The sequence below is a fragment of the Medicago sativa genome, chromosome 8, assembly GCF_051527215.1.
Source record: "Medicago sativa cultivar Bolivia chromosome 8, Bolivia_mono, whole genome shotgun sequence".
Taxonomy (NCBI): domain Eukaryota; kingdom Viridiplantae; phylum Streptophyta; class Magnoliopsida; order Fabales; family Fabaceae; genus Medicago; species Medicago sativa.
This window is the reverse complement of record NC_140756.1, coordinates 93,887,558-93,959,061: the sequence shown is the minus strand read 5'-3', so window position 1 is coordinate 93,959,061 and position 71,504 is coordinate 93,887,558. Positions and strand designations below refer to the sequence as shown.

At 36.2% G+C, this 71,504-nt stretch overlaps 2 protein-coding genes and 1 long non-coding RNA gene across 3 annotated transcripts; 1 reads left to right on the top strand and 2 right to left on the bottom strand.

The window, feature by feature from the left end:
• Positions 1–9,695: 9,695 nt before the first annotated feature.
• LOC146903553 (uncharacterized) lies at positions 9,696–10,902 on the bottom strand. Its single transcript, XR_015023666.1, has 3 exons — positions 10,607–10,902; positions 10,053–10,102; positions 9,696–9,918 (listed from the first exon to the last, which is right to left on the bottom strand). It is a non-coding gene; the product is annotated as an uncharacterized LOC146903553 (long non-coding RNA).
• A 5,324-nt stretch (positions 10,903–16,226) lies between these two features.
• LOC146903552 (uncharacterized) lies at positions 16,227–17,017 on the bottom strand. Its single transcript, XM_085736115.1, has 2 exons — positions 16,897–17,017; positions 16,227–16,765 (listed from the first exon to the last, which is right to left on the bottom strand). Exons 1-2 carry the CDS (start codon positions 16,919–16,921, stop codon positions 16,371–16,373), a joined length of 420 nt encoding a protein of 139 aa, XP_085592241.1. The 5' UTR covers positions 16,922–17,017; the 3' UTR covers positions 16,227–16,370.
• A 25,053-nt stretch (positions 17,018–42,070) lies between these two features.
• On the top strand, positions 42,071–45,522 carry LOC146903551 (uncharacterized). The gene is made up of 2 exons (XM_085735421.1): positions 42,071–44,562; positions 45,060–45,522. Exon 1 carries the CDS (start codon positions 42,086–42,088, stop codon positions 44,033–44,035), a length of 1,950 nt encoding a protein of 649 aa, XP_085591547.1. The 5' UTR covers positions 42,071–42,085; the 3' UTR covers positions 44,036–44,562; positions 45,060–45,522.
• Positions 45,523–71,504: the final 25,982 nt, after the last annotated feature.

The following is a 71,504-nucleotide window of genomic DNA, read 5'->3' as shown; positions in this document are numbered from 1 at the left end:
AATTCAAGCCAAAAAGCCGTGAGCACCCTCTTGCTCGCGAGGCGAGCAGATCTACTCGCCGTTGCGAGTAAGGGCGGTTTGACCCTCCCAGGGTGACGTGGCAGAATCTTAATGGTGAAGGAAACAGAACTCGCCATGGCGAGTAAGGCTGCTCGCGAGGCGAGCTCAAGCATAGTGGGAATTCAATAAATAGCCCACTTGCTATTCTTTGTAAATATCTTAGGAAATATCTAGGGTTTCTAGTTCTTCTTAGTTTTTCACCTTTAGATATTTTTAGAGAGAAAATAGGGTAGTTCTTCATAGAGTGATAGTGGTTTTGGAAGTTGGATCTTTATTTCTTTGTTGAGACATCACAAGTGAAATGAATCCTTCCTTTTCAATCCATCCTTGCAAGGCTTCCATGATGATGTGTAGCTAAACACTCTTTGTTAGGATGAGAGGTACTTGATCTTGCTAAACATGTAATCCTTTTGATCTTGCAATATATGATTCTAGCAATTTATATTCAATATTGTTGTTATTCTTGTGTTAATGCTTTCAATAAGATTCAAGATGATTTGGACACAAACTCTTGAATCTAGAGCTAGAGTAGCAATATATCTCAGGTTAACTTCTTTGACAACTTTGTTAATCTTGTGATAATCACCATAATCAAGAGTTTAATGCTTTCAGATGCTTAATCAGGCTGGACACGGTCGATTAAGTTATCCGATCGACTTTGTTATCGTTTAAGGGATTTGGACACGAATGTTTAAACGATAACTTAGAAATAATTATATCACTTTGGACACGAAGGGTAGTTTAGAATTGATTGTGATAATGTTGTTTATAAAGCTAGAATTCGTATGGATCATTTGGTTACGTGTGACGCTTGGTTAAAGAACGCTACTCCTAACAAGTTTCAATCCTTATTTATCTCAACTTTTACTTTTTGCAATTAGTTTAGCTAGTTACATTTCATTTCAAACAAACAAGTACTCTTAATACTTGAAATGATAATTGATGTTAAACTGTCTTTGATAACGCACTATTCCCTGTGGAGACGATACAAAAATACTTATCTTGTTTGATGCTAAGAACGACTTTCATCAGTGATGCAATATGTATCCTAACACAAATTATGCACATGAAATAAAGAATAATGCAATATGTATTTTTGATTTATGCGTAAAAAAACTCAAAGCATGTTTGTGCATAAAAAAAAGCAGACCTTGACTGAGTTTATAAACTCAGCAATTGGCCTAACTTGAGACAGATTGGAAAAATCGTTGTACGAAGTACGTTGAGAAGAAGCCGAACTGTGACTTAAGTTTTGATTGATGTTTTGACTATGAGCTTGAGAAGTGTTAAAGTCGCGACAACAGTTCAAGAAACATGGTCAAAAAACAATCACATCAGATTGTGAAATAATAAGCTACTCTAACACTTTATTGTGAAATCATAATGCAAAATTACTAAGTCTTAAACTTCTCAACAACCGGATGATGTACGTTGATGAGCAGCCTCGATACTGACCAATTGTTACATCTATTTGGGTTGTCATTGACTACAAAATGGAAGCAGAGAAGACAAGGTAAATAGATGGTAAATGATAAAACTACAGAGTATTTTTTCCCATAGTGTTACATCAACTATATTCCCACTGCATAAGTAAAGACATCTTTCAGGACATTATCAAACTTATACAAAATCCTATCATCTGATGCTGATAAATTAAAAAAATAATACTTTTTATCTTTCAACACAATGTTCGTACACGGTTTCTGTCCAAGTGCCAATTGGCGTTGTGTTGACAATATCATGAAGAAGCCAGATGATTTCTTAAAAAAAAGTTACATATATAAGAACATTATAATCAGCGAAAACACATAAATAAATTAAAGCACATAACTATACCATATAAAACGTCAATTTTGAATTTTCCATCTTGAATTTCCTTAAATGACTTAACGCGAAATTTATGAGTAAGAACATTAGTTAACTTGTCATACTTCTGCACCTTTGTACCAAAACCAAAAATAACCTTAAAGGGATTAAATGCAATGTCATTATCAAATACATGACAATTATACAAAGTATAAGTCTTGTTTTCCTCGATCAAAGCATTCAAATGCTCCAATTCTCTATATCGAGTTATTACATGAACTCGATCACCCTAAATCCAAGAAAGAAACAAAAAAATATAAATAAATCAAAATGTACACTAATAAGAAACATTGATAAATCATAAAGGAAATTACAACAAATCTTAAATAACTCATTTAACCTTTGCATCACAAATAATGAGCTTCATATGTTGATTCTCATTACTACCAGTCACAATCCAAGAATCCAGCACTCCAAATCATATTTTCCAAATGTCTAAATCAATTTTTAGATTCTTAATGTAGTCATAATCCCTTGACATTGAAAGTCTTATATAGAAATACAATAATACATCATTTAATTGTATTCCCTTTGTTCATTCTGATATCGAAAGAAGCTAACATATTTCTATGTGATCAATTTTTGTATCATCAAATGAACCTGATCTTAAATGAACAAATTTTCGTATCATCAACTTTCTGGACCTCAATGATATGACCAAAACAAATTTACACCAATCAACTTTCGTACGGCTCAATAATATAGGACATAATAAACCAAATATGAAAATTGTTACAACTTTAGGATTACTCATAAAAACTAAAATAACCCACATGCATCAATTTTTTTTTCAACTACAGTACCATAAGCTAAAATAACAATTGTGTCAAAATCTTACCTTGAGCTAAAATTCAATCATCATGACCTCTACTATACTCCACATAACAAAGGAAGATTTTTCTACAGCCATGCGACATAACAATTTATGGTACACAATCCACTAACAAATGAAAAAAAAAAGAAAAAAAAACCCTTAAAATGCAAAATCTTGAAAAAAAGGAAGAAAACCACCTATGATGAAGCAGAAACTAAAACAGTGTCGAAAAATGAACCCCTCAAGCCACAAAAATCAGTCAAATGAACCATGAAAAAAGGAAGAAAATGACCTCTTATGAAGAAGAAAGTGAACAGTGTTCCCAGCTGAACTTAGATACCGTTTGGCCAAGGTTTTTTACGGTTTAAAAGTTACTTTAAAACAAAGTTAAAATAAAGGCCTTTAAGAAAGAAGGTAAAGTTGTTTGGTTTCTTTGTTTTTTAAGTTTTAAAGTTATTTTTAAGTTAAATGTTGTTTGGCAAAATATTGTACAAACTTTGATTTTTTTTTTTTATGGTGTCTGAGGTTCGAATCTCGGACTTGACATATATTTATGCATTGTTCAACTGAGCTAAACTTACGAGGACAAAACTTTGAATTTATTATGAATTAACATAATAAATAAAAAAATGTTTAAAATATTTTCTGAAGGCTAAAAAAAATTAAAAATAAAAGATATTTTTTTTTTACAAATACTATATTTACTCAATAACATTTATTTTGTGTAACATGATACAAATTTGTATCATCAAATAAACGACTTGTTAAATATTTGAATAGAAGAAACAATTTAAGGAGCCTGAAATAATAACATAAATAATATCAAAATAGTTGGTTTTTTTGGTTATAAGAATACCATATTTTTTGTGTCTTTCAAAAAGATAAGAATTTATATTATATGATATTATATATGTTACATTGTTGGTGTCATGGAAACATACATGTTTAGTTTTTTTTTAATAAGAAAAAGATATGCATAGTTTGTTACAATTTTTTTTGAAGGAACATAGTTTGTTACAATGTGCAATGTGTGTGTGTGTGTGTGTATATATATATATATGTGTATGTATATAAGTATAATTTTTTTAGGCATATATATCATTTTTGAAGAAAAGACATCTACAATTTTACTTTGAATTAAAATCAAAATTTTATAAAAATAATCATACGTATTATGCAACGACAAAAAAATTATACGCATTAGCGTCACAAAAAAACAGACACACATAAATTATTACTCTAAACGCTAATGTGTGTGTTTGTGTGAATTTGCGAGGTTAAAGAAAGAAAATAAAAATATTTGGTATCATTAAATGACATCGTGAATAAAAATATTTGTGACGTTGTGATGATTAAACGATCTTTAAATTAAGTATATAAGTGATAAAAAGATAATAAAATTCCATTGAAAAAAAGGTAATAAAATTAAATAGAACCTCCTTAAAAAAAACGGTTAAAAAAAATTATGGAAGAAAAAAACATATTGAAATGTAATATTAATAAATAAAAGAAAAGGTTCCCAACGTGAATTGAAGAGAGATGTTTGTGAAATAAATTGTTGAGAAGTAGTTTTTTGAAGTAGCATTCAGCAACTTTTGGCCAAAGCTCATTCCATTCAATTTTATGCATTAAAAAAAAATATCTTTTTTAGTAAGTACTTAATTGATATTGTATTTGGCCTAACTTCTCCTTGAAAAAATAGAGAAGTTGAAAAAAAACCCGGGTCAAACGGTATCTTAATCTCCCACAACGGCAGTGTAGAAGCAACTGAATTTGGGAGAAAAATTGGAAAATAGTTAAAAATAAAAAAATTTGAAAATAGTTAAAAGTTTTTAAAATATAAAAATTGGAAAATAGTTAAAAATTAAATGCATTAGCGTAACAAAAAAACAGACAGACGAACATAAAATATTACTATAAACATTAATGGGTGTGTATATATTCGCGAGGTGGAAGAAAGAAAATAAAAATATTTGGTATCATTAAATGACAGCGTGAATAAAAATATTTGTGAGGTTGTGATGATTAAACAATATTGAAATTAAATTATAAAAGATAATAAAATTCCTTTGAAAAAAAGATAATAAAATTAAATGGAACCTCCTTTAAAAATTAAAGGAAACGGTTCAAAAAAATAAAATAAAATAAAGTTAAATGGAAGAAAAAAAACATATTGAAATATATTATTAAAAACTAAAAGAAAATGTTCCCAACATGAGTTAAAAAGAGGTGCTTGTGAAATAAGTTGTCGAGAAGTAGTTTTTTAAACTAACATTCAAAAACATTTGGCCAAAGCTCATTCCATTCAATTTTATGCATTCAAAAAAATTACTTTTTTTAGTAAGTACTTAATTGATATTGTGTTTGGCCTAATTTCTCCTTAAAAATGAAGAGAAGTTGAAAAAAAGCCGGGTCAAATGATACCTTAATCTCCCACAACGGCAATGTATAAGCAACTGAATTTGGGAGAAAAAAATTGAAAAATGATTAAAAATATAAAATTAGAAAATAAGTAAAAAAATTTGGTGAGGGGCAAAATGGGAAATGCATCCTAAAACATGTGAGGTGGCACTAACCATATTCCATCAATTACGAAATTACTAAAATGCCCCTCCTAGGGGTAAAATGGTAAAATCATAGGGATTAATCTTTTATATATAGTAAGTAAGTAGATCTTTTAAAGCAATATAGTTACTCATATCATAATTTGTCCATCTCAATATGAACTTTGAATTAGGAGTATCTATCAAATCTATACTGATAAAAAAAATAAGTGTGTCAATTAAAAAATCCGAACAAATCAATTTCTTTTATTTTTGTTGACAAATAACAAATCAAATTCTTACAAGTATGAAATGTTGTATTGATTTATTATAATTAGTTGCTATTTTTTTTTATAGATAAATAAAATGACAATAGACACTTGAGAACTCACACACAAGTCAGAGTTCGATTCTCGATCACGGTATCCGATCTAGCAATTTTTTAAAAAACAATTTAAATTAGATTATTTATTTCTACAAAACTAATCCAAACCACATATACACCCACTTCAATCCCTCATTTCAAGAGCAACAGTAAAAAAAACATAATAATTATTTTTTGTCAAAATCGTCTCTAAGTGGGAGCCTTTTTCTATTTTTCCTTTAATTTATGTCCTTTTATTGAAAGATAGCCCTTTTCCGTTTTTCCTTTAATCCTGCCATTTTATTGAAAGATATTATGAATGATAGCTCTTTCCCTAAAAAAAAAAAAATGAATGATAGTGCATCTTTACTTTTGGCGATTTTTTGGTTGCAAATTTTCAATGGATATTTGATATACTCTGGGTGTGCGTTTCAATGGCGATTTTTTGGTCTCAATTCTCAACATTTAGCATGTGAATTTCTTTGGGGAGTTAAAAATACTCTAGCTGAAATTGTTTTTTAAGAAGTCAAATTAACCTATCGAAATTTGTGTCGGGACAAATTGAACATGAGACCTTGAAAGGAACGCACTCTAATATCTCAAGCCGATGCCAATAGGTCAACTCAAGTGGGTTCTCTTTTGAAATTATTTGATAATATTTATTGTGTGACCCTTGGTAATCTTCATTTTGTTGGTTTGAAATTAGCTTAGGATCATAATACAAGTACACTTGAAAACTCTGGGTTGCAATGGTTCCAAACTTGGCTCCCTTTACAATTAAAGTATTATACTATTTCATATTTAACCTTGACTATAACAAATTCAGCAACTTGTTTATTTACATTTTTTTTTTAATTTCGTCAAAAGATGATTGGTTTTGTTTTCTCATTGAACTTTTAATGTTTCCTTGTTGATTCTTGAAATGTAACACCAGCAGAATGAAAAATGAAATAAAAAAAGGTCCGAATGTCTGTGTCTGAGTACTTCTATTTTATTTTTGATTCTTGAAATGTAAGACTATTGCATCCAAACTATGGATGTAGTGATTCTAGTGAATGCTGATTGTTGCTCCTATTCTTAAATAAACCAATGTCTATATATTTACATTTCAAATGCTAAGTGATGTTTTCCAAGTATGAATTTATACTTTGTTCAAATTCACAGGTACACATTCAGCACTTTTATTTGTACATAATCAAATTTATAATGCATGGTGTGAAAATTTGTCAAATGCAACCAATGTGATCGGCAAGAAACTCAATGCGTTGAAAGATGATTCTTTGAATAGAAAGCCTGTAATTCTGGTGTTGGATTATAAGCTGCAGGTAAATGAATTATTTCTCACTTGCTTACTAGGTAGTTGTGAAATATGTTTAAACTGCTACTGTTTGGATTCTTTGGAATAGAACATTTAGTGATATGACATATACCCTCGGTCACTATCACGTTTAATAAAACTCTTTAACATGATTACATTTATTTCAACTTTTAATTTAAAATGATTACTTGGTTTTAATTTATTTTTCGTATTGTTAATTAGTCAATGTATATTTTTTATATAATTGTCATTCAAATCTAGTATTGTTAAAAGATGTGATTAGACTAATTTGTATGGTTTTTCATTAACAACCTATTTACTTTCGAAACAGGGTATTCCATGGGAGAAATTTCCTGTTATAAGGAAACAAGAGATCTATCGCATGCCTTCAGTCAGCAGTATCTTTGTTGCTCTATATCAAAGAAGCAACCAAGATCAAGTAGAAGGGAATCGAATGCCATTTCCTTCGATAGATCCGATGGATACTTTCTATATTCTAAATCCAGATGACAAATCCATTAATTTAGACAAGACGAAGGAAATGCTTAAACTTCTAAATTTCAAGGTATTTTATATGTTTAAATTTAATAAACATATAAAATATGGTGAGAACTAGCACAAACCAGCAGCCAATGCACTCCTGAAACTGAGAAATGGCGGCGAAAAAGATGACATCATTGTTGTGGTAGATGACGCATAGGAACGGTAACGGTTGCGGTCACGGTCGCGTTAAGGTTTTCACGGTTTCGGACTGTCACGGACGTTGCGTACATATTGCGGTCGTCGCGGTGTGAATTAATCACAATGTTGCACAAAACCACAAATCTTGTTAAAAGTCAATAAGTTAGTGACATTCATTAGTTTGGGATTCCCTCACCTAACCCAACTACGCCCAATTCCTCTCACCTCACCTTCTTCTTTCTAGGTTCTTCTTCTTTCTCACTTCTTTCTCACAAAACAGAAGAAAGCAGCCACATATTGACACAGAATGAATATTTTATCTGTAAGGTCCAAACTCTCATACACAGATTCCACACAAAGACACAATCAACTCAACTTAAAGTCCCATTTTTTCCCCTCTAAAATCTAATCTCATCTCTGATACAAATTTACAGAACAACACCCAAATTAAGAGTGAGAGTGAAATTAGTTAGAGGAGGCCATGAAGATTGAAGAGGCGGCAATGAAAATTGAATAATGAAGCTAAAGAAAAGAAACAGATGAAGTTTTTGCATCCGTAACTATGTTTCGCTGTTGTAACGGTGGGTTTCGCGGCTGTAACGGCGAGTTTTGCGGTCGTAACGGTGTTTCGAGGCTGTAATGGCGTTACGTAACGGCGTTTCAGTGTGATTTTTCTTCTCAGCGTTAAAACGGCAAATAACGGTAACGGTGATGGCCTATACCGTTTTGTAACGGCCGATATCGCGGTAACGTTCCCGTATTTAAAACCTTGGTAAAGGGTGTGCAAGATAAGGATAATGGAAAAGGTATACAAGTAGTGGAGAAAAGAAGAGATTGCGGGAGTGGAGAATTGTGTGTACTAATTTCGCCTTGCAAACACCTGCCTCTTGTACTATGTGGGGAAACAAATCATACTTGTCATGTTTGCAAAATCTACGTATAATCACTCTTCTTTCACCTTGGGGATGTAAAGAATGATTACACATAGTTAAACGAACCAGTATCATGTTTGAGTTCAACCTCAAAAGAAAAGTTTCTTTCAAGCTTGGAAGCAACCGATCGACATTGGTTTTGTTAATATTGGTTTGTCAATCTTGTCATTGTTCTTCTCCGCAACATGATTGTTGATTTTCTTATCTCAGTCTTGTCATTGTTTTTCTCTGTAGTGTGAACTTTTATTGTTCTTCTCTCAGTATTTTACTTTTGGAAACAAATGGTGAGAATTATACCTGAAAGTTAAATACTAAGAGAAGTACAATGAATAATCACACTGCAGAGAAGAACAACAACAAGACTGAGAAAAGAACAATGAAATTTCATGATGCAGAGAATTCAAAACAATGACGAGATTGAGAAACCAATATTAACAACAACAATGTCTATTCCTTCAAAGATTGAAAGGAACTATTCTCTTGATGTTGAACCCAAACAAGACACTAATCAGTTTAACTATGTCAAAAGAAGAATGATTACACATAGGATTTACAAATAGGACAAGTATGAGCCCTACACATATTTCACAAACACTACAAGGTAAAATTAGTATGTACGATTCTCCATTCCCAGTTCCAACAATATATGCATAAGATTTTTGCGTCCCTGATTGTATAATTATCGATGATTAAAACATTAAACATGTTAGAGATAAAAAGGTTTCAATTCGATCATCGTCACTAGCACAAAACGTAAATTTTTCTAGATGAAAGAAGGTTAATGTTAGTAAATTCAAGGATTTTAAAAACAACATTATCCCATAATTATAAAAACCTTTAGAGGAAACTGATACCTTAAGTGATGTCCAAGTCTGACATAAAGAAATGCAAGGGAAGATATGACTTATATCATCTTTGACATCAATTCCTAATTGATTGAGTTTGACATTGTGGGATAAAACATAGTTGAAACCGTTTTAAGTAGATTAGACTCAATACTACCATTAGAATCAAAATCAATTGTGTGTAGAAAAATTGAAAAGGAGCAGTAAATATTAAAATTGTTTGAAGTTTACCTTCGTTTTTTTTTTTGCTACCCTTTCAACAATATCTTCAGTTCCTTTCCACAAATATCATCCACTTCCAAAATGTTCATAATAGTAATCAATTAGCATATCTACAATTCTATATATAATAGATAAGGGGAAGAAAGAGAAACACACCTGACTTGTGGAAGGGTAAACAAGGAATAGCCCTTTACATCAGGATGCATCATGTCAAGCACAAGTACTTGTAACCTTGAAAGGCCTAATGCCTCAACGTCAATGAGCTTCTTTATCCTGCATTTGATTGAGAGTATAATAAATTTAACAAACGTACTACAGGACTACTGATCTAAGCAACCAAAGAAACGAAAAAACAGAAATATTTGATCCGATGGTTTTTGTCAATGAAAGGATGTAAGACGAGCAACCTGCTTGGTGTGCCGCTGGCAATGTTAACACGGGTTTTCAACAAAGAAATCTGCATGGAGCATAAAGCAAAATCAATGGTTGATGAATACATGAAGGATCAGCAGTACTAGTACATGATGCAAATGAGATGAATTAGTTAAAAAGAGAAATCATGGACATGAATCATTCCGAAATGCAGAAGAAAAGTCAAAGTCAGTCTATGGATAGAAATGTAAATGTCAGGTCCCATACATACACAGAGTTAGAGATAGATTATTTGGAATTAAACCTTGTTGAATGGTTATTAAAAGAGCTCTAAAACTTTTAGTGGCAGAGCCTTATGCCGTAGAGTTTTTCTGTCATTTTGTAAACGGAAGTAAATAAAGATACAGTTGGGTGCACATTTCCTGTTAGAGACCTATTTATTATGCTAAAGCCATACACATATATACCAATGAAATTAAAACGTAATTCCATCTTGTATTAGTCAGTCAGTAAGTGAGTCAGTCATGGATTGATAGTTATGAAATTGAGAAAAATTGATTGAGTGAAGTTGCAGAATATAGGAAAAGACCTGTTCTTGAAGTTTGATGTGCTTAGAGAATAACTTGACAGCGCTGCATTATTTAGGCATAAAGCAAAAACCCTTTAAAAGGTGTATGGATCTTAAAGCAGAGGGAGACAGAATCAGAACGGAAGGGCTTCCGGGAGGGATTTTGCCTTCAACGACTTCACTTTCACAGAGCACATGTCTCCAAGAATTCCCACCGTGCGTAAGAATCTAAAACACTATCAAACCTGCCAACATCATCTATAGAAGTATCTCTTGTATTATACTCTGAACCTTTCAAACCATCAAATGCCAGTTTCATTGCCCATAGTAACAACAAAGACCCAAAAAAGAATGAATAAAGTAGAACTTCAATATAAATATTTTGTTTCTTTAAAACGAAAAAATAGCATTATTTGAATGTATATTAACAATAATCATCCATGAAGTTCCCACACAAACTATTTTACATGACTTCTGTTGCGGATTCGTTGTGAAAACCACACCAATAATAAACTTGATGTGTGGAGCAAATTAATACCAAGCAATCAATTTAAGCGGATGACAAAAATAAAACAAACAAAATAAAACAGCAAGAGAGGAGAGAGAGAGAACACGAGAATCTGTTTACCCAGTTCGGTCTAATGATGACCTACTCTGGGGGAGAGAGCAGCTCTCCGTTCCACTATAATGATATGAGTTTCTTTACAAAGAGATGTCAGAGGGTTACAAGAATCAGTCTTCAAACCTAATTCTACCCAAAATCCCAGCCTCTTCCCGTGACCAAGAGACTCAATCCTAATAGTGCTTTGTTCAAGGTGAATCGAAAACAAACCCAACCCTAGTGTTGTTGCCAAGAGAATTCTCTATAAACCCTAGTTTTTATGTTGGCTTCTAAACCCTGTTTTCTACTCTCTGGTTTCCATCTGATACAAGGCTTATATTTATAGTAAAAGTAACCCTTAAAATATGGAACAAATCTGCACTGAAAATACGTTTTCTTTATTTCCTTCAGCGTACCATCGTGCCACGTTACGATTCCATCGTGGCACGATTTTTCCAGTGCTTGCCTCAGGATCTGAAACCACCAATCGTGGCACGTTGCTCTCCATCGTGGCACGTTGCTTCTGAAATTCTGAACCTGATTTTAAGTTAACTCTTACAATTCTCCACCTTGACTTCAAATCAGTGATGATGCCAATTTAACCATCAATCACCTTGCTGCTCTCTCCAACCTTCATCTATTCTTCAATGAAGTTAATCAAGTCCAAGCAATGCTTGAATCTTGATCTTGGTAATGATTTGGTGAACATGTCTGCTGGATTTTCTTCCGATGCCACTTTCTCCACCATGATCTCCTTTGTCTCAATCATGTCTCTAACAAAGTGCAAACGAATGTCAATGTGTTTTGTTCTTTCATGATAGACCTGTTGATTTGCCAAATGAATGGCACTTTGGCTATCACAATATATCTTCACACACCCTTGATTAATCCCCATTTCTCCAATCATACCTTTCAACCATATGGCTTCCTTGACCCCTTCAACAAGGGCTATGTACTCTGCTTGAGTTGTTGAAAGAGCTACAACTGATTGTTGATTTGCCTTCCAAGTTACTGCTGTACCGAACAAAGTAAACACAAAACCTGATAGAGATTTTCTAGTGTCTACATTACCTGCATAGTCCGCATCCACATATCCTTCCAAAGCATCCCTTCCTGGTTGTGACCTTGTATACTTCAGACCACCTTTCAAAGTCCCATTCAAATATCTCAGAACCCACTTCAAAGCTTGCCAGTGTACTTGACCCGGATTTGCCATAAACCGACTTATCACACTTATTGCATAAGATAAGTCCGGTCTACTACAAACCATACCATACATGATGCTTCCAACCCCACTTGCATAGGGAGTACCCTCCATCTTGCTTTTCTCTTCATCGGATTGAGGACACTGCTTTATTGACAACTTTGTGTGATGGCCAAGAGGAGTGCCAACGACTTTAGAATCTTTCATTCTGAACCGCTCCACCACTTTCCTCAAGTAACCTTGCTGAGATAAGAACAGCTCACCTTTGTTTCGGTCCCTTATGATATCCATACCAAGTATCCTCTTTGCATTACCAAGATCCTTCATCTCAAATTCATCATTCAATCTTTTCTTGAGCTTCTGAATCTCTTGCATGTCAGAACTTGCCATAAGAATATCATCTACATAAAGGAGAAGGTAGAGAATGACTTTCTCATTTCTTCTCATCATGTAAACACAACTATCATAGTTTCTTCTCACAAAACCAGCCTTTATAAGGAACTCATCAAACCGACGATACCACTGCCTTGGACTTTGCTTCAACCCATACAAAGATTTCTTCAACAAACACACTTTTGTATTATCTTCCACGAAACCTTCTGGTTGTTGCATATAGATAGTTTCTTCCAACTCTCCATGTAGAAATGCGGTCTTCACATCCATTTGTTCTAACTCAAGATCATACATGTTAACAATCGCCATAAGTATCCTTATAGAACAATGTTTTACCACCGGTGAAAAGATTTCATTGTAATCAATCCCTTCCACCTGAGTAAAAACCTTTGCTACAAGTCTTGCCTTATACCTTGGTGCTTCGACCCCTGGTATACCTTCTTTCTTCTTAAACACCCACTTGCTTCCCACTACCCTTTGATTCTTAGGTAATGAAACAAGTTTCCAAGTCTGGTTCTTTTCCAATGAAAGTATTTCCTCATTCATTGCCTTCAGCCAGTCCTTGCTTTCATTGCTTTCTAATGCTTCCCTGAAGTTCTTTGGTTCCGAGTCTTGCAATTCTTCAGCTGCATTCAAAGCATAACATATGAGGTCAGCATAACCGTATCTAACAGGTGGATTAATTTGTCTCCTTATCCTATCTCTTGCTAGCTGATAGTCAGGATCAATTGTTTCTTGGCCTTCACTCTCATCAGGTACTGGAGTCTAATCCTCCCCTTCCCTTTCATCAGTGGTAGGCTCCACCTCAAACTGAATTTTCTCTACCCCCGTTTCTGAGCTTGTATCCAGGTCTTTGCACTTCATCCCCATACGGGTCTCATCAAAAGTAACATCCCTGCTTATAATAAATTTTGATCCTCCAGGTTCCATCTTCCACAGTTTGTAACCTTTCACACCTTCAGGATAACCCATGAAAATACACTTCACAGCTCTAGCATCAAGTTTGTCCTGTCTCACATGAGCAAATGCTAAAGCTCCAAAAACTTTCAAATTAGAGTAGTCTGCCGGTCTCCCACTCCAAACCTCCATAGGTGTCTTGAGATCTATCCCTGTTGATGGACATCTGTTAATCAAATATGCTGCAGTACTAACAGCTTCTCCCCAGAAACTCTTGGACAATCCAGCTCCCAACAACATACACCTCACACGTTCCAACAAGGTCCTGTTCATTCTTTCAGCAAGACCATTCTGTTGAGGTGTGTATGCCACGGTTCTATGCCTCTTTATACCTCTTTTCCTGCAAAACTCATTAAACTGCTCTGAAACAAACTCCAGGCCATTGTCAGTTCTCAACACTTTCAGTTTAGTTCCAATCTGATTTTCTATAAGTGTATGCCATTCTTTAAATTTTTCAAAAGCGTCACTTTTATTCTTCAGAATGTAAACCCAAATGGTTATCTTGATTCCAAGCAAATTAATACCAAGCAATCAATTTAAGCGGATGACAAAAATAAAACAAACAAAATAAAACAGCAAGAGAGGAGAGAGAGAGAGAACACGAGAATCTGTTTACCCAGTTCGGTCTAATGATGACCTACTCTGGGGGAGAGAGCAGCTCTCCGTTCCACTATAATGATATGAGTTTCTTTACAAAGAGATGTCAGAGGGTTACAAGAATCAGTCTTCAAACCTAATTCTACCCAAAATCCCAGCCTCTTCCCGTGACCAAGAGACTCAATCCTAATAGTGCTTTGTTCAAGGTGAATCGAAAACAAACCCAACCCTAGTGTTGTTGCCAAGAGAATTCTCTATAAACCCTAGTTTTTATGTTGGCTTCTAAACCCTGTTTTCTACTCTCTGGTTTCCATCTGATACAAGGCTTATATTTATAGTAAAAGTAACCCTTAAAATATGGAACAAATCTGCACTGAAAATACGTTTTCTTTATTTCCTTCAGCGTACCATCGTGCCACGTTACGATTCCATCGTGGCACGATTTTTCCAGTGCTTGCCTCAGGATCTGAAACCACCAATCGTGGCACGTTGCTCTCCATCGTGGCACGTTGCTTCTGAAATTCTGAACCTGATTTTAAGTTAACTCTTACAACTTCGATCTAGTCAAACAAATTTCAAGCTTCAAATTCATGTATTTAGCTCACTATTCTTGTTATCATTTTTCTCACAAATGAATAAGACTTACACGTTTGAGATCATATTATTATCCTTAGCTTGTTCTTCTTGTTATCCTCTATTCAATTCTAAAAAATTTGTAGTAGCATAGCCGAGCGAAAACATGAAGGCACTAAAACTTGTTCTTTAACATGCATCTCATAGAAGTGAGTAGCCAAACAAGGCTTCTGCACCCATCGAAATAAATCATTCATATTAAACAAGCCACGTATACCCATGAACAACTCAGGAAACTAATAAAACAATTGTTATAAAACAAGGGAATATATAATTAATAACCTCTAGTCTACCAAATCAGCTTTGGATCAACCAATGATGATAATCATTAACAAGACACCTACAATTATAACCCACTAACCATAGGTAACATGGCTGAAGTCTTCGTTCCTGTCAAATATAACGCATCCTATATGCTAATGGTGTAGCTCAAGCATCGATGTACAACAACATCAATTAGCACGGATACATTTTTATCTAGATCATATCAAACTCACCGCATTGCTTCAGCAAAGCTCCTAATACTGCTTTTACCAGAAAAGGTTGTGTCCAATTAGAATTTAGGTACTGAATCCTGAACTTCAAAACCTGAAACATTCATCGTACTCAATGACGTGTCCAATTGATTTTCTACTCAACGACGTGTCTCGTTCCACAACACGCATAAATTAAAACTAGTAGTGATGGTTTAGCAGGAAAAAGATATTTTACATGTATTTTTAGTTGCAACAAAACTAGTGTTGCACTGTTGTTTGGATTGGAGTAGTCAAAACCTTGTCACTATCATATATCTTGTGTATCTCAGGATCCTGCTGAACAGAACATTGTCTTAATTTAGAGTAACCATCAATAGTACCCAACAAACTTTATCTAACAATAAATTGCAAAATTCAAAATCAATACAACTACAAAAACACCAACCAAAACAACAGTGAAACAAAATCATCTACAAAATGCAGCTCGAAAAGAATTAGCACTCGCGAACAACGTTATCTATGGCACCATTAGCTAAGATGACTTACTCAAGTTGTTGAATGGTTTGGATAGGGTTTTTAATATGGTCCATTTGCCGCTAATTCTCACTGAGTTCTTTTGCCACTTATATTATCAAGAAGCCTCTAGTATTTGACACAAACATTTGTATGGCTTTTATATTTTCTAAAAACAGATACATGCTTTATTGAATCTAAATAGAATTCTCCGTCTAGAGAGAGTTGGAAATTATAACAAGAAAAAGAATGAGACATAAATAATAAACACATTGAGAAAGAAAACCATTCATTATTTATTTATTTGGGAATAATAAACCAGTACAACCAAGACATCAAAAGAAATGTTTAACAAAGGTGAATTCAATAATAAAATATACAAGCAAGGAAACACGAGTGGTTCTAAATCACTCAATACTCTTCGATATCATCGTCTGGTTCCTCAAAACGAAGCATATTTCGTTCGCATATGCTATGATCGTGGCCGTAAAACTCTATCACTTCAGGGCGAGAATAGTAAGATAGGTCTGGCTGCTTCTTTGTTGTTTTGAACATGAGTTCAAATGGTGGCGGTTCCAGAGTGAATGAAATTTCTTTATTTAAAATACGTCTGTAATCAGATTCAAGCAAATCCGCAATAGTTGTTGTTGCTGTTGTTGTTTTGAGATCATCACTTTGAACAGAAGGCCGAATTCTTTTTCTTCCTATAACCTTAACTTCTTTCTTCTTGCGCTTATTCTTGCCTGGTGATGCAATAGAGAGTGAATCAACAATAGAGGGTTCTCTCTGAAAAACCATAGGTGTTCCTGCATCATCAATCAATCAAGAATTAGCCAATGAATTGATGATTTTAAACTTCTAAACACAAAGTTAATTCAAAATAATGAACAATTAGGTTAGGTTAGGGTTTCAAAAGAGAGTGAATAAATTAAACTACCTTGGTTTTCTGAAAGAGGTGCCATCGAACAGAGATGGATAAATTAGGTTAAGATTTAGGGAAGATGCTATCGATGGAGAATGTCCTTGTTCTCGTTTCAAAGAGCGTGGCTTTTATCGATAGAGTCAAATAATTAATCCAAATGTTAGTTCTCGTTTCAATATATATGTATGATTTTATTTTATTTTTAAATATACTCCATATTTTCTTTCATTCAATATTTTATTTGAATCCAGAATATATCAATTAAATCAATTTTAAAATTATATATTTCATTTTATTTGAATCTAAAATATATTTTTTAAAATCATATCTTTGATTATTTTTAAATCTATTTGAAATAAAACATATATATTTTTGTAAACAATTTCAGTATCATATATCTATTATTAATTTATAAATAACTTTTGTTAAGTCCACAAGTCGCTTCACTGGCAAAATGCCAAAATTGTTATGCGCTTTTATTTAAAAAGCAAAAATCCATAAAATTCATCAAAAACCTACCATAAAATTCATCAAAAACCTAGAAAAATCATCATAAAAACTTCATAAAATATTGCAGAATTTCATCAAAACAAGTCTTTGTATGGGTTGAAGCAAAGCCCTAGCTAATGGTATCGTCGGTTTGATGAATATTTTTAAGACTGGTTTAGTGAGAAGCAGGTACGATTCTTGTGTGGACATGTTAAAGATGGGTGAGGAAGTTATTCTCTACCTTCTTCTATATATGGATGATATCTTGATGGAAAGCTCTAGCAAGGATGAGAATGTGAAGCCAAAGAAAAGTTAAATGGTGACTTTGAGATGAAAGATCTTGGTCCGGCAAAGAGAGTTCTTGGAATTGATATCTTAAGGAATCGTGAAAAGACGGACTTTTCTTATCTCAACTAAGTTATTTGAACAAGGTGGTGGAGCATTTTAGAATGTCAAACTCTAAAACCGTTAGCACTCCCTTGGGTCACCACACAAAGTTGTCCATCGCTCAACTGAAATAAAATATGTATTTTTAAACAATTTCAATATCATATATTTGTTATTAATTTATAAATAAGTCTTATAAAATCCATAAGTCCTAGCTCAACTGACAAAATGCCGAATTGTTAGGTGGAACTTCATGATCGAAGTTCGAACCCCGACACCTCCACTTGTGCGTACGGGTTTATAATGGCTTTGCTATTTCTTCTATCCACCAAAAAAAATATAGGTCTTTATATATATTAGTTGATATCATAGTTGATAAGCTAATTAAAGTGTTTGGTAAAATTAACAGTTCAAATGGCTAATAAGTTTAACATGATATTCTTTATTCATAATAAAATTTATATCAATTAATGTTTAACATATTTAGTAATTTAAATAATATATACTTTATATATTATTAAATAATATATACTTTATATATATTATTTGAATAATATATACTTCATATACAATTAGAGTCGGTTATAGTTCATAAGGTTGATTTTTTTTTGCTATTCAAGAAACTAAGTTAAAAATTATTGCACCTGCTTTTTTAGTGTTTTGTTTAAGGGACCTTCTTTTTTAGTTATAAGTTTTTTTATGGTTATTTGATATAATATGACGCAAATTCTGACGTTTGGACACACAATTTTTCATGTCTCACCACTTTTGGGCGTGAGTTTTTTTGTCATACTCTTTGAAACTAAAACAAAAACCACATATATATGAGGAATCAAATATTCGAGGGATGGGTGCAAATTAAGGCGGTGAAATGCCACAAAAAGTACCTATGACTACTGACTTTAGGTTTTCAATTTTGTTCAGAATAGAGTTTGGAAGAAGTTTAAGGGATGGAAAGGAAATCACACGTCTTTTGCGACTAGAGAGATTTTATTTAAAGTGGTGCTGCAATCAATTGGATCGGTTGGATTGGTTGGAATGTTGATTGTAAATATAAGAGGGAAGCACGCAGGTCTTTGAAAGAATTTGATCTGGCTTTGTTTGCGAAAATGGATGGTGAATCTTTCATTACGATGAAAGCTTACTCAACAGGTGCTTGAAAGGTAGATATATATTTTCCTAGATCCGGTTTTCTTGATGCAAAAATTGGATATAATTCTTGTTACACTTGGAGGAGTATTATCCAAGCTTTCTTAGAAGTTTTAGATCATGGTTGTTATTGGAAAATTGGTAGCATCAATATTTGGGAGGATGGTTACTTATCTTGCCAAGAAGAAGATACAATTTGGTGTCCAAAGCCCTAATGTTGCATTTTGAATACGGAGAGTTTATCAACTGATTAATTATATTTTCCTTCGAATTGATACTCAAAAAAGAATTCAAATCCCTCTTCCTTATAGAAGGCTGCATGATTATTTTATTTGGGTTCAAATAGAGTTGGTTAGTTCTCTGTCAAATCGACTTCAACTTTCTCAAGAAAAGGCATGAGGTTGTGGAAGCTCAAAACTGTACCTCAACACCTACGGCTCATGTGGTGGATACTTCACCAAAGCCTATCGGCTAGAGTAGCTTTGTTCAAACGTGGGGTTAATTGTACTTCGCTGTGTTGTTTCTTTGATCAACATAATGAGCCCATTAACCATCTTTTTATGGAGTGAATGGGTGAAAACCGTGTAGTTTGCTTCACCATTGGGTGTTTCTTTCCAAGCTAATACGGAAGAATTGCAACAACAAGTAGTACATTAATGCTTATATAGATAATTACTAAATTATAGACCATGTTGCTTGTTAGCATAATTGTAGGGATTGTTAGTGTCATTATAAAGATATACTCATTAATAGTGGAGATTGTGTAATTATATGAATAGCTTGATTATAGGATATAATTGCTACTACTGAGTTGTATATATAACCATATTGTATCCCTGTACAAACACGATATATATAAAACACTTTCTGTAAAACCTAATTTCTGTTTTCTCTGCTAATATGGTATACAGAGCTTAGGTCACCGATCCTTGTTTTTCCTTTTCTCTGCCTGCATATCATTTCACCTCTGCTCCTTGTTTCCTCTCTTCCTGTGCGGCTTCTGTTTTTTTTTTGTACCTTTGCAAACTCTCAATTAATTCTGTTTTCTGTCTCCATCATTTCACCATGGAAAAAACCGAGATTCTGAAACCCATTACAACTACCTTGACCGGATCAAACTACAACCTTTGGGTTCAAGGAATGAAGAGTTTTCTGATAGGCCGCAAGCTTTGGCGTATCGTAACCGGAGATATCGTCAAGCCAATCCGAGAAGACAAAGAAACTGATACCAAATTTGCTGACCGTCTTGAGGATTGGGACAGCAAAAACCACCAGATCATCACGTGGTTGCGCAATACTTCAGTTCCGTCTATTCATATCCAATTTTCTAAGTATGATTCTGCAAAAGAAATTTGGGATTTTTTGGAAAATCGGTACCAGACCACCGGTCTTGCTCACTATTATCAGTTGTGGACTACACTTCTCAGTATTAAGCAAGAATCTGGCCAATTAGTCAATGACTTTCTTGCTCAAGTCCAACCGATTTGGCATCAAATATCTCTGGCCAAAATTAGTGAAGACCATCTTCATCTAATTCAAGTCCTTATGGCTCTTCGTCCAGAATATGAAGCTGTCAGAGCCTCACTATTGCATCGTAATCCACTTCCATCATTGGATACTGCTATTCAGGAAATCATGTTTGAAGAAACACGCTTGAATCTGGATAAAACTCCTCAATTTGATGCTGCTCTTGCAATTACTCGACCCACGCAACAGAGATCCAGCCATCAACCATGTAAGAACTGTAATCAAATTGGTCATGTGTTTGCTAATTGTCCTACTATAGAGTGCAGGTATTGTCATGGTATTGGCCATATTCTTGAGCATTGTCCCACGCGACCTCCAAAACAAAATCATGGATCTTTCAAACCCAAGCCTGCTTCAAAGTTTGGGTCTTCCTCCATTTCTGCTGCTGCAACTGAGGGTTCCACTACCATTACTATGAGTGATATTGAGGCATTACTCAAACAGGTTATCTCTTCCAACACCTCTACTGCGATGTCTGCTACTCACGGTAATTCTCAATGGTTTTTTGACTCTGCATGTTGTAATCATATGACCACCGACATTAAATCACTGCCTTCTGTAACAATTGTTTCTTCTCTACCACCAATACACACAGCCAATGGCAATACAATGAACATCACTCATACTGGTCATGTATCCACGTCCAACCTCACTCTTCCTAACACCTATTACATACCCAACTTGACCCTGAATCTTATTTCTGTTGGCCAATTGTGTGAACAAGGACTAAATGTTTATTTTTCTCCTTCTGGTGTGCAGGTAAAGGATCCACAAACGAAGCAGATCATTGGGACGGGTCGCAGGGTGGGTCGGTTATTTGAGCTTCAATCTCTTCATCTTCCTACGACACATGTGTCTGCAGCTACTGTGATCTCTCCCATTCATCAGTGGCATCTTCGACTCGGTCATGCTTCAGCAAATAAAATCCAGCCTTTAATTTCTCGTGGTTTGCTAGGGTCTACAAAGTTTGAGTCTTTTGATTGCTTACATTGTAAACTTGCAAAACAACCTGCATTATCGTTTAATCGTAGTGATTCAGTTTCAGACAATCCTTTTGATTTAATTCATTCAGATATTTGGGGCCCTTCTCCTGTTTCATCTTTTAATGGTTTTCGTTATTATGTCTTGTTTGTTGATGATTTTTCTCGTTATACGTGGATATATTTTTTGAAAAATCGATCTGAATTATCACAATTGTACATATCTTTTGCACGTATGATCAAAACTCAATATTCTCGTGCTATTAAGATTCTTCGCACAGACAATGCGATGGAATATCGTGATTCTTCTTTACTTCAATTTCTCAGTTAACAAGGCACTGTGGTTCAACGTTCATGTCCTCATACCTCTCAACAAAATGGTAGAGCTGAGAGAAAACATCGTCATATCCTTGATTCTGTTCGTGCTGCTCTTCTCTCAGCCTCGTGTCCAGAAAATTTTTGGGGGGAAGCAACTCTTAATGTTGTTTATACTATTAATCGACTCCCCACCTTAGTCCTTAAAAACTTCTCCCCATTTGAAAAATTGTTTGGTAAGTCTCCTGAATATTCCATTCTTAAACCTTTTGGTTGTGCTTGTTTTGTTCTTTTGCAGCCTCATGAGCACACAAAATTAGAACCGCGTGCTCGTTTGTGTTGCTTTCTTGGTTATGGCATGGAACATAAAGGATATCGATGTTGGGACCCCATTTCCAATAGATTACGCATTTCACGTCATGTTACTTTTTGGGAAAATACCATGTTCTCTTCTCTTTCTAAATTTCACCGTTCTATCACCACTAATTCCAATTTTTTCACTAATCCCTCAATAGAGTTATTTTTGAGTTCTGATGCAGGTAATTCTAATGAGCTCAATACCAGTCCACCCCCACCTGCTCCTACTGAACCTGCTCCGGCTGTTGATATTGTACCTATATCATCTCGTCATTCCACCAAAGTAAGAAATACCCCTCTTTCTCTTAATGATTATCATTGTTATTCTACTATTGCAACCATTCATGAGCCCTCTTCTTATCGTGAAGCAAGTACTAACCCCATTTGGCAGCAAGCTATGGCTGAAGAAATTCAAGCTTTAGAGAAGACACATACTTGGGATTTAGTTGATCTCCCTACGGACAAGATTCCTATTGGGTGCAAATGGGTCTATAAAATTAAGACTCGTTCTGATGGAACTGTTGAACGTAACAAAGCTCGTCTAGTGGCCAAAGGGTATACTCAAGAATATGGGATAGATTATGAAGAAACATTTGCTCCAGTAGCTCGAATGACATCTGTTCGTAGTCTCTTGGCTATCGCAGCAGTTCGTAAATGGAAGCTCTTTCAGATGGATGTCAAAAATGCCTTCCTTCATGGTGATTTGACAAAGGAAGTTTATATGCATCCTCCTCCTGGTTATCATTCTCCTCACAAGGTTTGCAAGCTTCGAAAAGCATTATATGGTTTGAAACAAGCTCCTAGGGCCTGGTTTTCCAAGTTTAGTTCTACTCTTACACATTTTGGCTTTCTCTCTAGTCCACATGATTCTGCTTTATTTACTCGACGAACTGATAGTGGTATTGTGATTCTGCTTCTTTATGTGGATGATATGATCATCACTGGAGATGATAGGTCAGGAATTTCTGCATTACAAAGTTATCTCAATCAACATTTTGAAATGAAAGACCTTGGTTCGCTTAGCTATTTTTTGGGGCTTGAAGTTTCTGAAGATCCAAAAGGCTATTATCTCTCCCAGGCCAAGTATGCCTCTGACTTGATTTCTAGAGCCGGTATCACAGATAGTAAGACTGAATCAACTCCATTGGAACTCAACTGCAAGCTCACACCACTTGATGGATCTCCTCTAGAAGATGCCACATTGTATCGACAACTTGTTGGTAGCCTTGTTTACCTCACTGTCACTCGTCCTGATATTGCATATGCTGTTCATATTGTCAGTCAATTTATGTCTGCTCCTAGATCTACTCATTTCTCTGCAGTTCTTCAAATTATCCGTTATGTTAAAGGTACTCTTTTCCATGGCTTACACTTCTCTATTAATTCATCCTTGGTCTTATCTGGATACTCGGATGCCGATTGGGCAGGCGACCCAACAGATCGTCGCTCAACAACAGGGTATTGTTTCTTCTTGGGAAGTTCTCTTCTTTCTTGGCGTAGCAAAAAGCAAACCTTTGTTTCCCGTTCAAGCACAAAATCTGAATATCGTGCTCTTGCTGATGCTACTGCTGAATTACTTTGGTTACGGTGGCTATTAACTGATATGGGAGTTACACATTCTTCTGCAACTAAGCTTCATTGTGACAATAGAAGTGCTATACAGATTTCTCATAATGATGTTTTTCACGAGCGTACAAAGCATATTGAAATCGATTGTCACGTTGTACGCCATCATGTTACTAATGGCACCATAAACTTAATTTCTATCCCTTCTACGAACCAAACTGCTGATATCTTCACCAAAACACATCATCCATCTCGCTTCAAAGATCTCTTAAGCAAACTCCAGTTGGCATCCACCATCCCAACTAGAGTTTGAGGGAGGGTGTTAGCATAATTGTAGGGATTGTTAGTGTCATTATAAAGATATACTCATTAATAGTGGAGATTGTGTAATTATATGAATAGCTTGATTATAAGATATAATTGCTACTACTGAGTTGTATATATAACCATATTGTATCCCTGTACAAACACGATATATATAAAACACTTTCTGTAAAACCTAATTTCTGTTTTCTCTGCTAATATTGCTTCTGTGATCATTTAATAATTTTTTTGAGATGTTGAATTAGAGTGATCGACCGCTTATTTTTTGATTTCTTGGGGAGAATTCGGATATGTTACAAAATAACTCAACTGCCTAGGGCATCAATATAAATTTATACATCCTTTTTGATGATGAAATTGCTAAGTAGAAGTTAACAACGGTCCTCGTGAATACAAATTTATTTATTACTTCGATAGTTTTGGTACACTTGCCAAATATCTATCAGCGTCCAGTTGCATTCTTGTTTGGCTGGCATTCTCTGGTGAACCGGGGGTAAGGGGTGCCCGTCTGGTTGGGTCATGAAGTCTGGTGGGCCGATCGCTTTTGATTCGAGATCGGGAGTCAGTTTTTTTGCTCAAGTTTGGTTATGGGCTTTTATGGTGTTCTTTCGGTGGTCCGGAGGTTGTGAGGTGGTGAAGCTGTTTGATCTTTAGAACAATGTCTCAACTTAGGGGATGCGGCTAGAGTGTTTCATTTAGAGGAGGTTATTTTGAGTTGAGTAGTGGAGATGGGTTGTTATCGATTTTGTTTTTTCAATGGTGGTTTCGTGAAGGGGTCTGTTTTTAGGTGGTGATGTTGTAGGGGTTTTTTATGGTGTTTATTTTTCGGGTGTTCCGCCTATATATGGCGTCTTTCATTTGTATTTTCTGTTTCACCGGTCTCTGTTTGTCTTGAACAGGGATCTGGTTTTTAGTAAAATTTGCTGATTAAAAAAAAAAAAGTGATTCTTTTTCCTTAACTTGATGATGTAATTTATTAAAACTTGTCTTGCTAACTCCTACTTATCAACGCACATTAAATAACGAGTGAATACTCAAATTCGTCCTTGAATTTGTACAAATCGGACAAAAACATCCCTCAATTCATCGAAATGCACGTTTTGTCCCTGAACTTAACAAACGTCCATCAAAATAGTCCTTCCGTCCAAATGCTCTGTTAGTGCTGCTGAGTTGTAGTCATGCATGGCTTGTTGTCTTGTACACGTGTATACAAGGAAGCCACGTGTACAAGGACCAATTTGATGGAAACGCTAAAAATGTCAGTTTTACTTTTTGAATTCAATTTTTTTTTCAATTTTTCCAAATTTACCCTTGTAATACCCATACCTTTCCATCCTCATATTTCAGTCAAAACATCAAACACGTCCCTGACCTTTCTTGTAACATCCCAGACTGCTTTAAGCATTGCCAACTGACCCTACAAACCAACACGAGTCTTTTCAGCGTGTTTTATCCTCACTCGCACGCTTACCGGGAAACTTCCCGGTAGGTCACCCATCCTAGTACTACTCCAAGTCAAGCACGCTTAACTGTGGAGTTCTTATGTAATGGGCTACCAAAAAGAAGATGCATCTTGTTGATATAGGTAGTACCAAACAATTCTGATAAGCCTTCCTTCAACCATGTAGTCCCATACCTACACGGCCTCAGGATCCCTCTCATTCCGATGTGATTCGGTTCCTCAATAAGCTGTCGGGAGCCACTCATTGTCGTGCCTTGTGCACCGGCGATCACTCCCCTTCCCTCGTCAGCCGTGGGTGTTACATGCCCACCAGCTTCCGCTTGGTTCGTCCCCGAACCACACCGTACTGGGAGAGGTCTGCTCTGATACCACTTGTGTTACACCTCTAGAGATCTCAACTATCGGTAACTCAAAATACTACTAATGTTTTTTTTTTCACGAAAAACTCAATGATTTTTCTAGTAAAATGTACATTATAGCATATTAGTTAGTATTAGCTAATATATATATATATATATTACATGTAGTATATTTTGCAAACTCAAAATAAGAAGTTTCATTATTTATCTATATAAAAATATGCAACATTTAGTAACTAAACCCTTTTAATTAACTTAGAAATAATATAACATAAAATTAAGTTTGAAATATGACATAAGACTATGTTAGAGCAATGAGATAAGACTAAGGTGCTAATACATTCTCTACATACTAGAATTCTCTACTAATGAAGTAAGCACATGCATGCATGAATTAATAAAATAGTAACTAGATGCATGGATTAGGATAAAATATATATATATATATATATATATATTAAGCACATGTGCAATGAACTCAACCAATAATAAATTTGATCTTATCTTAGTAAATACTTGGCTAACTTAATTAAGTGCCACATTGCACTAATTTTCATCATGAGATTAACTTCTTACTCTTCCATTTTTACTATAAATACTACACTCTTTGCTCAAGTTACTCACAAGAAAATCAAAAACATTCCACTACACAAGCTAGTAACTAAAATAAAATAAAATTAGTCATTTCTAAACTAGTTCATCTCCTAAGCTTCCATTTCACCACTCCATCACTCCAAAGGTGAAATTTTCTCACAACCACTACCCATTTTGTTTATTCTTATTTTCTTTAAGATAGAAACTCATTTTTATGAAATTTGATTTTTGTTTAGATTTGAGAAGATCCTCATAATTTTTAACAAGAGAAATTATCAAGGTAGGGGGGTGAGGAATCTCAACAATGATAGTAGAGTAGAATCAATTGATTCAAGAGTGACCCTAACTCTTTAATTTTTATATGGCATTTACCATGTGCATTAATCATGAATTAATTTTATTTATGATATTTATAAGTGTGTTTTGCTATGATTGTGTGTATATAACTATAAATAGTATAACCAAATTACTAAATATGTGACTAGTTAAAGTAGACTTATTGGAGATAGTATAGGCATAATGACTTATTTTCCTGAAACTAAGTAGTTATAACTAGCATGAGGGATATAATGATTTCAGAATGATAACTAATAGTGATAATAATAATAGCTGTAATATAGTAGTAATAATAACAAGAGGGACAATAGGATTGATTAATAACCAGTATAGTGAATTAAATAGATAAGTATATACACAGGAGGTGGGTACCTTAAACCACCAAAATAATAAAACTAGAAATCATCTTTTTGGATTAATAAAATTAAAGCTACTGTCATTTTTTTTATAGTGTGAAGTACTAAATACACTATTAATATATTTTGGATGTCATGGAAAATATTTCAATTACTCTAACTATGTCGACTAACTTCACTATTAGTGTATTTTGGGTGTTTTAGAAAATATTGCAATTACTCTAATTCTGCCGGTGAAGCCTTTTTCTTTGAAATTGATCATTCTTAAGTTGAAGAAAATAAATTAAAGAAGTAGAACAAATGTATGTTCTAAACCAAGAAATAATAGATTCTTAAAAATAAACTCACATGAGTCCAAGAGTGAGATACGCTTTGGTACAAGCGAGAGTGCGTAAGTGAAGGTTTAATAGGCCTTGAGGGCATCACGGTGCGAAACCCCACAAGTGACCAGGTGGTAGCTCCCCTGTGTCATGGTATTCGATGCTTCACAGTGACGATCTTGACGTGACACTGCAAGAACTCATGATCGGTGGTAGAGTGTTCCGGTAAAAATACATTTAAGTATTGAAAGAAAAGAAAGAAATGTACCAATGAAAATTTTGAAATGGAACATATCTTCCCGATTGCTCCTCTCATATAGAATCTCCATGGAGCAGGAAAGAGTCACATACATGATGAATATAATGCATTTGCATATCATTGCATAATCACACTTTGAATATTATTATTCTAATAATAATAATGGTTAAAGATTCTACTACTTGTGATATTTGTTGATGTGGACTCACCCCTTGTTTATTGTTTTGGTTTTATATTTTATTCATTTAAAGATGGAGAACCACGATCCCCGCCCTGCAGTTCGTCTGGAGTTTGTTGACGGGATATGGATCACTAAGTATCCTAATTTTGTTGTGACTTTTGATGGTGTGATTGCTATTAACATCACCACTGGCGAATACCCCAACTTCATTACTAGAACTCATCACCATACTGTGACTTTGTCTTTTTACTTACCTCTTGCTGATATGTGGACCGCTTTAGTGTATGCTTCTACCGAGCTGTATCCAGAGACTATTTGTACCCCTAACCCTTAGAGGGTCTAGTTAAATAAATGGGTCAATGATGTAATATATTATGAATAATTAGCCTAAAAGTGACTTGGAAGATATATGTACATGTACTAGATGCATATAGTATGGGTAACAGTAGCAAGGTTTGAAGGTAGAACTTATGTCAACTAGACTATCTTAACAAAAATGCACTTGTATTAATAAGTGCAGCTTTTGTATAATAAGTTTTATATATTAAAGTTGTAATATATATAACGTAACTTTATGTACATGAGTTACTCTTATAAAAAAAACATTAGTAGTATTTTGAGTTACCGATAGTTGAGATCTCTAGAGGTGTCACATTTCTCATTCCCGCTAAAATCTTCATAATCTTCATCAGCATCATCCTCGGCGAGAAACGATGCAAAAGATTCTGTTTTGATAGAAGATTTCATCGTTTCATAAGGTAACGCCGTTCATGTTCGTTTTCCATTCAGTCATGTCCGTTTTCTCCCTTTTTGTGTCCATTTTTGTGATTTTCGTTTTCAATTTTTAGGCATTCGTTTTCAACTTTAAACTTCATTACATGTTTGCTTTGATGTTCGTTTTTTATGCAAAAAATATTGGAAATGATGTACGAGGAAATGGTGAAAATGCTGGACATGTTGCAAAAAATGCTGGAAATGTTAATCCTGCAAATCTTGTTGCTGAAAATGAGGGACAAGTTGCAGAAACTGCTGAAAATGTCAATGTTAGAAATGTTGTTGCTGGAAATGTTGCAATTCAGGGACAAAATATTGTCAATGTTGTTGCAAAATGAAGTAGTGCCTGGACAGGTATGTTTAATCTTAAGGATCAATTTGGTAGTTAGTGATAATTTATGGACTTATTTGATTGAATGTTTTCTTATTTAGGGACTGATATGATTGATAATGTTGTTGCAGGGTGTTCCTTCAAGGAGGTATGACATTAGAGGGCCAATTATTTCAAATGAGAGGACTAAGCAAACACCAGTGAGGGGTTCTGCACCAGCACATCCAACTGCTCCTGGCGTTATTAGAGTTCCATATCCAAATTATGGTCCACCCGGTTCAACTCAACCTAAGTTCATGGAGTTTATCCCAACCCCCGGATTTCCAAAGAAGTGATACTTGATGCATGTTCACATTATGCTTTTTTGGAATATTTTGACTTGTTTAAATTATGCCCCCTAGTTGGGTTTCTTTTTGGCTATGTAATATTTAAGAACATCCTTCTATGACTTATGACTTGTTAATGCCCCGTAATTGGGTTGCTTTTGCCTATGAATATTTCAAACTTAAGACATATGACTTATTTAATGGTATTTTCAAGGATGAAGTTGTGTTTTCTGTCTGTAAATATGCTTGAAGGATCAAATTGGATATATGTTATATAATTCAAGGACTTATTTGACGGTTTTTAATATAACGTAGGGATCGATTTGATAGTAAGTAAAAATTAACAGGGACTATATTGCATAACATTTTCTGAAATCAATCAATTTCGTCCTTGGAAATTTTTGTCACTATCGATCAATTTAGTCTCTGCTTACGTGGCATATGACATGGCAACCCATCTGAGAGGTTAACGATCGCACCATCACCGTTAACGCCCCAAATGGACGTAGGGACTAATTTGTTTGAGATATGACAAATTCAGGAATAAAGCGTGCATTTCGATGAATTGGGGGACGTTTTTGTCCGATTCGTACAAATTCAGGGACGAATTTGGGTATTCACTCATTAAATAACAGATAGAATCATAATCTTCATTATTTAAATCAATAGTGTGTTATCTTCAAAACATCGAAAAGGATTTTAACTCAACATGGGTCTCACCAACCTAAGTTGCAAGTTAGAGTTTTAAACTTTGCTACGTCACAAGCCCTCATTAAACTGGGTACTCACCTCATATGATTTCTTATTTAAGGACACGATGATTTGTTTCCACACTTTGATCATCAAAGACTTCTTTTCTACCATAAGGTTGACTACAAACTTAATTCACTTCTATATCTCATTTCAAATCTCTTGTAAAAGCAAGCATGATTTAAAAGATGTTGGACCGAAGTTACTTTTTAAAAATATGTTCGGTTAATATTATAATATTATCAGGAACTGTAACGATCCGATTTTTCAGACATTAATTAGCAAAATTCTTAATAAAAAGACGAATAATTTTTTTTTCAAAAAATAATATCAATAACGTGAGACTCATCAACTCTAAAATAAAACAATAATAATTTTCTCTTTGAATTTTCAAAATAGTAAATTTTACATCAAAAATATAATATTCCTAATATCAAGACATCAAGACACTTGGCCTTTTTCTACCCAAGACTACACCTAACTGGTCAAAGTTTTGGATGCTTGTGAAAAGTTTTCTCAACAAGGCTAATACCAGTGTCGGAATATATGTCAAGCCTCCAAATGTGCACCACCATTTTACTTGCGTCTTCATCTACTAGATCACTTTACCTCCTCGGCGTCACCGCCAAGGAGGAAAGACGGATTGATGGTCATCTGTCCAAAAGTAAGGGTCATCTCCAACTACCAAACATAATACAAATAGGCATGCAAATATAGATCTAAACAAAAGATAACCAAAAATAAATAAATAGTACAAGATACATTCCCCAGTTTCTTAATCACCACCCCTGACCTTAAGTTACAACTTGACTAAAATGCGTTAATCCCTATTGGTCAGTCTATATGCCAATGCTCATGATCCGGATTTCACCTCTAAACGGAGCCAAATGTCCCACCATTGGACAATATACCCCACCATTGGGTAATAACTCCTAAAAAATTCGATGTTCAGTACCCGACCATTGAGCATTATTCTGAATCACCTAATGCATATGAATTGCCACTACCCCACCATTGGGTAATGACTCCTAAAACTCGATGGTCAGTGCCCTACCATTGAGCATTTGTCTGAGTCATCTAATGCATGAATGTCTCCGTAAATACCCCACTGTTGGGTAATTACCTATAATCAAAAGTCTAGTATCCCACCTTTGGATATAGTTTTGAATCACCATTTTTGTTGCTTAAGGTTATTCACCCATAAACAAATAGTATTTATGTTAAAACAACACCACAATAATAATACACATAATATTCATGCCAAAACAACACCACCAAGATAATTACCACATCACCAATATATAACACATAACATTCATTTCAAAACAACAACACTATAATAATTATCAAAACACAAATATACACACACATACACGTACGGAAGCGCGTGGAGTGATGTCCTTACCTTTGCAACAACGGTTCTTAAATTTCTTGCGCAACGATCTTTGTTCCACTACATCTATACCTTCACAATTAATTCAACACTAATTTTTCAGTGCCAAGACGAACTAACATTATCTCATTCAAGGTTGTAAGATTAGTAAAGGATTCTCATCACTATATATATTTATATATTTGCCGAATTTGTTTTCAGTAATTTTAATATTCTAAAAGGAAACACTTTAAGGCCAAACTATTATACTACAAAATTGTTATACCCTAATTTTGGACCTAAAAATACTAACTCAATTCTTCTTTTCTTGCATTTCAAGTCATTTGATATGTCTCTGATCAATTGCATCTTTCTCTGCTCCCTATTTCAATGTTATTTGCAAAATTCATGGGAAAGGGTATTTTAGTCATTTCCTGTATTCAAACTCATTTTTAGTCTTTAAAAAATTGTTTGAGTCCTTTCAAATAGTTTGAATAAGTCTTCATTTCAATTCTATGTCAAAATCCATTTAAAAAATTGCATTTGAAGTCATTTTGAGTCAATTTAGCCCCTAGGGACATTTTAGTCTTTTCATATGTCAAGACTCTGTTTAACTTCTAAAAATTGTCTCTGAGTCTTTTAATTCCACTTGTATAAACCCTTGCTTTAATTCCATGTCAAAAACCATTTTAAAATTGCATCTGAATCATTTTTAGGTCGTTTTAGTCCCCAGGGGCATTTTGGTCATTTCACACAAAATTTCGACAAAGAGAGGTTACTTTAAAGTACCTCATTTAAGTAATTGGCTCGTTTTAGTCCGTTTTTTCATTTTTAATCGTCTCGCTTTACGTTAATTTTCAAATTATGCTTTTAATTCAATTTTAGTTAATTTTTTACGTTTTAGTCCTTAGAGTCTTGTTATTTGCCTTTTGGTCCATTTTTAGTCCAAGTAATCTTGCAGGTGCCACATGTCCTTATCCTATTGGTCCAACATCCCTTTCATCACCTATAAAGGTCAAACCCATGGGTCAAGGTCAACACACTAATTCTTTACAATCATTTTCACAAAAAATCACAAAACTTTTCTCTCAATTTTCCCTCCCACTTTCATCCCTAACCACCTCCATCTTCACCTCTAACTAACTTTCCACCACCATAACTAACCTCCATAACCACCACCTTCAATCTCTAACCACCCTAACAACCTCTTTCTACCACCCTAACAACCTCCTTCCATCGCCATCACCATCACAAAAACCTCACAAATTCACCGCCGTAGCTTGCAAAATCCTCCATTGTTCCTCACCAATCCGATCCCCAACAACAAACTCTCATACCAATAACAACAAATCGGTTTCAACACACAAATCACTACACGATCACAAGGAAGAGCAAATCGAATCAAAGCTATCCAAACGAAACGGAACTGAGAAGAATCCGAGTCACAAAGAAGAAGAACAAGATCGAACGGCAAGGGTAGGTGCCGGAGACGGATTCAGGGTCTCATCAACATAAAAATTCGTCACTTTTCTTGGAGCTACAACGTCACAAAACCGCACCGTTCAGGCTTAAAGAAACGAAGCTGAGGTACAAAGGAACAGATCAGAGTTCGAAGAAGAGAAAGTTGAACCGGCTGAAGCTTATACATGGAGTATCGAAGCTGTTTGCAGCACATACGCCTCTGAAACGAACCGGATCGTTTTGAACATCAAAAGGTATCAGTCTCTTAAACTTGTAGATCTAGGTTTATTACTAACTCTTTTCGAATTTCTGAGCCTGGATCTGTAATAAGCATTAAAAAGGATGTTTGAAAGTGCATTTTATTTTTGAATTCGGAGAACTTTGTCATCTCCGGCACGGTGGCGCCGCCGGCCGAACACCGTGCCGGACTGTTCAAACTCGCTGGAGAATTAGAGAAGACAACCGGTTCTATTTTTGTTAGAAAAAGAAGAAGATATGCTTAAATGTTTTTTTTAAAACTCTAAACCCATTTATATGCCCAAACCGACCCATTTTTCTTTCTAAATTGAACCGGTTCTCCAAACCCAATCCATGAACCGATCCATGAACCCAGGCCCAACTCTCTACTGCTGTGATTCTGTTTGTTGCTTGTTTTAAACACCCATGCATGCTTCCCACACCCCCTGTTTGCCTCAAGTTGCATGAAAAATTCCACAAAAATTCTAGTAATTTTTTATGCTTTTTTTTTGATATTTTTTGACGTATCTTACATGCCAAATCTTGATCACAACATGTGAAAAATATTTTGGTTCTTGATTGATGCTTCGTGTCAATTGTTGTTCAAATCTTGGTAAAATTTCTAAAGTTTTTTTGTGAAGTTGTTGTGATCAATTATTGGCCTTAGATATTTGTTTTTACATATGGAAACTTGCTTCAAAAAATATGTGTTCATGTTTTGTTAATTTGTGCATTCTTTGTTATGTTTTGTGAAAATTGTGATGTGATTTTATTCTTAAACTTTGATGCATAAATGGGGCCTTGAGTATGAGATGTTTGGAGTGAATTTGACTCTTAGATATGATGTATACCTACTGTTTTTTGAATTAGTCTATGTGAATTTTGGGTTTGTTAAATAATGTGAAGCATACTTGTGAATTGAAGCGGATAAAGAAAAACTTGCAATCTTTATATTCTTTGGTATAGTTAATGATCTTAGTTCTCATGTTTTTTTTCTTGAACCAAGCCATTCAAAACTTCTTTAATATCATGAGGATTTAGGCCTTTAACTATACCTTAGAATGGTTTTAAAAGAAATGTCAAGTCTCTTTCATCACTTTTAGTTAATTTCTCTTGTTACTTCATTTTCAAGTTACATTTACTTTACTATGCCTTTAGTGTGTTGTTTCTATTTCATTTGTGCTACTAACTCCTTTTGTTTCATGTCTCATATTCCATAGCATCTTGCATATTCACTTTGCATATTTCTCTTTTTTTCCCTCTCTTTCTATATTTCACTTGCAAGCAAATAGAATGTAAAGTTAGGGCTTTGTAATTCTTTTTTATTTTCATGTCTTTAAATTCTTGCAAGACCATAGAATGTAACTAGGGCATGATGTAAAGGACAGTGGACTCTAATAATGTACACCGACACAAGCACCGACACATGCACACACCTCACTTTAGATGTATGCTTAGAATATGCATGTTTAGATGTATGTTTAGGATTGTATGTTTAGATGAGTGCTTAGGCTTTATACTTAGAAAAATCTCTTTTCCAAAAAATATGAACAACATCACTCAAATATTTTTCTTAATAAACCTTGGGATCAAAATCCCATTGAATTTTCCTTTTATTTTCTTAATCAAACTTTAATGAATTTTAATCATACTTTGACTTTCATTTTGCAAAATAACTAATCCCACCTCACATTTTTTCCAATCTCATGCCCTTGAGGCCTCTCAATCTCCATTCTTCAAAATTCCAATTTTCAAACTTAAAATCAACCAACAAAAACAAAAACATTTTTTCGGAAGAGAACTACGGTGGATTTGATCCCTTAAAAGGGTACGTAGGCAAGGAATCAAATTTCCTTCAATTCAAATAAAATAAAGATTCAAACACATTCTTCTCCCTCCAATTCTTCACTTAGAAAACTCTTAGATTTAAATAATCACTTTCAAATAACATTTAAAAATAAAGCGCGCGCGTAGAAAGTAAAGACGGTTCCTATAGGATACCATAGTCGTTATGGGTGCCTAACACCTTCCCGTAGCGAAAACAACTCCCGGACCTCGATTCTCAAGGGTTTTGCTTACTTTTTCCCATCCCAAGAAAAAATAAGATATCACCGATTAAAAAGGTTCAAACGTAATCAATGTTTGACACCCAAAAACCAAGATAAAACAAAAATTAATTTCAATAAAAACCAATGTTTACAAAATCATAAAAATACTCTACAATTATTTATGGTTAAAACACTCTTTAAATATTTTATAATTCACAACTCATGTATATTTTATTTTAATCCAAAGTTTTTTTTTTTTTGTTTCTTTCAACCTTTGACTCGATTCTATTCAAAACAATATGTTTTTATTTTCTTTTCAAAATAGAGAACAACACTATGACGACAAGATTTATCAAACGTCGAGATTCATGAATCCTACATATTTCTATCTGATTTTCACTACCCTAATACAAAACAACAACATGATTATTATTCTATAACCTCATTATTCTATAACCTGATTATTATTCTTCACTGGGGAGATTCGAGAGTTACGCCTAGTCTTTATTTCCACGCTTGCTCTTTGTTTTTACTTGTTTCATTTACTTGTTTTCCTATGTGAATAAATGTTTAAATTCTTGCAAACGTGTGGGGTGAGAATATCAAAAGTCCTGCACCCGGGCTGAGTGAACTTAGGATTTAGGGGGGATATAATCGACAATTCATTCCGGGGGTTGCCTAGTGTTTTGGATTATGCGATCAATCCCACATAGCTGAGGCATTTTGGGGGTGATGTTGTCGGCGCGTGTTGTCGCGTTTAGGCACTTTACTTCTAATTGTTCTATGACGCTATGAACCGTAGATAACCGAACCCATCCATGGCCATTTTCTAGGATGTAGTGCGGAGGCTAAACCGAGTGTTGTCTCGAGTTTTAGTCGTCACACGATACTACACTCAAGTTAGACCTTCTTACGGATAATCATGGAGCGAGTGTTCGTCTCGTGGCACCATGATATACGTCGAAGAGGTTGCAACTTGGGAACCTTTTTAGAACCCGGTTACTATCTCCTAAAGCCCTAGTCTCACCGGACACCGTGTCCATCCATGACTCCTCGACTTTGAACTTCAACCCACCATGTTTTCTCCGAACTTGAACATAATCATGCATTCATGCATACATGCATACATGCATAAACTTTTTCCATGCATTTATCGAAGGGCTTAGACAAATTGAATTTGTAAACATTGTAGGAATGGGGAAGACTAAGTCCTACAAGTTCAAGGAAGTGGATTTGGTTAGTTTGAGAGATTTGGCACTCAAGATCGAGGATCCGACTGGTTTCCGACATCGTTACGGGGCTTTACTTACTATTCTCCAGACTAATGTGGATGAGAAACTTGTGCACACTCTAGTGCAATTCTATGATCGGGACTATCGGTGCTTCACTTTTCCGGACTTTCAGCTGGTGCCTACTCTAGAGGCTTATTCTTCCTTGATGGGTCTATCTATTGCTAAGGGGGTACCCTTCGCGGGACTTGAGAATCCTCCTACTCCATTGGTTATTGCTAAAGATGTCTATCTCAAGACCACCGATGTCTCCAAGTCACTAAGGCTCGCATCCGAGGGTTCACTTCAGAGTATCTTCTTGAGAAAGCCAAGCTCAATACCACTTGTCAAGACACTCTCGAGGCTATTCTTGCACTTCTCATCTATGGGCTTATTCTCTTTCCAAATCTTGATGGCTTCGTGGACATGAATGCTATTATGATCTTCCACTCCAAGAATCTGGTTCCTACTTTGCTAGCTGACACATACCATGCTATTCATGATCGATCCGGCAAGGGTCGTGGATACATTCTTTGTTGTGTGCCTCTCCTCTATAGGTGGTTTATTTCGCACCTTCCGAAGTCTTTCCATGATAATTCGGAGAATTGGTCTATTTCACAGAGGATTATGGCTCTCACTCCTAATGAAGTGGTTTGGCTCATTCCAGCTTCTAGAGTTAAGGAAATCATCTTTGGTGGTGGGAAGTTTCTTAATGTACCTCTTCTTGGTAACCGGGGTGGAATCAACTATAACCCGGAGCTCGCCTTGCGACAATTTGGTTTCCCGATGAAAGAAAAGCCCATCAATCTTGCTACAGCTCCTTACTTCTTCCACTACTCCAATGCTCCCACGGGAATAAGAGAGGATTTCATGGAAGCTTGGTCCAAGCTTCGGAAGAAAGAGGTGAAGCATATGGGTGTAAGGTCCGGTGTTGCTCATGAGGCCTATACACAGTGGGTGATAAACCAAGCTGAGGAGATTGGTATGCCTTACCCCTCTATGAGATACGTGTCTGCATCTATTCCTACCATGCCTTTGCCTCTACTACCACCTACTCAGGAGATGTATCAGGAGCATCTAGCTATGGAGAGTCGGGAGAAGCATCAGTGGAAGACTAGATACTATGAGGCTGAGAACTTGATCATGACTTTGGATGGAAAGGATGAGCAGAAAACTCATGAGGTCTTGACACCGAAGAAAGAGTTAGCTAAGGCTAGGAGAGAGATTGAAGAGAAAGATAGTTTGCTTATGAGAGACTCTAAGAGGGCTAGGGGAGCCCGTGACTTCTATGCACGATACTGCAGCTATGAGTCTGAGTCTGAGGATGATACTTCCACTTCCTATGCTTGAGGATCTCCATTTCCTGTTGTTATTTCCATTTGTTTATGTTGTTTTACATTTCAAAGTCTATCCCTTGGCTTAGCATTTCAAAGGGAATCGTCTTGTAAAACTATATGTTGGTTGTTTGTTTCCCGTTTATGTTAATTGTTGTTTAGTAATGTTTACAAGAGCTCCAATTTGCTTAAAACCCTTCGATAACACAAAAAAGGAGTCTTTTTGCATATGCATTACCCATTTCATGCATCATATGCATTCATTGGTCACAAAAAACTTCTCTCGTGCTCATTGCCTCCTGGTTTTGTCCGCCGCAGTCTGAAAGGTGGCTCGTGTTCGCAAGGTTTACCAGCCAGATAGAGTTAATCAAACAAGATTTCACAAGAGAAGGATTATGGCTAACTTTGAAGAAGAAAATGCTCAGCTCCGTGCCGAATTGGCTGCTATGAAAGAAGACTTGGCTAAGGCTCATGACACTATGTCTGCTCTGATGGCTGCACAGGAACAACCAGCCACATCTGTCCCAGCTTCTACTGAAGGGATTCCCTCTATCCCACTGTCTACTGTGGCTACCGATGCTCATTTGGTTATGCCCAATGGGCGTCCTTATGGACTCTCGGCTTATTATTCTCCTAATACTGCTGCTGGTGTCTCTGGTTTTGCTGGTCAAGGACAGATTCCCATATCCACTGCTATGCCTCAAGTGACCACCGTTGTTACCGATCCTATTGTCCACACTATGCAACAGGTGATTGATGTCGATACTCCGCGTGGACAAGACCCTGTAATGGAAGCTATGAAACGACAGTTAAGAGAGTTGGCTGGAGAACACCGTGAGGTCAAAGCTAGCCGCGGGAACAATGTCTCTGCTAAGGCTCATGATCTATGCTTGGTATCCCGATTTGAGGTTCCTAAGAAATTCAAGGTGCCAGACTTTGACAAATACAATGGAACTTCTTTTCCACATAGCCATGTCATTCGATACGTCCGAAAGATGGCCAACTACGCAGATAATGATGCCCTAATGATCCACTGCTTCCAGGATAGCTTGATGGAAGATGCGGCAGATTGGTACACTGGCTTGAGCAAAGACAACATCCATACTTATGAAGAACTTGCAGCTGCTTTTGAGAGTCATTATGAGTTCAATACCCGCTTGAAGTCAAAAAGGGATTCTCTTAAGTCTTTGTCTCAGAAGTCGGATGAAACATTCCGTGAATATGCCCAGAGATGGAGAGGGGCAGCTGCCCGCGTTTCTCCTCGGCTTGATGAGGAAGAATTAACACAGACGTTCCTGAAGACTTTGAAGAAGGAATATGTTGAAAGAATGATAGTCTCTGCTCCAAATAATTTCTCCGACATGGTTACTATGGGAACTCGTCTAGAGGAGGCTGTCAGAGAGGGTATTATTGTTCTTGAGAAGGGTGAATCCTCAACTAGCGCACCTAAGAAGTATGGTAATGGCCACCACAAGAAGAAGGAATCTGAAGTAGGGATGGTATCTGGTAATCAGTCTACACCTGCTAATGCTACTCAGTTACCTTTACCCTACCAATACATGCAGTACTCTCAACATCCTTTCTTCCCGCCATTCTATCAGCAATATCCCCTGCCACCGGGTCAACCACCAGTGCCCGTTAATGCCATTGCTCAACAAGTACAACAACAGCCTCCTGCTCAACAGCAGCAGCAACAATAGGGTCCTCGGCCCAGGACTTATTTTCCACCAATACCAATGCGGTATGCTGATCTGCTCCCAACTCTACTTGCTAAGGGACATTGTGTCACCAGACCAGGCAGGCCTCCGCCTAATCCCTTGCCTCCTAGGTTCCGACAGGATCTTACATGTGAATTCCATCAGGGTGCTGTTAGCCAATATATTTTACTAGCTGTAATAAATGTGGTCAAAGTATAGTTGACCTAGATTTAAAGAAGATTCGAACATAGTGTTGTATTGAAAGCAAATTTAGGTTCGAAGATGGTAGAAGACTTCGACAGAGCAGTTTTCGAAGGTGGTTATCAACAGTTATTCTTTAAGTCAGTTTGTATTTTAAGTTTGTTTTCAAATAAGCAAAACTGTCGACTTGTGGCAGTTGTAGTTTGAATTTCAAAGAAGTGTAGTTATTTCTAGACTTAGTATAAATAGTAGTTTTTCATAGGAAAAACGGGTCACAATTCCATCATACAAACTTACACTCAAAGTATCCGTATGGAAGCGAGAAACGAGTCACAAGTTGCAATGTATGAATCTGTGTACCAACTTTTGTTTAATCAATACAATTTACCTTTTTTTCTTTAAGTGTTCTTGCACTTTACTTTATTAAGTTCGATTGAGTTCAAGTGGATTGAATTCGATTGTTTTTATCATATTTCTTATATTTTCGACACCAGAGACACAGAATTTCTAACAACAAGAACAAACACAATATGTCCTAAGATTTACTGGTTGATCTTGCAAGTTACCATTTGTAAACCAGCGGTTGTTTACGAAAATCCAACGTAAACAAATTGGCACGCCCAGTGGGACTGTTTGTGCTTTTTGTTTATAGTTTTTGTTAGAGTTTCTTTTAATTCTGGTTTGTTTTGTTGTGTATGCAATTAAGAAACAAGAAATTGCTTTTTAATATGACACGCGCTAACAACCAAAAGAAAACAAATCCAACATCTTCAAATGAAGATGTGGATCAAGTGACGGTTGAAGATGATGTTCCATCCCCAGGGAATGTTAAAACATCACAGGCTGTTCCAACTAGTAATACAGCCACTCAAATATCGTCTCAGGCCATGCCTTCGATGGCCACAGTAATTTCTCAAGCCATGCCTTCGATGGTTACCCAAACTTCCCATGATTATCCAAATAATACTTCTATTCAAGGAGTTTGGGATCATAGATCAATGCCATTTGGTATGCCATCATCATTGATGCAAGGCTTACAAACTAGTGGTAATATGTTTTCAGAAAATTTAAATGTTTCATTACCACAACTTTTTGGTCCTGGGGTATCTACCACATATAGAAGTCCCCAACAAAATTTAACCAATGCTTCTATGGCTACCATTAGGCAAACTATGGAAGAAACTAATCATGATATGGTTAATATGATGACCCAACAAATTGGTACTGTCATAAATCCTTTAATTCGAGACACCAGCACTAGTTATCAAAGGTTGTCTGATCAAATGGAAAGAATTGCTAATTTCTTTGGCGCTCCACCAATCCAAAATACCCAATTGCCTCAAAATCGAAATTTGAGGGCAATTGAAATAATTGCTGATGAACCAGTGGTTCGAAATCATGAAAATATTGTCCAACCACAAGTAGTACAACCACAAGTTCAGGCAGAACCTGAAAGACAACCCATTTTGGTTAATAGAAACCAAGATGCCGATCAAGTGGTTTTACAAGCCCGTCGAAACAATTTCGATGGTCAGAATAATATAGCGGGTATTGTCGAGGCTTTGTTAGCCCAAAATGGTTTTAATATGGGTTTACATAGACCAAATTTTGTGTCTCCTTTGTCTGAGTATGTTTTAGACGCTGAATTGCCTAGAAATTGGAAAATTCCAAAGTTTACCAAATTTGCTGGAGAAACTAATGAATCTACTGTCGAACACATTGCTAGGTTTCTCATGGAAGCAGGAAATATTGCAGAAAATGAAAATTTGAGAATGAAATATTTCCCAAGTTCTTTGACAAAAAATGCTTTTACTTGGTTTACAACTTTACCTCCTCATTCAATTTATAGTTGGAACCAATTAGAAAAAGCCTTTCATGAACAATTTTACATGGGTCAATCTAAGATTAGTTTGAAAGAATTGGCCAGTGTTCGACGTAAAAGTCATGAGTCAATCGATGATTATCTCAATAGGTTTCGTCTCCTTAAGGCTAGATGTTTTACTTCTGTTCCAGAATATGAATTGGTCGAAATGGCTGCTGGTGGCCTCGATTATTCTGTTCGAAAGAAATTAGATACCCAGTACTTAAGAGACATGGCCCAATTGGCAGACAGAGTTCGACAAGTTGAAAGACTTAAAGCTGAAAAAACTAGAACTCATAACAAATTTCCTAAAAAGGAAAAAATTGCCTATATAGAAACAGGAGATAGTGAACCCGAATTCGATTGGGGTTTAGATATCGTTGAAGACAATGATATAAACCTAGCAGAATTAAAAGATGGACCTCCATATGCTTGTAAAATGTTGAGGCCATCCAATGGAAAAAATCCTGAAGATCCCAAGAGTGACAAATATCCTTCTAAAACTTATACTTTTGATATTACTAAAAGTGAAGAAATTTTTGATCTTTTAGTTAATGATGGCATAATATTAGTGCCACCTAATATGAAGTTGCCTCCTTTGGAACAAAGGAAGAAAAGAGGATTTTGTAAATTCCATGGTTTTTTAGGTCATAACCTATCTCGATGTACTCGTTTCAGGGATTCTGTACAAAAAGCTCTTGATGAAGGGAGGCTGAAATTTGGAGAGAAATCAAAACAGCAAGTGGATGGAGATCCTATGAAAAAGGCAGAGTCCATGTTTGCTGATGTTTCTGCCAATGTGGCAGAATCCATGTTTGCTGGTATTTCTATCAATATGGTGGAAATTTCAGAGAATATTGATGCAGAAATGGTTACTGAGGACCATCAAATTGAAGAGCCAGTGGTTACTGAAGATCAATTGGCCAAGGAAATGGAGAAAGCATATCCAAAGGCTGAAGAAGATTTGGTTGATTTTTTAAACCGATGTAAAATATCTAACACCAATGCTATGCTTTGTCCTCGATGTAGTGCAGTGTTCGATAAAGAAGCTGCGAAATCAGTTGAAGGATATCAACCTCAAACAAAACGTAAAGGAGGGTGGTTCGAGAACCGTTCTAAATTTGGCTTTAACAAAAGAGGTGTTCCTTACAAGATGAAAACTTCAGAGAAGTATCAAGTGAAGAACCATAAGAAGACGTTCGTTCCTTCATCGAAGTCTCCTATTGATACTTGGGTTTTCTCTGGGGGCAAGAAAACTGGTCATTCTGCGCCTCCAGCACCACCAACAAAATGGGTAAAAAGAGCTGTCAAAGTTCCAGACCAACCAGAGAGTTCTAATCCTAACAAGTATGCTTACAAAAATAACTATAAAGGTAAGAATCCTATGACTAGAACTCAATGGCGCCGTTTTCAACGCCAGAAAAAGGAAGGAGTTTTGAAAGATGTCACTAATGATGACAAAAGTAAGGGAAAACAACCAATAGTTTTCGAAATGGTTAAAAAACCAGCTACTGAAAGAATTTTCCCTCCATTATCTTCTGCTTTAAACATCCCCAAAGGGGATGATGATATTCTAACTTCTACTTTTTCAGATTCTGAACCAAGTCTTGACATTATATGTGTGGTTTCTGTACTACCAATTGAATATGCATATGATGTATCTTCGAAGGCCAATCATGATGATGAATGTGATTTCACTGAGGAAATGGCTCGTCATAGGCCTCTGTGTTATTATGTTATGAACAATGGCTGCATCGAAGATCAACATGCAGTGTTCGAAAAACCTGATGATAGCATGAAGCTTCATTTAAAGCCTTTGTTTATTCAAGCTAAATTAAATGGTGTTGGAATTAACAAAGTGTTAGTAGATGGTGGTGCTACTGTTAATCTCCTACCACAATCTTTTCTAAGGAAACTTGGTATTTATGAATGTGATTTGAAACCACATAATGTAGTGCTCACTAATTATGAGGGATCTACTGGACAATCTCTTGGTGCTATCGAACTAGAATTGGTAGTAGGAAGCATAACCAGAGCAACTGTGTTTTTGGTAGTTCCTTCTAAAGCCAATTTCAATGCATTATTAGGGAGGGAATGGATCCATGCTGTAGGTGCAGTTCCTTCTACAATGCATCAAAGGATTGTGATTTGGAGGAAAGATGGTTTGGTAGAGAATATTGAGGCTGATCAGAGTTATTATTTCAAAGCTGAAGTTGATAATCAAGATATCAACAAAAAGAACTTTGACAAACAGCTTCAATATATTGCACCATTCATGGAAAATGATGCATCAAGTTCTATGACTAAAGAAGAAAAATTCTTTGTAAAACTTGCACCAGAATGGGGTTTTCGTTGGAAAACTGCATTCGACGATGACTTCGTAGTGGTGAACAATGAAGATTGCCATGAGAAGATACCTGTAAAGGAAACAGATTTGCTGAAGACAAGAAGTACTTCGTACAAGAGGGTTACTGATGACCAAGGATATTCAGCAAATGGAATCTCACCAACTGGGTGGGATATCAATAATTGATCAATGGTTGAGCCCAGCATATGGGAAAAGATTACGGCTTATGTAGCCGAGAAAAACTTCGATTTGGCTGAAACAGCCAAAGAAGAAGAGGTCTTCGATGCTTCAGTAGAAAATAATTCTGATGACCTCGTTGATGATCAAAAATTAGACTGTATTTACGATGATGAACCTTTGGGTTTTGAAGAAGATCCAATGGAATCTACAATAAAAATGAAGGCCCAAGATCCTCTTGAAGAAGTGGATATAGGAGATGGTTCTGTAAAAAGACCAACATACATAAGTTCAAAGATTCCTAAGAGCTTCAGAGATCGAATTGTGGCGCTTTTGAAAAATTACAAGGATTGCTTTGCTTGGGATTATCATGAAATGCCTGGTTTGAGTAGAAAGGTTGTAGAGTTGCAATTGCCAATCAGGACAGACAAGAAACCAGTGAAGCAAATTCCAAGAAGGTTTGCACCAGAGATTCTACCAAAAATAAAAGAAGAGATCGAAAGACTCCTCAAATGTGGCTTCATCAGACCTGCAAGGTATGTTGATTGGTTAGCTAATGTAGTTCCTGTTAAAAAGAAAAATGGAAGTATAAGAGTTTGTATTGATTTTAGAGATTTAAATCTCGCCACTCCTAAAGATGAATATCCTATGCCAGTAGCAGAAATGTTGGTAGATTCTGCAGCAGGTTTCGAATATTTGAGTATGCTTGATGGTTATTCAGGTTATAATCAAATATTTATTGCTGAAGAAGATGTTTCTAAAACAGCATTTCGATGCCCAGGGGCATTAGGATGTTATGAGTGGATAGTAATGCCATTTGGTCTTAAAAATGCTGGTGCTACATATCAAAGAGCAATGAATTCAATGTTTCATGATTTAATTGAAGATTTTATGCAAATTTACATTGATGATATTGTTGTGAAATCATCTTCTGAAAACAAACACTTAGAACATTTACGTTTATCATTCGAAAGGATGAGACAATATGGATTAAAAATGAATCCATTAAAATGTGCGTTTGGTGTTTGTGCAGGTGATTTTTTAGGATTTGTTGTCCATAAAAAGGGCATCGAAATCAATCAAAATAAGACTAAAGCTATAATGGAGGCTAAAGCACCCTCTACCAAAAAAGAGTTGCAGTCTTTATTAGGCAAAATAAATTTCCTCAGAAGATTTATATCTAATCTAAGTGGCAGAGCACAAGCATTCTCGTCATTACTTCGATTAAAGAAAGAGGAAATTTTTAGATGGGAGCCTGAACACCAAAAGGCATTTGAAGACATAAAGTCATATTTATCTAATCCTCCTATTCTTTCACCTTTGTTGAAAGACAAAAAGATGAAGTTATATATAGCATCATCTGAAAGAACTATAGGGAGTATGTTAGCACAAGAGGATGAAAATGGTGTAGAAAGAGCCATTTATTATCTTAGTAGAGTTTTAAGTGATGTTGAAACAAGATATCATCCTAGTGAAAAATTATGTCTTTGTTTGTATTTCTCATGTGTAAAACTTAAGCATTATATAAGACCTTTTGATGTTTATGTTTATTCCCATTTCGATATTATTAAGCACATGTTATCTAAACCTATTCTGCATAGTAGAGTTGGTAAATGGGCTTTGGCACTCACAGAATATTCTTTAACTTATCAATCTTTGAAAACTGTGAAAGGCCAAATAGTGGCTGATTTTATTGCTGATCATTCCATTGAAGAACCTGTGACTGGGGGCATCGAAACATTTCCATGGACATTGTATTTCGACGGGTCTAGTCATAAAAATGGTTCTGGAATAGGTATAGTTATTGTTTCACCAACAAATGAAGTAACCAAATATAAATTTCGAATTAGCCAATATTGTTCGAATAATGAGGCAGAATATGAAGCCTTAATAAATGGTTTAGAGATTTTGCTCGAACTGGGGGCAAAATGTTTAATTATTAGAGGTGATTCTGAATTAGTAATAAAGCAAATAACAAAAGAATATAAATGCCTCAAAGAAACTTTGATAATGTATTACACTATAGTTAATGCATTACTTAAACATTTTGTTCAAATTGAAGTTCAACATGTTCCTAGAGCAGAAAATCAAGAAGCTAATGATTTAGCTCAATTAGCTTCTGGATACAAACTTTCGAAGGAACAAGAGCAAGAGGTTATTGAAATTAAAACAAAGCGTAATTCGATAGACATTGTGCCTAACAAATTGTTAAGACCAAAACTTGGGGGCATGGAAGCATTTCAAGGATACCTTCAGAGTGCAAAATTTTCTGAAATTTTGGTCATTAACAATTTGGATGATAATGATTGGCGAAAACCCATAGTCAATTTTTTGGAAAATCCAGATGGCACAACTTGTAGAAAAGTCAAATATAGAGCCTTGAGTTATGTGATAATAGGCAATGAATTATTTAAAAAGACTCCAGAAGGAGTTTTACTTAAATGCCTTAGTGAAGCAGAAGCATATTTGGCTGTATCGAATACTCATAGTGGTGCTTGTGGTACACATCAAGCAGGCCATAAAATAAAATGGCTTTTGTTTCGACAAGGTGTTTATTGGCCAACCATGTTAAAAGATTGCATAAATTTTGCTAAAGGTTGTAAAGAATGTCAAGAACATGCTGGAATTCAAAAAGTACCAGCTAGTGAATTACATTCAATAGTGAAACCTTGGCCATTCAGAGGATGGGCTTTAGATGTAATTGGGGAAATCAAACCTAAGTCATCCAAAGGCTACAAATATATTTTGGTTGGAATAGATTATTTCACTAAATGGATAGAAGCTGTTCCACTAAAAGATGTTACTCAAGATGAAGTTATAAACTTCATTCAAAAATTTATTATTTATAGATTTGGCATACCAGAAACTATTACTACAGATCAAGGATCTGTATTTACTGGTCGAAAGATGGTAAAATTTGCTGAAGAAATAGGATATAAATTGTTGACTTCAACACCATATTATGCTCAGGCAAATGGTCAGGTAGAAGCAGCAAATAAGAATTTGATTACTATAATCAAAAGAAAAGCTAGCCAAAAGAAAAAACCCAAAGAATGGCATGAGTTTCTTTATGAAGCTTTATGGGCAGTTCGAACTTCTCCTAAAGAATCTATAAATACTACTCCTTTTCGATTAACATTTGGCCATGATGCTGTATTGCCAACAGAAATCTTACTTCAATCTACTCGAATTCAAAGACAAATCGAAATTCCTACAAATCAATATTTGGATATGATGTTGGATGAATTAGTAGATATTGATGAAGAAAGATTAATGGCTTTAGAAGTGCTTACAAAGCAAAAAGAAAGAATAGCAAAAGCCTATAACAAAAGAGTTAAATCGAAATTATTCCTGCAAGGGGACTTAGTTTGGAAAGTTATCTTGCCTATGGATAAAAAGGATCGATGTTTAGGAAAATGGTCTCCTAGTTGGGAAGGACCATGGAAAATTCTAAGAGTTTTTTCGAATAATGCGTATGAGATCGAAGAACTACAAGAAGATCAGAGAATTCTACGCATAAACGGTAAATATTTGAAAAAATATAAACCGATGTTACAAGAAATTAAAATTACACAAGAGTAATTTGATTCGAAATAAAAACTTGGCATTAATTTAAAAATGCCAACTGATGGGCAGGTTACATCGAAATGCTTAAAATGGAAAAACCATTACAAAAGAAAACATAAAATACTTAAAGACTAAAAAGCATTTAATGATGGTTTTCACCATTCAGTTACAATCCCAAAACGATCGAGAAACCAGCGAATTTCCGTATCGAGACGACACCTGAAGCAAGCATTGACCAAGTAGTATTCATGATCTGGCCCAGGTAGAAGTGCATACCAGCCTCCAATTCTCCCATCTCCTGCACAGTTGTGGTAGTTGTTGCAAAAACGACGCCTAGTAAGCCAAATAGGCATGGGCCTATTCCACCAAGGACAGCGAAATCGATAAGTTGAAGTCCCTCCCAAAATGTCGCTTCGAAATTCTGCCAATCGATGTGTCCATGCAAGATCTTCGAAGTCTTCGAGGATGTTTTCTGGCATAGGCATGGAGAGTGCATTGATGAGAAGACGGTAGTACCTTGCACTCAGAGAGCCAGTGGCGTTGATAGCAGTAGTGAGGAGGCGTTTCATTTCTTCAATGTTTGGATTAGCGTCCAACATGTGTTGAGTGCTTCGAAGAATACAGAACATGGCGTTGCCATGATTCCAGAGTCTAAGTTTAAAAGCAAACTTAGAATGAGCCACCATAGCATTGTTGTACCATTCATTGGGGTCGTAGAGGAAGTAGAGGACATCATGTCCAAAAGCCCTAGAAACTTCAGAATCCTCACTGACACGCCAATGCCTGCTACTGGTATGGCGAAAGGCGAAAAGATCTTTCCTGCTTTGAGCAGCAATCTTTGCAGCAATCTTGACTAAAAGATCATCACTCAGATTATCAATGGTGGTCATGATGATTTGGGAAAGAAGGCTTTGAGTAAGAAGGATTTTTTCAGACGAAGACGAAACAAAGAAAAGAGTGATTTTTATAAAAGGAAAATCATATTTATAGGGGAGGGAAGTTGAAAGAAGTGGTTCAATCAGACGGTTCTTCTTGCTTTGAAGATGATGACACGTGGGAACAGTTATTCTGATGGCCAATGGTTACTTAACTTTGTAATCTGAGGGAAGTTTTAAAGGTTTTCTTTTAAAAGGATTAATCTGTGTTAAAAGGTTATTTATTTGTTTTATTTCTTTTCAACTTCCTAGACAAGTTTAACTTGTTGGGTTAAACAAAAAGTTACTTTTTTGTTTCCTCATCATTAAAATGTCTTGGAAATTGTTCCAATCTTATTTGGATTTAAATAAAATTTGAATTCGATATAAGAAAATAAGAAAGGAATTTCGATGATTGAAAAGAAATTGTCATTCGAAACAGAAAATGGTCCATAAATTGTTATAAAGACATTACAGACCAAGATATTCGATAAGGCTGAAATAAAATAAAAGTCTTAGAGAATAAAATAGAAACAGAACTAAATCTCAAATGATGAGATGAGTTTCTCGATTTGGCTCTTGTATTCAGCAGTTGAGTATCGAGAGCATGGTTGTCACTTGCAAGTTGAGCAATGGTAGACTCTAGTTCCTTGGAGAGCTTGAATTTGTTAACAGCTTCATTGGCTTCTTGATTTCTGGCTTCATCCTTAGCCAAAATTTCAGCTTTCTGAGCTTCCAGCTCTTTAATCTTGGCATCGATGTCAACCACTTGCTGCTTCGCATTGTTTCTTTCTTGCTGAAGAGTTTTAAATTTCTCTTGGAAGGATGACAGTTCGATCACAATTTGATCATGATACGCTTTCTTCTCTTCCATTTGAGCTTGATCAGTTTTCCTCTTCTGGAAGTTTTGATTAGCACTCTCCAACATTGGTTCAAGATAGTTAAACAGGTTTCGAAATTTCCAACCAGTTGGGAGAGCACCAAGCTTTTCAAATAAACTCCTGATTTCAGCAAGAGCTCCAGCATCCTTTTCAATCAACTCTAGCAAGTTGGCTTCGATGATCTTCTTTTGAAATTCTGCTAGCAGGTTGTTCTTTGAAGTCTCAGAGGGATTTCCCTTGGATGAATCAGAAGTTTGGCCAGTGCTAGTTGAGAAAAGAGTATTACTCTTAGCTATCAAGGCAAAAGCGTTGAAAGGATCATCTTTGGCCAATCGATCGATTTCTTCCAGATCGATCATAGGAGTATCTTGTTGAGCAGTCATCTCTGCATCACCAGGAGCATCTTGTCGAGTAGTGATTTTTGTATCTTCAGTAGCAAAGTTTGATACATTATCTCCAAGGGTGGGTGCAGAATAAGATTGATCATTGTTGAGTGATTCATCATTTACCAAGTCATCAGTGGGTGTTTCTGTTTGTTGTTGTTGAGAAAGATTCACTTTAAGACCTTCTGGACTGCTAGCATCATCATGCTCATCTTCTTTGTCTTCAGCAATTGGTGAAGTGGTCTTCGAAGAAGGAAGGTCTTGCCCATGTTGTGATGGATTAGCTTGTTCTTGTTCGATACCCTAAAAAGAATAAGATAAATGCTTAAAACAAGACACTTAGAAATATTTCGTATAAAATATGGTTTTGATAAAATACCTTCGAACCATTATCACCAACATGTGAATGAGCACTAGAGTGAGAATTCTTTCGAAGACGTTTGAATGTTTTAGATGGTGAGATGGTGGGAGAACCTTCAGAAGCTCCCACTTCGACTTCCTTTTCTTGGACAAGTGATATTTGTTCTTGTTTTCTTTTCCTTCTTCCTTCAGTATTGACTTTGGGAAGTGTTACTTTGGAAGCTTCGATCTGTTCTTTAGTTATCTCCACCTCGTCATCATCATCAGAGAGATCGACAGTTGCTTGTTCTTTCTTGTTCTTCGATCTAGAAGGTCTTTTCGATGAAGTTGTTTTCACTTTGGGTTCCTTTGATTTAGGAGGTTCCTTCGATGCAGCCTCAGATTTCTTCGATTCAACTTCTTTAGTTTGGGAAACTTTCTTTTTCTTCTTGTCAGACTTGCTTTTTGAGGTGTTCTGGGTGCTGGCATCATCGAGCTTTGTTTCTCCTTGAGTTAAAGGCAAAGCTGAAATATGTGATTATACAGATAAGTACTATTTTTTCTAAAAATAGTATTAATATATTTTAGTAAAGGAAAAAATCATACCCATGATACTGGGAGTTTCGATTCGAACTTGGGATAATTCATAGCCAAGTTCACCACTATATTGATATAAATTGCATTTAGCATAGGTTACTAAATTATTCTGTGGGATTTTGAAATTATAAAGTAACCATTTTGGGTATGGTGGCCTAAAGGCCAAAGCAAGATTACAAGATGGAAATTTTGCTAGTCTCATTTTCTTTTCTAAAACATAAAGATATTTATTGGGTGTTCCAGGGGGAAAAATTGTTTCTGGAATTTTTTCTCGAATTTTGTCTCTCAAGGTCTGAGCAGCATAATATACTGTCCTCCTTGGATGTAAAGGGTTATATGTTGTTTGATAATATCTTTGAAATTGCTGAATTTCTTTAATGTGCGTACCTCTAGTCTTCTTGTCTTTGTTCTGCAAAGTGTGAAAAGTACTGGTCAGTTGAGGCAGCAATTCATCAGGATTCCCTCGATTGGATTGGCGTATGTAATAATTTCGCCACCATCGAAAGAATGTTTCAGAGCATGCAAATGATGTTGAGAAATATGTAGGCTCGAACACAGTTGTTCTCTTGGCTTGAATTATGGATTTCCACACAGGTTCGATCAGAGGAATTTTCCATTCACTTATACTTTTGAACAAAGAGCTAGGTTTCGATTGAACCATACCAAACTGTCTAGCTACATGGTTAGGTTGGTAACCATATACTCCATAAGGGCTACCAGGTGTAAGTCTGCTAGATAGATAGGTAGGGGTCAAATAAGCTTCCCATATAGCATTGATTTCTGTTTTGTTGGCTGTTTTCGAAGTAGTGGGAAAATCCTCTTTGAACCAGTTAGGTCCATATTTCCTAGTGGTAAATGGTGCCATTATAGGGGTGAAAATGGGACAATCAAGCAAGGTTTTGTAAGCATTCTCAAAAAGTTGTTGCGAAGATTTGTTCCCATCAGGGTGAAACATAGCTAAGCCTATACCTTCAGTGGTCCTTTCTGAGTATGCTGATGTGTAAGAGGAAGGTAGGATCGAAGCAAGTTTTGATCCAAAAATGGCTAAAAGCCATAGTTGGAACAACCATATGGGTCCTGATACAACTAAATTCCCACCAGTTCGGGGATAATCTCTAAGATTATTAGTTGTATGGTTAAGGGTTTCATACAAAGAACCTAGAATCAGTTTGCTTAAACAGATATCTGTTCCTTCATGTAACTGATTAGCTAGACACATGAATTTCTTAGGGACTTGTACTGACCTTGAGCAAAAAACATGCATAGATAACCAGTAGGTCAAGAAAGCTACATGTTCATCTGCAGATACTTCAGCACATTTGGTATCATGGTTGTTAGCTATAAACAAACCATAGGCAGGGCTATCGAAATTTACTGAGTATTGAGAGGTGGTAACATCTGGATTAAAGGTGTATCCAGTTGGTTTTAAGCTAGTAAGGCCGGCCACATCTAAAAGGGTAGGAGTGAGCATTCCACATTTCAAGTGAAGGCTGTTGTTCGATGGGTTCCAAAAATGTAAAGCAGTAAATATCAATTCATTATGGTATTTTGGACCATATCGAGATATTTGGATGAGATCAAAAATCCCTTTCTCCTTCCAGAATTGTCCCTTTTGTTTTTGAACTTTGTCTAACCAAGCAATGTATTCTGGAGAAGGTTTTGGTTCAGTCCTAATTTTGGATTTTACAAAACTTAGGTCAAAAGGACCTTTTGTGAAAATTAAAGGAGGTTGAGTTTCAATACATGGAAAAAGAGAGTTAATTTCTGGAGTTTCAGGTTCTAGAGAAATGGGGCCTAAGAATGCATGTGGAGTATCAGTACAAGGGATGATTACCTGGGTTTTCCAGATAGCTTTTTCAGCTTCATTAATCTCTGGTTCGTTCACAAAAGCAGGAGCAGCATTGGCGATTTCTTCAGTGAAATCAATGGGTTCTTCGCGATTCACATGAGAAGTTCCTGCTGCGTTTGTCATTGTTTCAATGTTTTTGTGAGAAGTTGATGAATAGTGAAGATTTCGTGTTTAAAGATAGGAGTTGCAGAAAATTCGAAGTTTTTTCTTTGAGAGAATGTTGGCGGAGAAGAGGAACAGTGAAAGTGAAAATGAAATGGTGAAAAGTGAGAAGAGTAAAGGTGAGTTTGTTTCTATATGGACCTTTGATCATGACACATGTCAAGATCTTATTTTGACAGTTTTACCATTAAAAATGGCGTCTTTTCCAATATTAGAGAACGTGGCCCACTAACTAAGATTGTTGGGTCAGTATTTAAAGGAAATTTGAATTAGTTTTGAATTAAATACTGACATCATTCATTTCGATGGAGAATGTTAGTTATTTTTTTCAAAAACGTCTTTTTCTTCTTCGGTGAAATCGAAAATGGCGTTTCTGGGGGGCAATTTGTTAGCCAATATATTTTACTAGCTGTAATAAATGTGGTCAAAGTATAGTTGACCTAGATTTAAAGAAGATTCGAACAGAGTGTTGTATTGAAAGCAAATTTAGGTTCGAAGATGGTAGAAGACTTCGACAGAGCAGTTTTCGAAGGTGGTTATCAACAGTTATTCTTTAAGTCAGTTTGTATTTTAAGTTTGTTTTCAAATAAGCAAAACTGTCGACTTGTGGCAGTTGTAGTTTGAATTTCAAAGAAGTGTAGTTATTTCTAGACTTAGTATAAATAGTAGTTTTTCATAGGAAAAACGGGTCACAATTCCATCATACAAACTTACACTCAAAGTATCCGTATGGAAGCGAGAAACGAGTCACAAGTTGCAATGTATGAATCTGTGTACCAACTTTTGTTTAATCAATACAATTTACCTTTTTTTCTTTAAGTGTTCTTGCACTTTACTTTATTAAGTTCGATTGAGTTCAAGTGGATTGAATTCGATTGTTTTTATCATATTTCTTATATTTTCGACACCAGAGACACAGAATTTCTAACAACAAGAACAAACACAATATGTCCTAAGATTTACTGGTTGATCTTGCAAGTTACCATTTGTAAACCAGCGGTTGTTTACGAAAATCCAACGTAAACAGGTGCTCAAGGCCATGATGTTGAAGGTTGTTATGCTTTGAAATATGTTGTGAAGGATCTGATAGACAGAGGAAGGCTGACCTTTGAGAATAGTGTTCCTCATGTTTTTGACAATCCACTTCCGAACCATGCCGCAGTTAACATGATCGAGGCTTTTGAAAGAGTCCCCGTTCCCCAAGAGGATCCCATGTTGGATGTCCGCAATGTCGTTACTCCCTTGGTACCGTTACATGTCAAACTTTGCCAAGCTTCTTTGTTTAATCACGATCATGCTTCTTGTTCAGAATGCATTCAAAATCCTATGGGTTGTGGTGTGGTGCAAGATGATATACAGAGCCTGATGGATGACAAGCACTTGATTGCCAGTGATGTTTGTGTGATTGTGCCAGTGTTTCATGATTCTCCTGCTGAAAGTGCATCTAAGACAAGGAATGTTGAGCCCTTAGTGATCAGGTTACCTGGTCCAGTATCTTACGCCTCTACAAAAGCAATCCCTTACAAGTATAATGCAACCATGATTGAGAATGGAGTGGAAGTGCCTCTGGTATCCCCAGCTACGGTTGACAATGTTGCGGAAGAAATTACAGCTCTGAGAAGCGGAAAAGTCCGCCCACCCTTGTTCCAAAAGAAGGTGGTTACACCTGTTGCCACAATAGTTCCACCAGTTGCTCCTCCTATTGACAAGAACGCCGGCCCATCAGGCCAATCTATTGACGAGTCCAACCTGGACGAAATTCTGAGGCTTATCAAAAAGAGCGATTATAAAATTGTTGACCAGCTGCTGCATACTCCGTCAAAGATATCCATCTTGTCTCTGCTCTTGAGCTCAGAAGCTCACAGGAAAGTGTTAATGAAAGTACTGGAACAAGCCTATGTTGATCATGAAATCTCCGTGGATCAGTTTGATGGAATAGTGGGTAACATTACTGCTTGCAATAACTTGGGGTTTGGTGACGATGAGCTCCCCGAAGCAGGGAAACACCACAACTTGGCTCTGCATATCTCACTGCACTGCAAGTCTGACATGATATCCAATGTGTTGGTGGACACTGGATCATCCTTAAACGTAATGCCTGAGTCTACACTAAGACAGTTGAGTCATCATGGAATTTCTCTGAGGGGAAGTAGCTATTTGGTTAAGGCTTTTGACGGATCTCGCAAAGATGTTCTTGGAGAAGTAGACTTGCCAATTACCATTGGTCCTGAGACATTTCAGATCACTTTCCAGGTCATGGACATCAATGCTTCTTACAGTTGTCTCCTCGGAAGACCGTGGATTCACGATGCTGGGGCAGTAACTTCTACTTTGCATCAGAAACTCAAGTTCATGAGGAACGGTAAGATTGTCACTGTACATGGTGAAGAAGCATATCTGGTTAGCCAAGTGTCATCTTTCTCTTGTGTTGAAGCAGGGTCCGCTGAAGGGACGTCATTTCAAGGCTTAACTGTTGAAGGTGCAGAGCCCCGGAGGGCTAGTGCTAGCATGGCTTCATTGAAAGACGCCCAGAAGGCTGTTCAAGAAGGGCAAGCTGCTGGCTGGGGCAAAGTGATTCAGATTTTGGAAAACAAGCGTAAAGAGGGCCTTGGATTCTCCCCGACCTCAGGCGTTTCAACAGGGACTTTCTACAATGTTGGGTTTATCAATGCTATTGCTGAAGATGCTGCTGAAAGTAGTTACGTGCCTACATTTGTTGTACCAGGAGGCACTGTGAGAAATTGGGAGGCCATTGATGTTCCTTTAGTCATGCATGCTTCCATGTAATGTGTCTTGTTGCTCATGTTTTTCTTTGTTTTCAAAATAACAATCCTTTCGCTCTGCCCAAGGCGAAAGTGATATCATTGTAAGGGCATGTTTGTTTCGGCATTGCCGTTATCAATAAAAGTTGTCGTCTTTTCCGCGACTCTTTGTTTTTTATACTTTTTTAGTGCCTTTTTCTTGGAAATAATGGTAATGCCAGAAAAAACCAAAACATCTGTATTTTCTTATTAATTTCAAAAATCTGCATAAAAAATATTTTTCTAAAATCATCGCAATCATATTATGCAGATTGAACCATAATAAACCCGTTGAACACAGTGACCCTATGGTTCCTCCAAATTTTGAATTCCCTGTATATGAAGCTGAAGATGAGGAAGATAATGAAGAGATACCGTATGAGATCACTCGACTGCTTGAGCAAGAAAAAAGAGCCATTCAGCCTCACCAGGAAGAGATTGAGCTCATCAACCTGGGTACTAAAGAGAACAAGCGAGAGATCAAGATTGGTGCTGCACTTGAGCCAGAGGTGAAAAAGAAGATTACTCAGCTTCTCCATGATTATCCAGATGACTTTGCATGGTCCTATGAAGATATGCCAGGTCTAGATCCCAAGATTGTGGAACATCGGATACCGACAAGACCTGAATGTCCTCCTGTCAAACAGAAATTGAGAAGGTCTCGTCCAGACATGGCTCTTAAAATCAAGGCTGAGGTGCAGAAGCAAATTGACGCATGTTTCCTCATGACGGCTGAATACCCTGAGTGGATTGCCAACATTGTACCAGTACCGAAGAAAGATGGGAAAGTTCGAATGTGCGTTGATTACAGATATTTGAATAAAGCCAGTCCAAAAGATAACTTCCCATTGCCTCATATTGATGTTCTTGTTGACAGTACTGCTCAGTCTAAAGTGTTCTCTTTCATGGATGGTTCCTCTGGCTATAACCAGATACGAATGTCACCTGAAGATAGAGAAAAGACGTCCTTCATCACTCCGTGGGGAACATTCTGTTATAAAGTGATGCCGTTTGGCTTGATAAATGCTGGTGCTACCTATCAAAGGGGTATGACTACTCTGTTTCATGATATGATTCACAAAGAGATTGAAGTATATGTTGATGATATGATTGTGAAGTCAAGTGATGAGGAGCAGCATGTTGTGTATTTGAAAAAGATGTTCGAAAGATTGAGAAAGTACAAGCTGCGGTTGAATCCTAACAAGTGCACATTCGGTGTAAGATCTGGAAAGTTGCTAGGCTTCATTGTCAGTCAAAGAGGCATTGAAGTTGATCCCGACAAAGTCCGAGCCATCAGAAAAATGCCGGCCCCTCAAACTGAGAAGCAAGTCAGAGGTTTCCTCGGACGCCTGAATTATATTTCAAGATTTATATCCCACATGACTACTACCTGTGGACCAATTTTCAAATTGCTCAGAAAGAATCAGCCTGTTGAATGGAATGATGAATGCCAGGAAGCTTTTGATAGCATTAAAGAATACCTGTTGGAACCACCTATCCTTGTCCCGCCAGTGGAAGGAAGGCCTTTGATTATGTATCTGTCAGTGTTAGATGATTCTGTGGGTTGTGTTCTCGGTCAGCAAGATGAGACTGGTAAGAAAGAGCATGCTATCTACTATCTGAGCAAGAAGTTCACCGACTGTGAGACTCGGTATACAATGCTTGAAAGGACTTGTTGTGCTTTAGCTTGGGCTGCCAAACGCCTGCGTCATTATATGGTGAATCATACAACTTGGTTGATATCCCGAATGGATCCAATCAAATACATCTTTGAAAAGCCTGCTGTTACTGGAAAGATCGCACATTGGCAAATGTTGTTGTCTGAATACGATATTGTGTACAAAGCTCAGAAAGCAATCAAAGGAAGCATCCTTGCTGAGCATCTTGCTTATCAACCTCTTGATGATTACCAGTCGGTTAAGTTTGATTTCCCTGATGAAGAGATTATGTATCTGAAAGCGAAAGACTGTGAAGAACCACTGATTAATGAAGGGCCAGACCCCAATAGCAAATGGGGATTGGTGTTTGATGGTGCTGTTAATGCTTATGGTAAAGGGATTGGAGCCATCATTGTAACACCGCAGGGGCACCACATCCCTTTCACTGCTCGAATAACTTTTGAATGTACGAACAACATAGCTGAATATGAAGCATGCATCTTGGGCATTGAAGAAGCCATTGACCTGAGAATTAAACACCTTGACATCTATGGAGATTCTGCACTTGTTATTAATCAGATAAAGGGTGAATGGGAGACTTATCACGAGAAGCTGATCCCATACCGTGACTATGCAAGACGTTTGTTGACATACTTTACCAAGGTTGAGCTGCACCACATTCCTCGGGATGAAAATCAGATGGCTGACGCTCTTGCTACTTTGTCTTCCATGTTTCGTGTGAACCATTGGAATGACGTGCCCGTAATCAAAGTGCAGCGTCTTGATAGACCCACTCATGTGTTTACTATTGAAAATGTACCAGATCGGGCTGATGAAGATGTGAATGATAAAAAGTCTTGGTATTACAACATCAAAAAATTCTTGCAGAATCATGAATATCCACCTGGTGCTTCCAACAGGGATAAAAAGACGTTGAGAAGATGGGCTAGCAAATTCCTTCTGGACGGAGAAATCCTATACAAGAGGAACTATGACATGGTCCTATTGAGATGTGTTGATAAACAAGAAGCCGAGAAATTGATGCATGATGTACATGACGGTACTTTTGGGACCCATGCTTCGGGCCACACCATGTCAAGAAAACTGTTAAAAGCCGGCTATTACTGGATAACCATGGAGCGTGACTGCCACAAACATGCTAAGATATGCCACAAGTGTCAAATTTATGCTAACAAGATTCATGTGCCTCCACATGCCCTCAATGTTATCTCTTCCCCATGGCCTTTCTCTATGTGGGGCATTGATATGATCGGAAGAATTGAACCAAAAGCTTCCAACGGACATCGTTTCATTCTAGTGGCAATTGACTATTTCACCAAATGGGTTGAAGCTGCTTCCTATGCAAACGTGACCAAGCAAGTGGTTGTCAAGTTTATCAAGAATAACATCATCTGTCGATATGGTGTTCCCAACAAGATCATCACTGACAATGGTTCCAATCTGAACAATAGTATGATGCAAGCTTTATGTGAAGAATTCAAGGTCGAACATCACAACTCTTCTCCTTATAGACCTCAGATGAATGGTGCAGTTGAGGCCTGATAGATCTCTGGCAAGTGCACCAAATACTATCGAAGTAGTAAAAATATCGATCCCACGAGGACTGTTTTTAACTTCAATAATTCAATCGCGTTATAAAAATAGGATGTATAAAAGTTTATTTTTGTTTGCCACTAGGCAGCAGATTGGGTTTGATTTTATGAAATCAAGTAAAAGAATAAGATTTGATTAAGAAATTATGGAGAGAGATGAGATCAGGTCTTCGAATCCTCTATGTTTCCCCTAATTGGTTACTGCACCTATTATTACTAATGATTTTCTAGTTTCACGATAGTTAACAAATTAGCCCTAATCAATCCCTTGAGTTAGGACCCTCTTCTTAAACTACAGCCCCTAATTCCTTAGGTGGTCTAATAATCCTTGAAGGTTTTATGAACGTTAACCTAATATCACTAACAAACGATTATCTATTCCTAGACTAACCATGTTTATCAGAACAATTCAATTAGGTCTAAGTCGAAAGCTATGGTCAGTAGTCATTCGATCTCACAAAATCATGTTTATATTTGATCAGGATATAAAAAGCATTAAGAACAATTGAATTGAATAAAGACTAGAAATTCATTAATAAACAATAGAGTTTCACAGCAACATATGATCAATTAGGGTTACATAGGTTCATCTCCGACCTAATCTCTAAGAGATTTAGCTACTCATAATTGAGTTTACAAATAGCATAATCAATGGAAGAATTAAAACATACATAAACTGGGTTAGAGATGATGAAATCCTCTCTGCTGCAGCCTTCTGGGTGTTAAAATCGCACTTTAGCTCTCCAAAATCGTAATCCCTATGTTTGAGAGTGACTTCAGCTTAAATAGGCAACTTCTGGATCGCCCAAAATCGCACCACGATTTAGAAATCGTACCACGATGGCCTCTTTGAACCCTAATTTCCTTTAAAGCCCTTCTTGAAATCGTATCACGATGGTATGGATCGTATTGCGATCCAACTCCTCAAAAAACATGCTCTCTGACTTCAAGAAATCGTATTGCGATTAGCAAATCGCAGTACGATTGGCTTCTTCCAGTTCTTCCATATTTGATGCTTTTAACTGCTCCTGGACACTTAATGTTGCTTAGAACTCTATCAAAATGTCAAAATAAGTCCTAAAAATTACGTAATGACAGCATGTCATCACAACCCCAAACTTAAACCATTCCTTGTCCTCAAGGAATTTGCTTGCAACAGTGACAAACGACAGTAAAATAACAGTTACCTGACAAAATGATAGTACCCAAAAGTTCATTCTCCTTCTAGCTAAAGATGAGCTAGTTTGACTTGTTCGCATCCACCAATTCACAACTCCACGCATCAATATGAAATAGGGTTCTACCAGTCGACATGCAGGTCTACATATTACCATACGATTGAAAAGTTTCTAAATATCAATCAAAGTCAATATCATTACACACTTTTGAGGTCTTTAGGGTTATAACGGGGCTTAGGTGAAAGGTGGGATATATTTGGATAAGTAGGCTACACAAAATTTGAGTTAGGCATTCCTACGAAAGTTAAAGTACAAAATTCAATCCTTCCTTCATTCACCTTGTGGAATAACAATCAATGCAAAGGTACTAGAGAATGTTTTCAACATTTAGGGACACTCGAGTTTGAAGTTACTCGGATTTTCAATGTTTTGTCCCTTTTTCATCATTCAATTTCTTTTTTTTTTTGATACACCATTTTTGTGTGTATTTTGCATGACAATTTCATATTTCTTTCATTTTTGTTCTCTTATTCTCTAGTACCCCCACCCCAAACTTAGTTGGTTGCAAATTCCAATAGCAACCCCAAACTTAATCTTTAGCAACATCCTACAATGCCTTAACTCAGAAAATACATTAAGGGACAAGTCCTAAAGGTCTCTAGGCTTGTAATGTAGTTTGTCACCGAACAAAAAGTTCTAATCCTACCGGCTCACAATTGGTTAAGAAAAGGATAAAATATAACAGTTATAATCAGGGTAGGCTTCAAAAAGGCTCACAGGACCAAGCACTTTTGCCTCAGTGTGTATATGACAAAGACCAATCAATAATAGAGAAACAATGCAAGTTCTAGAAATGTAGTTGCATGGAAAACTAATCTAAATATAAGTAAATTGAAAAACAAATTTGGCAATGAACCTTATGGCTGAGATTTCTGGGAGTATGTGACTACCTAGCAACGCCGTACACTTCGCCTTTGAATCAAGTCACCCCTCCTTTAGAACTTTTGGAATACCGTTTCATCAAACAACTGTTACTAAACTGGAATAGGTCACATGAAACAAAACAAATTCGTTAATAATAAACAAGTGCAGGAGCAATTACAATAGGGAAATAAGTTCAATGGACTTTGACATAAAAAGAAAATAAAGAAAATACATCAAAAGAAAAATAACTGAAAATAAAATACAAAGCAGAAAATGCTAATCCATCAGTAGATCAGCCCATGTTCACATCATCATGGTTTCATCTCAGCATAGGTAAGCATCCGGAACTTTTTTCAAGTCGACCCAGTCCTACACATCGTGGTAATGATGTCATCAAATGCATCCTCCGTCATACCAAATCTCTCCCTCCTCAGTTTCTCAACCCAACACTCCTCTGGTGGTTGAACATTCAGCCATTCATTAAGCGCTCCAGGGCTGAAATCAATGGTCTTGCCCCGAACAAAAGATTGAAAGGGTGTATCGGAAACCCATGCATTTGCAAAGAATTCGACGATCACGGTTTTGTTGTTCGCTTCACCGATCATTTCATTCAACTTCGTCCACCCCCTCCTTTGTAATTCAACCTCAAAGACCTGATACTTCCCAAGCTTTGTGAATTCAAACTTCCTCTCCCCCACAACTTCAAAACTTTTCATGGCTTTGTGGAACTCTTGGGCTTGGTCATTGATAAAAATGAATGGCGTTTTCGGGTGGTTTGGATGCGGTACGAGGGCGTTTGGCTTTGCTTGTGGATGGCTTGGGGTTGGTGGCTTTCTTTGAGCGGGTGTTTCTTTGGTTGGAGGCCATTTGTGGTTTAGGAAGATGGTGAAAGGGAAGTTTTGTGAAGTTTGGGAAAGTTGGGAATGATGGTGGTTTGATGGTGGTTTGGATTGATGAATTGATGATAGGATTGTGGGTAGATGATGTTTAGGAAGTGAAAAGGTAGATTAAGATGGGAAAAATTCGTGAATGGGAAGTCTAGGGAAATTTTTGGTAGAGAAAAGTAGGAAAAATGGAATGAAAATGATGATGAATAGTGAGGTTTTTATAGGCTGAGGAGAAAAATCGCGCTGCGGCCATATATAGGCGCGGCGTGATTTTGTAGAAACAGGGAGTTCTCTCATGCCAAAACTTGTTTTCTTGAAAAATGCCTGAGTTTTATTGAATTTTTGAAAAACTTTTGAGGAGAGAATCATGCAAGACATCAGTACCTTGCATGATTTTCTTGGCAGGAGGTATACTTGAACAATTTTTTTAAAACTTTCCTGCCTCGTATTAAAAAGAAAAGAAAAATATTTTTGTATTTGAAAGCAATAAAATCATACCTGAAAAATAAATAGTGGGTTGCCTCCCACTAAGCGCTTCTTTTACATCATTGAGCTTGACGCTTCAACCAATGTTAGGGTGGAAAATATGATAGAAAGAATATATCATCCTTCTTCTTCCTCTTGTTTGGTAGGAATTCCATGAATTTGTAGCAAAGAAGTAGATGCTCCCATGCTCTCACCGTTAAACCTTTAGAGTTTAAGCTCTCCCACCGTAGAGAAGGACATGCATCCATCTGCACACGAGTGATTTCCTCAACCTCCGTTGGTTCAGACTTCGGGAAAATATCAACACTCCTCACTTTGGGTTTTTCTTCCACCTCAACCTTGTGACATTCACTCTTCATCTGAACCAGCTTCCTCTGAGACTCATGTGCTTTCTCAACAAGATCACCACACTGAACATCATACTTTTCAAATAAAACTTGATTTGACACCAAGAAATCATCTAAAATATTCTGAAGTTGAGTATTGTAATCGATGTTGATCACCTCTTTCTTCCCTTCACCATCACTACCTGGTTGATTCGCCTCATAATGACCACAACTCGAGATTTTTTTGTCCAAAATTTTGATCTTAAAAGATAGCATATATTTTTCATACTGCAACTTAGCAATCTCTTCTGTGTCATAGAGGAGTAACCTGTCTATCATAGCTGCAAAACTTGGATAAACTTTTCAGTAGCACAGTACAATGAGAAGAAAACAAAGAGCGTAATATTTTTTTTTTTATAAATATATATACAAAAATATAAAAGACATAAATCCTAAATAATAACGTAATTGCCTTGTTGAAATAATTCAACAGTCCCCGGCAACGGCGCCAAAAACTTGATAGATCTCTGGCAAGTGCACCAAATACTATCGAAGTAGTAAAAATATCGATCCCACGAGGACTGTTTTTAACTTCAATAATTCAATCGCGTTATAAAAATAGGATGTATAAAAGTTTATTTTTGTTTGCCACTAGGCAGCAGATTGGGTTTGATTTTATGAAATCAAGTAAAAGAATAAGATTTGATTAAGAAATTATGGAGAGAGATGAGATCAGGTCTTCGAATCCTCTATGTTTCCCCTAATTGGTTACTGCACCTATTATTACTAATGATTTTCTAGTTTCACGATAGTTAACAAATTAGCCCTAATCAATCCCTTGAGTTAGGACCCTCTTCTTAAACTACAGCCCCTAATTCCTTAGGTGGTCTAATAATCCTTGAAGGTTTTATGAACGTTAACCTAATATCACTAACAAACGATTATCTATTCCTAGACTAACCATGTTTATCAGAACAATTCAATTAGGTCTAAGTCGAAAGCTATGGTCAGTAGTCATTCGATCTCACAAAATCATGTTTATATTTGATCAGGATATAAAAAGCATTAAGAACAATTGAATTGAATAAAGACTAGAAATTCATTAATAAACAATAGAGTTTCACAGCAACATATGATCAATTAGGGTTACATAGGTTCATCTCCGACCTAATCTCTAAGAGATTTAGCTACTCATAATTGAGTTTACAAATAGCATAATCAATGGAAGAATTAAAACATACATAAACTGGGTTAGAGATGATGAAATCCTCTCTGCTGCAGCCTTCTGGGTGTTAAAATCGCACTTTAGCTCTCCAAAATCGTAATCCCTATGTTTGAGAGTGACTTCAGCTTAAATAGGCAACTTCTGGATCGCCCAAAATCGCACCACGATTTAGAAATCGTACCACGATGGCCTCTTTGAACCCTAATTTCCTTTAAAGCCCTTCTTGAAATCGTATCACGATGGTATGGATCGTATTGCGATCCAACTCCTCAAAAAACATGCTCTCTGACTTCAAGAAATCGTATTGCGATTAGCAAATCGCAGTACGATTGGCTTCTTCCAGTTCTTCCATATTTGATGCTTTTAACTGCTCCTGGACACTTAATGTTGCTTAGAACTCTATCAAAATGTCAAAATAAGTCCTAAAAATTACGTAATGACAGCATGTCATCAAGGCCGCTAACAAGAACATCAAGAAGATTGTTCAGAAGATGGTCACTACTTACAAAGACTGGCATGAGATGCTACCTTTTGCCTTGCATGGTTACCGTACTACAGTGCGCAGTTCAACTGGGGCAACCCCTTTCTCTCTGGTATATGGTATGGAAGCAGTTCTCCCTCTAAAAGTGGAGATTCCATCTCTTCGAGTGATCATGGAAGCAAAATTAACTGAGGCTGAATGGTGTCAAAGTCGGTATGACTAGTTGAATCTGATTGAAGAGAAACGTATGGATGCTATGGCTCATGGACAGTTGTATCAAGTGCGAATGAAGAATGCTTTTGACAAGAAAGTCCGACCTCGAGAATTCAAGGAAGGCGAACTTGTATTGAAAAGGAGGATAAGTCAGCAGCCCGACCCAAGGGGCAAGTGGACACCTAACTATGAGGGTCCTTATGTTGTCAAGAAGGCTTTCTCTGGTGGTGCTTTAATCCTTACACACATGGATGATGTTGAACTCCCAAATCCTGTTAATGTCGATATAGTCAAGAAATACTTTGTCTAGAAAGAAAAGAACAGCGTGGTAGGTCGAAAACCCGAAAGGGCGGCCTAGGCAAAAATGCGCTTCCCGGTGGATCGAAAACCCGAAAGGGCGATCCAGGCAAAAGTTAGGGACAAAAAAAATGAATATGAAAAAGCTCGCTGAGATTGTACACAACTCAAGCAAGAATGAGCGCCTCGATGAGCCGAAAACCCGAAAGGGCGGTTCATGCAAAAATGAGGTTGACAATAAAAGACAAGTAACTATATCTGGCAAATCACCATCACCCCTTGGGGCATCTGCAGCTGTCAATGATCGTCTTCATCAGAAGCTTCTTTACTTGTGAATTCAAAATTTCTATGAAATATAGCGGTCATCGTGTTCAATGTATCACCAACCAATAAAATTACCATTTTCCAAGCTTTGTAAATCCGTGAAGTTATGCCTTCGGCTGACTCTCACTCTTCTACATCAATTAGAGCATGTGCTATTGTTTGAAATTCTATTTCTCTTTCTACTTTCAATGCTATATACAAAATATTTTCATTCTATTTGATAATATCAATGTATGAAACAAACATTTTTTGAAAATTGAAAAATCTTTTTTCTGTTTATTTTGAAAGCAAACCTGAGCAACAGGGTACATTCCATTGGAACATGCAATACGTGTTACAAGCAGGTTACTCCCCAGGATGATCTGTGGTCAATGGCAAGAATGAAAAAACAGAATGGAAAAAATACAAATGAAAAGCTCGCTAAGTCGAAAACCCGAAAGGGCGGCTTAGGCAAAAATGAGCACCCCGCTGATTGACAACCCATGAAGGCAATTCAGACAAAAATGGGGCAATGAAAAGAATCTTATTCCCCGGTGAATTGAAAACCCGAAAGGGCGGTTCAGGCAAAAATGGGATTGAAAAATGAAAGAATGAAAGAATGAAAGAATGAAATGTTGGAAAGCGTTGACCACAGATACGAACATCTAATGTTTACCCAGCACTGACATGCCTAACAACGGCGACCTGTATCCAAGAATCTTCCAAAGGTCCCTCCTCTACAAGTTTTATTGCCCTCAGCCATGGTTTCGATACGTCTTTTCAAAGAGGTGTTCCCTGTGAATATGTTGCAGCACGAGCCACTACGTGCCCAATCTTCCAATGTTTCGCCTGCCCCTGTGAAACTTCTCTGTCAAACTACAAACCAATCATGCATTTCAAGCATTCATACATGCATAATCATGCATTTTATGTGCTCATACATTCAATAATCTTGTTATATCATACATACATGTTGCATTGCCCATCTCAACTTTCAATTCAACTCAGTCTTCACTTTCAAATTCAACTCAATCTCCAATTTCAATCCAATCCCAATTTCAATTCAATTCAATTTCAAATGTCAAATTCAATTCAACTTCAACTTTCAAACCAATCTCAATGTCAATTTAACTCAATTTCAATCTCCAATTCAATTCGATTTCAACTCTCAATTCAATGTCTATGTCTATGTCTCTGATTAATCTCAATTTTCAATCTCTCTCTCAATCTCAAACTTTCAATTCAATGTCTTTGTCAATGTTAATCCATTCTCAATATTACTCTTGGGCCAACAAAAATGGTCATGTCTATTTTTAAATCAAATCAATGTCAACTTACTCTCAATTTGAATCTTTCTAAATCCAACTTCCAATTTGTATCTCGTTATTGGTCAAGTGGCAAGTTCGATCCAAAGAACAGCTTGTACCTGCTTATATGCCTATGTTTCCGGTTAAACGGCAAGTTCGATCCAAAGAACAGTTTGTACCCTTTGCTTATGTCTTGTTATTGGTCAAACGGCAAGTTCGATCCAAAGAACAGTTTGCACCTACTTACATGTCGTGGTGTTGATCAAGTGGCAAGTTCGATCCAAAGAACAGCTTATATCTACCCTTTGTCTATATCTCGGATCAAGTGGCAAGTTCGATCCAAAGAACAGCTTGTTACTGCCTATATGGCTATGTTTTCAATCAAGTGGCAGGTTCGATCCAAAGAACAGCTTATACCCTTTTCTTGTTTGTATTTCTTGGTCAAGTGGCAAGTTCGATCCAAATAACAGCTTGTACCCTTTTCTTGTTTGTATTTCTTGGTCAAGTGGCAGGTTCGATCCAAAGAACAGCTTGTACCCATCTCTTGTTTGTATCTCTCGGTCAAGTGGCAGGTTCGATCCAAAGAACAACTTGTACCTATCTTTTGTCCCCTGGTTTGTCTACCCTGTCAATGTCTACCTAAATCCCCAGTGATATGACATGCTCTGTTAGACTCCAGTTGTTTGTCTTGCATTCATAATCAAAATATTGCATGACATTCATATTTTAAAAAAAAATCTGAAAGCGTATTTTTACGTCCAAAAACAGTGCAAATGTTAATATCTAAGTATCTTTGTCCCGTCAAATCAAAGACTTTGTCTCTTGACTCTCCGGACAAAGAAACTTAAATAGGGGCAGCTGTTATACCCTAATTTTGGACCTAAAAATACTAACTCAATTCTTCTTTTCTTGCATTTCAAGTCATTTGATATGTCTCTGATCAATTGCATCTTTCTCTGCTCCCTATTTCAATGTTATTTGCAAAATTCATGGGAAAGGGTATTTTAGTCATTTCCTGTATTCAAACTCATTTTTAGTCTTTAAAAAATTGTTTGAGTCCTTTCAAATAGTTTGAATAAGTCTTCATTTCAATTCTATGTCAAAATCCATTTAAAAAATTGCATTTGAAGTCATTTTGAGTCAATTTAGCCCCTTGGGGCATTTTAGTATTTTCATATGTCAAGACTCTGTTTAACTTCTAAAAATTGTCTCTGAGTCTTTTAATTCCACTTGTATAAACCCTTGCTTTAATTCCATGTCAAAAACCATTTTAAAATTGCATCTGAATCATTTTTAGGTCGTTTTAGTCCCCAGGGGCATTTTGGTCATTTCACACAAAATTTCGACAAAGAGAGGTTACTTTAGAGTACCTCATTTAAGTAATTGGCTCGTTTTAGTCCGTTTTGTCATTTTTAATCGTCTCGCTTTACGTTAATTTTCAAATTACGCTTTTAATTCAATTTTAGTTAATTTTTTACGTTTTAGTCCTTAGAGTCTTGTTATTTGCCTTTTGGTCCATTTTTAGTCCAAGTAATCTTGCAGGTGCCACATGTCCTTATCCTATTGGTCCAACATCCCTTTCATCACCTATAAAGGTCAAACCCATGGGTCAAGGTCAACACACTAATTCTTTACCAATCATTTTCACAAAAAATCACAAAACTTTTCTCTCAATTTTCCCTCCCACTTTCATCCCTAACCACCTCCATCTTCACCTCTAACTAACTTTCCACCACCATAACTAACCTCCATAACCACCACCTTCAATCTCTAACCACCCTAACAACCTCTTTCTACCACCCTAACAACCTCCTTCCATCGCCATCACCATCACAAAAACCTCACAAATTCACCGCCGTAGCTTGCAAAATCCTCCATTGTTCCTCACCAATCCGATCCCCAACAACAAACTCTCATACCAATAACAACAAATCGGTTTCAACACACAAATCACTACACGATCACAAGGAAGAGCAAATCGAATCAAAGCTATCCAAACGAAACGGAACTGAGAAGAATCCGAGTCACAAAGAAGAAGAACAAGATCGAACGGCAAGGGTAGGTGCCGGAGACGGATTCAGGGTCTCATCAACATAAAAATTCGTCACTGTTCTTGGAGCTACAACGTCACAAAACCGCACCGTTCAGGCTTAAAGAAAAGAAGCTGAGGTACAAAGGAACAGATCAGAGTTCGAAGAAGAGAAAGTTGAACCGGCTGAAGCTTATACATGGAGTATCGAAGCTGTTTGCAGCACATACGCCTCTGAAACGAACCGGATCGTTTTGAACATCAAAAGGTATCAGTCTCTTAAACTTGTAGATCTAGGTTTATTACTAACTCTTTTCGAATTTCTGAGCCTGGATCTGTAATAAGCATTAAAAAGGATGTTTGAAAGTGCATTTTATTTTTGAATTCGGAGAACTTTGTCATCTCCGGCACGGTGGCGCCGCCGGCCGAACACCGTGCCGGACTGTTCAAACTCGCTGGAGAATTAGAGAAGACAACCGGTTCTATTTTTGTTAGAAAAATAAGAAGATATGCTTAAATGTTTTTTTTAAAACTCTAAACCCATTTATATGCCCAAACCGACCCATTTTTCTTTCTAAATTGAACCGGTTCTCCAAACCCAATCCATGAACCGATCCATGAACCCAGGCCCAACTCTCTACTGCTGTGATTCTGTTTGTTGCTTGTTTTAAACACCCATGCATGCTTCCCACACCCCCTGTTTGCCTCAAGTTGCATGAAAAATTCCACAAAAATTCTAGTAATTTTTTATGCTTTTTTTTTTTGATATTTTTTGACGTATCTTACATGCCAAATCTTGATCACAACATGTGAAAAATATTTTGGTTCTTGATTGATGCTTTGTGTCAATTGTTGTTCAAATCTTGGTAAAATTTCTAAAGTTTTTTTGTGAAGTTGTTGTGATCAATTATTGGCATTAGATATTTGTTTTTACATATGGAAACTTGCTTCAAAAAATATGTGTTCATGTTTTGTTAATTTGTGCATTTTTTGTTATGTTTTGTGAAAATTGTGATGTGATTTTATTCTTAAACTTTGATGCATAAATGGGGCCTTGAGTATGAGATGTTTGGAGTGAATTTGACTCTTAGATATGATGTATACCTACTGTTTTTTGAATTAGTCTATGTGAATTTTGGGTTTGTTAAATAATGTGAAGCATACTTGTGAATTGAAGCGGATAAAGAAAAACTTGCAATCTTTATATTCTTTGGTATAGTTAATGATCTTAGTTCTCATGTTTTTTTTCTTGAACCAAGCCATTCAAAACTTCTTTAATATCATGAGGATTTAGGCCTTTAACTATACCTTAGAATGGTTTTAAAAGAAATGTCAAGTCTCTTTCATCACTTTTAGTTAATTTCTCTTGTTACTTCATTTTCAAGTTACATTTACTTTACTATGCCTTTAGTGTGTTGTTTCTATTTCATTTGTGCTACTAACTCCTTTTGTTTCATGTCTCATATTCCATAGCATCTTGCATATTCACTTTGCATATTTCTCTTTTTTTCCCTCTCTTTCTATATTTCACTTGCAAGCAAATAGAATGTAAAGTTAGGGCTTTGTAATTCTTTTTTATTTTCATGTCTTTAAATTCTTGCAAGACCATAGAATGTAACTAGGGCATGATGTAAAGGACAATGGACTCTAATAATGTACACCGACACAAGCACCAACACATGCACACACCTCACTTTAGATGTATGCTTAGAATATGCATGTTTAGATGTATGTTTAGGATTGTATGTTTAGATGAGTGCTTAGGCTTTATACTTAGAAAAATCTCTTTTCCAAAAAATATGAACAACATCACTCAAATATTTTTCTTAATAAACCTTGGGATCAAAATCCCATTGAATTTTCCTTTTATTTTCTTAATCAAACTTTAATGAATTTTAATCATACTTTGACTTTCATTTTGCAAAATAACTAATCCCACCTCACATTTTTTCCAATCTCATGCCCTTGAGGCCTCTCAATCTCCATTCTTCAAAATTCCAATTTTCAAACTTAAAATCAACCAACAAAAACAAAAACATTTTTTCGGAAGAGAACTACGGTGGATTTGATCCTTAAAAGGGTACGTAGGCAAGGAATCAAATTTCCTTCAATTCAAATAAAATAAAGATTCAAACACATTCTTCTCCCTCCAATTCTTCACTTAGAAAACTCTTAGATTTAAATAATCACTTTCAAATAACATTTAAAAATAAAGCGCGCGCGTAGAAAGTAAAGACGGTTCCTATAGGATACCATAGTCGTTATGGGTGCCTAACACCTTCCCGTAGCGAAAACAACTCCCGGACCTCGATTCTCAAGGGTTTTGCTTACTTTTTCCCATCCCAAGAAAAAATAAGATATCACCGATTAAAAAGGTTCAAACGTAATCAATGTTTGACACCCAAAAACCAAGATAAAACAAAAATTAATTTCAATAAAAACCAATGTTTACAAAATCATAAAAATACTCTACAATTATTTATGGTTAAAACACTCTTTAAATAGTTTATAATTCACAACTCATGTATATTTTATTTTAATCCAAAGTTTTTTTTTTTTTGTTTCTTTCAACCTTTGACTCGATTCTATTCAAAACAATATGTTTTTATTTTCTTTTCAAAATAGAGAACAACACTATGACGACAAGATTTATCAAACGTCGAGATTCATGAATCCTACATATTTCTATCTGATTTTCACTACCCTAATACAAAACAACAACATGATTATTATTCTATAACCTCATTATTTTTATCCTATGAGTAAAATAAGATTTCTAGTTTCATATATACTAGCATAACAAAAAGGAGTAGCAACATCATTTCTTAATCAAGGTTCACGGTTTGTTCTCTAAGTTTTAGGGAAAGGTTTTGTTCTAACAACATTGATTCTAGAATCATGAAGATAAAAATTATTAGTGTTATACTCGCTTGATGAATGAACCTACGGAGTGACTCCTGTTTTCTTGACCCTCCTCTTGTTTCTTCCTTTTTTCCTCCAAGTTCCTCTTATTCTTCATGTTTTGTTCTCTATTTTCTAAGTTCCAAATTCAACAAAT

Coding starts and splice junctions, on each gene's coding strand:
- LOC146903552 (XM_085736115.1), bottom strand. CDS start 16,921: ATGGCACCTCTTTCAGAAAACCAAG. Junction 16,766..16,896: donor ACCTCTTTCAGAAAACCAAG/GTAGTTTAATTT, acceptor TTGATGATGCAG/GAACACCTATGGTTTTTCAG.
- LOC146903551 (XM_085735421.1), top strand. CDS start 42,086: ATGAAGTTGCCTCCTTTGGAACAAAGGAAGAAAAGAGGATTTTGTAAA.